Source organism: Somniosus microcephalus, chromosome 7 (genome assembly GCF_052327205.1).
Source record: "Somniosus microcephalus isolate GS21.2 chromosome 7, FLI_Smic_1.0, whole genome shotgun sequence".
Lineage (NCBI taxonomy): Eukaryota > Metazoa > Chordata > Chondrichthyes > Squaliformes > Somniosidae > Somniosus > Somniosus microcephalus.
Window position 1 is genome coordinate 128,119,261 of NC_140993.1, and position 72,089 is coordinate 128,191,349.

Sequence of the window (72,089 nt, forward strand, 5' to 3'; positions counted from 1 at the left end):
CACTCATCAGATTTCAGTTAGTTTAGGTTGGTTTACTGTTGCAGATAATTTAATGTTAGCATGAGACTTTAGGAGGGCTCACTTTTCAAATATGAGGGAAGATTTGGGGGGTGAAATTGGATTAGGCCTGAAAATGGGCACGGGAATCGCAATGCGCGATCTGCCCACGCCTGTTGAAAGTGGTGCAGGTAGCATGCAAAATTCGTGCTGCCTGCTCATTATAATGATTGGAGTGCCGAGCTCAGCACTAAACATGCTGCTGGTTGGCTCAGCACTCAACAGGGGACCAATATCAGGTGCAGTCTCCTGGCCAATAAAATTTTGCCTAGGCTCTCTGCACTTCTTAAAGGGGAAGTACTTTGTTGCAGAAGCACCTCATTGTCACTGTCACTGTAGCAGCAGCAATGTTGCAACAGGGAAGAGAAAGGGCACCTCGCTTCTCAGATGCAGCATGGAGGCCTTGGCCCAAGGGGCACACAGAAAAAGACAGGTCCTCTACCCACAGGGGGACAGCAGGCTTTCCAGGCAGCACGCCAGAAGGCAGTGGGGAGAGATAACACAAACCGCCAGTGTCACCAGTGTTGGCCCCAGGACCTGGATCCAGTGCCGCAAGAAGTTTAATGGCCTCACACGAGTGGTCAAGGTGATTGAATGAAACTTCAAATGCCATATCCCACCAACTGCACCACTAGCCTCATACACTGCTCAATGTACCACACCCCCGGCATTAACTACTAACAATCACTAGCAATCACAACTCATACCTCACAATCATAGTTTCACCTCACCCTCACACACGTACCCCTGCTGCAAGCCTCACATGCACATCTCACACCTTGCACACAATGTCAGCTATTCAACCATGACAGGCACATCACCCAAACACATTGTACCACACACACCAACACATATCCCTTTCTCTTGCAGGCCAAGGTGGCTCACAATAGGTGTGAGTAGCAGCAGCTAGGTGGGGGTGAAGCACGTCTGCACAACCTTACTGCGCTGGAGGAGACTGTGCTGGAGGTAATTGGAGGGGCCGTCCCTGAGGCCGTGGTGAGCGGCAAGGTTGAAAGCATTGATGATGATGTTATGCTCATACCTAATCCATCTTCTCACATCCCACATCCCCCCAATCTCACACTCTCTTCTCAATGACATGCTGCCAATGGTGTAAGCATGTATATCTCGCTTTCCCCCTCTCTCCTCACCACAACCCGACCCTTGTGCCTTTTTCCTTTTAGATACCCAAGAACTGCCAGCATTACCATCCCTGGGTATGTCCTGTCCCATCGGCAGGACAGACCCACCAGAGATGGTGGCACAGTGGTGTACAGTTGGGAGGGAGTGGCCCTGGGAGTCCTCAACATTGACTCTGGACCCCATGAAGTCTCATGGCTTCAGGACAAGCATGGGCAAGGAAACCTCCTGCTGATTACCACCTACCGCCCTCCCTCAGCTGATGAATCAGTACTCCTCCATGTTCAACACCACTTGAAAGAAGCACTGCGGGTAGCAAAGGCACAGAATGTACTCTGGGTGGGGGACTTCAATGTCCATCACCAAGAGTGGCTTGGTAGCACCACTACTGACCGAGCTGGCCGAGACCTGAATGGCATGGCTGCCAGACTAACACCGGAGGTACTGAGAGAACTAACAGGAGGAAAAAACCTACTGAACTCATCCTCACCAATTTATCTGTCGTGGTTGCATCTGTCCATGACAGCATTGGTAGCAGTGAACACCGCACAATCCTTGTGGAGACAAAATCCCATCTTCACACTGAGGACACCCTCCATTGTGCTATGTGGCACTACCATCGAGCTAAATGGGATAGATTCAGAACAGATCTAGCAGCTCAAAACTGGGCATCCATGAGGCGCTGTGGGCCATCAGCAGCAGCAGAATTGTATTCCATCACAATATGTAACCTCATGGCCCAGCATATCCCTCACTCTACCATTACCATCAAGCCAGAAAAGTGATGGTTCAATGAAGAGTGCAGAGTGCAGAAGATCATGCCAGGAGCAGCACCAGGCGTACCTAAAAATGTAGTTCCAACCTGCAGAAGCTGCAACACAGGACTACATGCATGCTAAACAGCAGAAGCAGCATGCTATAGACAAACCTAAGCGATCCTACAATCAACGAATCAGGTCAAAGCTCTGCAATCTTTCCATATCCAGTCGTGAATGGTGGTGGACAATTAAACAACTAATGGGAGTGCAAGGCTCTAGTCATATCCCCATCCTCAATGATGGTGGAGCCCAGCACGCAGGTGTGAAAGATAAGGCTGAATCCTTTGCAATCATCTTTAGCCAGAAGTGCCGAGTGGATGTTCCATATCGGAATCTTCCTGAGGCCCCTACCATCACAGAAGCCAGTCTTCAGCCAATTCAATTCACTCCACGTGATATCAAGAAACGGCTGAGCGCACTGGATGCAGCAAAGGCTGTGGGCCCTGAAAACATCCCAGCTGTCGTTCTGAAGACTAGTGCTCCAGAACTAGCCATGCCTCTAGCCAAGCTCTTCCAGTACAGCTACAGCACCGGCATCTACCCGACAATGTGGAAAACTGCCCAGGTATGCCCTGTCCACAAAAAGCAGGGCAAATCCAATCCGGCCAATTACCACCCCACCAATCTACTCTCAATCATCGGCAAAGTAATGGAAGGTGTAGTCGACAGTGCTTACTCACCAATAACCTGCTCACCGATGCTCAGTTTATGTTCCGCCAGGACCACTCGACTCCAGACCAGCCTTGGGCCAAATATGGACAAAAGAGTTGAATTCCAGAGGTGAGGTGAGAGTGACTGCCCTTGACATCAGGGCAGAACTTGACAGAGTGCGGCATCAAGGAGCCCTAGTAAAACTGAAGTCAATGGAAGTCGGGGGAAAACTCTCCACTGGTTGGAGTCATACCTAGCACAAAGGAAGATGCTTGTGGTTGTTGGAGGTCAATCATCTCAGCCCCAGGACATCGCTGCAGGAGTTTCTCAGGGTAGTGCCCTGGGCCCAACCAACTTCCCTCCATCATAAGGTCAGAAGTGGGAATGTTCGCTGATGACTGCACAGTGTTCAGTTCCATTCACAACTCCTCAGATATTGAAGAAGTCCATGCCCGCATGCAGCAAGACCTGAATGACATTCAGGCTCGGGCTGATAAGTAGCAAGTAACATTTGCACCTCGCAAGTGCCAGGCAATGACTATCTCCAACAAGCGAGAGTCTAACCACCGCCCCTTGACATTCAACGGCATTACCATCACCGAATCCCCCACCATCAACATCCTGGGGGGTTCACCATTGACCAGAAACTTAACTGGACCAGCCACATAAATACTGTAGCTACAAGAGCAAATCAGAGGCTGGGTATTCTATAGCGAGTGTCTCACCTCCTGACTCCCTAAAGCCTTTCTACCATCTACAAGGCAAAAGTAAGGAGTGTGATGGAAGACTCTCCACTTGCCTGGATGAGCAGCTCCAACAACACTCAAGAAGCTCAACACCATCCAGGACAAAGCAGCCTGCTTGATTGGCACCCCATCCACCACCTTAAACATTCACTCCCTCCACCACTGGCGCACCATGGCTGCAGTGTGTACCAGCTACAAGATGCACTGCAGCAACTCACCAAGGTTTCTTTGGCAAATCCTACCAAACCTGCGACCTCCACCACCTAGAAGGACAAGGGCAGCAGGTGCATGGGAACACCACCACCTGCAAGTTCCCTTCCAAATTATACTCCATCCTGACTTGGAATTATATCGCCATTCCTTCATCATCGCTCAGTCAAAATCCTGGAACTCCCTCCCTAACAGCACTGTGGGAATACCTTCATCATGCGGATGGCAGCGGTTCAAGAAGGCGGCTCACCACCACCTTATCAAGGGCAATTAGGGATGGGCAATAAATGCTAGCTTTGCCAGTGACGCCCACATCCCAGGAACAAATAAAAAAAAACCTATGACAAGCACATCACCCAAACACATTGGCCCAGAACTTGGTGTCGGGGGCTTGCCGCGCGTGCAAGCCCCCGATCTGCACTCACCCTGCGCGCTGACATCTGAAGCCCGGGCCTGCTTGCATTTCCTGTCACTGGCCCGGTTCAGATGTCAGCGCGCAGTGCTTACCTGATCCAGCGGCGTAGTTAGTGCGATGTGCCGGCTGGGATCAGGTGAGCACTGTACAACCAATCAGGGGAGGGGAAGGTTCATTCATGAGTTTGAGAGTAAGAACTGTCAAACTCATGAAAACTACGGGGGCCCAAAACACTATTTAAACTTTAAATAAAAATTAAAAAAACATCCCAATCATTAAATTAAGTATAAATAAGTTTAAAAAAATAATTTAAACAATCATTTTTTTTTGAAAAAAATTAATTTTTAATAAAAAGGGTCTAAAACTAAACTTACCTTATTGTAGATTCTTTAAAATAATAAACCTGAGGGAAAAAAAATTCTAAATTGCACTAAAACACCACTTACCTGTAAAAATAAATACTTACGTGTGCTTTTTACAAGCGTAAAGACCGGAGGCCTTTACACATGCGCAAATCCCCCAAAACAGAGGAAATCCAAGACGCACGCACTGCCCCCTACAGCGCACGTGCTAGCCTCTTCACCTCTTGGGTTAGAGGAGAGGAAATGCCGGTTTTCAGCGCATGCGCTGTGCATGCTGAAAACCGGCATTTCCTCCGGCCAGACGCGTGAGTACCCCTTCCGTACTCACGCGTTTGGGGAGGAATTACTGCCCCAATGTACCACACTCACTGACACATTTCCTTTTCTCTGGCAGGCCTACATGGCTCACAATAGGTGTGAGCAGCAGCAGATAGGTGGGGGTGAAGCACGTCTGCACAATCTTACTGCGCTGGAGGAGACTGCGCTGGAGATAATTGGAGGGGCCGTCCCTGAGGCTGTGGCGAGCGGCAAGGTTGAAAGCATTGATGATAATGAAATGCTTATATATAATCCATCTTCTCATATCCCACTTCCCCCTCATCTCACAATCTCTTCTCAATTACAAGCTGCCGATGGTGTAAACATGTACATCTTGCTTTTCCCCCCTCCCCGCACCACAACCCGACCCTTGTGCCTTTTTGCTTTTAGATACCCAAGAACTGCCAGCAGCCCAGCCAGTCCACGAACAACTACAGGAGGAGAGTGATGGAGAAGAAGAGGCTCCGTCAATCGATCTGACACTCCTATTCACCAGCTCAGAAAATGGCACTGCGCAAACTTTAGAGGGTAGGCGGGATCTGTGCGTGGTGAGTCACCAAGCATGAGTGGGCTGCAGCCAGGCCAGGGGGAAAGGGTAGCTCAGATGCTAGCTGCCCGGAGGGCGAATCCGCACACGAGTACAGCTGCGCAGGACACAGATGAAGATTTTGATGGGGCAGCCTTCAGAAGAAGGGTAATGGGCATGCACACAGAAATGCTTGGTGCAATAGCAGGTCTCCCAGAGAGCCTCTTGTCAGTGTCAAGGAGCATGGAGGGATCTGGCTCCAACATTGCACGGGACTCTGTGTGTAGCCTGGAGCCCATGATTTCTAGGTTGAAGATGATGGGCAACTCCATTTGAGCACTTGTGGACCCAGCCATGATGCTGGGTGTGATGGGCGATGTTGCAGCTTCAATTGCAGTACAAACAGAAGTGACCCAATGCCTCAGTGCTGCAGTGGAAGCTCAGACTGCCCACATGCAGGCTCAGTTTGCTGCCACACAAGCTCAGACTGATGCCATCATGGCTGGGTTTACAAGTGTGAAAAGCAGCTTGCAGGGCCACAGCGGTCCAGCAATCTGTCCTCCAACAGATGGCTAGGGTTCCTGAGCCACCGCCCAGGGGGAGTGGCAGTGGCTCCGTGGAGCAAGAACCTGTTGTCCTCTCTCAGAATGACAGCATTCGTACTCCCACCACTGCCACTCTGCCAGTGCCCTTGCTCCTGCCTGTCACCAGCCAGCCCAGACTGCTGCCATACATGCCGAGGTGGTGCAGTCTACAGATGGGCCTTCTAGGCCCAGAGCTGCTTGAAGTCATCCTGCAAGGCCATCTGCGGTCTCCCCCATGGAAAGTCAGCACCCTTCCACCAGCCATTGGGGGAGCACTTCGTAGGAACCCTAGAATAGGCAAAGGAACACGAAAGACAGACACTAAGAGAATGCACACGGGTGATTAGTTGACTTTGTTATACGGTATTGGATTATATCATTCATAAATTATGTTTGGAATGTTTGTTTTGTGACGGCTTTCATTTCAGCTTTGTGCCCAAGAGGACGCTGTGATGTTCCATGACAAAGGGATGGTAATGTGAGGAAGTGTTGAGCAATGGGGATCTGGGGTTTCATTTATTGGAACCAGAGTCTGATGAAGCACTCATGGACAGCCCATCCGGAATGAGGATTTGCTGCCTGCCTCCTCCCTTCCTCCTCCTCCTTCTCCTCCTCCTTCTCTGGGAGATGTTAGCTATGTTTCCTGCTCCAGACTGGAAGGATCGAATGGCGAAAAGATTCAGGGCCATGGTCACCTTGAGTGCCACTGGCAATGCCGTTGTTGCCCTGCTCTGATGCTTCAGGTCTGGTTCCAGGAGGCGGCAGAGTTCTGTGACCACCTCCTTGGTGAAGCGGAGCCTCCAAATACACTGATCCTGGCTTAAGTGCAGGTAGGAGAAGTGCTCTTGGAAGACCCTAGATGGGTAAGGCCTCCTGCCCCTCCTCCTCCTCACTCTGTGTGCAGCTTGTCCTCTTGACTTGGCTAGAGAACTGGTTGGCAGATAGAAAGCAAAGAGTTGGAATAAACGGGTCTTTTTCAGAGTGGCAGGCAGTGACTAGTGGGGTACCGCAGGAATCGGTCCTTGGACCCCAGCTATTCACAATATATATTAATGATCTAGACAAGGGAACTAGGTGTAATATCTCCAAATTTGCAGACGACACAAAGCTGGGTGGGCGTGTGTGCTGTGAGGAGGATGCCGAGAAACTACAGGATGATTTGGACAGGTTGGGTGATTGGGCAGAAGCATGGCAGATGCAATATAATGTGGATAAATGTGAGGTTATCCACTTTGGTGTCAAAAACAGGAAGGCAGATTATTATCTGAATGGCAATCGATTGGGAGAAGGGGAAGTGCAACGAGACCTGGGTGTCCTTGTGCACCAGTCGCTGAAGGTAAGCATGCAGGTGCAGCAGGCGGTTAAGAAGGCAAATGGTATGTTGGCCTTCATAGCGAGAGGGTTTGAGTACAGGAACAAGGATGGCTTGCTGCAGTTGTACAGGGCCTTGGTGAGACCACATCTTGAGTATTGTGTACAGTTTTGGTCGCCTTATCTGAGGAAGGATATTCTTGCCATGGAAGGAGTTCAAAGAAGATTCACCAGGCTGATACCTGGGATGGCAGGAATGACGTATGAGGAGAGATTGGGTCGATTGGGCTTGTACTCGCTGGAGTTTAGAAGAATGAGAGGGGATCTCATTGAAACTTATAAAATTCTGGCAGGACTGGACAGACTAGATGCAGGGAGGATGTTCCCGATGGTCGCGGAATCCAGAACCAGGGGTCACAGTCTAAGGATGAGGGGTAGGCCTTTTAGGACAGAAATGAGGAGGAATTTCTTTACCCATAGAGTGGTGAACCTGTGGAATTCTCTACCACAGAAGGCAGTAGAGGCCAATTCATTAAATATATTCAAGAAGGAGTTGGATATATTTCTTAAGGCTAAAGGGATCAAGGGGTATGGGGAGAAAGCAGGGATCAGGTACTGAACTTGGATGATCAGCCATGATCGCATTGAATGGTGGAGCAGGCTCGAGGGGCCGAATGACCTACTCCTGCTCCTATCTTCTATGTTTCTTCTTTGCTGCTTCTGCTCAGTCTGTCTGTCATGCTGCAGTGCAAGGGGGACTGCAAGTAGAGCCCCCATGACTGGGAGCAAGTGGTCTGAGCAGAACCCTTGAATTCAGAAACAAGGCCCTCTCCACTTGCAGCACCACTCCCTGTAACCTCACCAATTTTAAATAACTCTAGAAAGCTCCAAACAGTTGCACAAACGTACACAGAGCCTGTAGAAATCAAAAATCTGAAATTTGTTGATGATACCTTTAAATATCGCTGGTGGGGGGTCCCTCATACAGCTGAACGCACGTTTGCTTTGGACGCAACGGCTGCGCTACTGACCTGCCCAAAATGGCGACCGCCGCGGCCCATGCTGGATGTGGCCAGAAGCGAGGCGGCTGACATTTTTCTGCCAAAACTGTCCTTAAATGCTGGCACTAAGAGGGGAATTTCACGGGCTTTGAGTACAAAAGCAAGGAAGTTACGTTAAACGTTATAAATCATTAGTTAGGCCTCAGCTGGTGTATTGTGCCCATATCTGGGCACCGCACTTTCGGAAGGCTGTCAACGCCTTGGAGAGGGTGCAGAGGAGATTTACTAGAATGGTATCAGCGATGAGGAACTTCAGTTATGTGGAGAGACTAGAGAAACTGGGATTCTTCCCTTTAGAGCAGAGAAGGTTAAGGGGAGATTTAATACAGGTGTTTAAAATTTTGAGGGGTTTTGATAGAGTATACAGAGAGAAACTGTTTCTACCAGCAGGAGGGTTGGTAACCAGAGGACACAGGGTTAAGGTAATTGGTTAAAGAAGCAGGGGGGAGGTAAGGAGAATTTTTTTACGTAGTGAGTTGTTATGATCTGGAATTCACTGCCTGGAAGGGAAATGCAAGCAGATTCAATAGTAACTTTCAAAAGGGAGTTGGATAAACACTTGAAGGGGAAAAATTTGCAGTGCTATGAGGAAAGGGCAAGGGGTGGGACTAATTGGACAGCTCTTTCAAAGAGCTGGCACAGGCACGATGAGCCGAAAACCTCCTTCTGTACTGTATGATTCTATCATTTATTTTGTTCTTAAAAACTTTCCATTTATATTCTACGTTGATTTAATCACCAGTGAGCAGCGTTAACCAATTTACTTGTTCCAAATCTTTTGCCATTTTAGAAAAGTTTGTCCTTCTGTAATTAGTTGTAGATTTACACAGGGAATATATTTCCCCCTGGTTGTGATTATAAGAAAGTAGCGCATCAAGAGCTTCAGCTGATATTAACTGAGGGAAGAAAGTTCAAGACATTTATATATAGCAGCTGAAATCATTTCTGGATATTTAATACTACTTCATTTTGTTTTAATTTGATATGTGTGAGAGGGGGAGGGGATGTTTATTCTCTTTTATGTCAGTTTCCATGCTAATCATGGCTGTCAGTGTTAATGCTAACTGTCAGTGCAACTGACATCAATGATGCACAATGACATTCACTCAGAAGGATGAGTAATTAAGATTGTATTACAATAGGTTTAAAAAAAAATAACCTGATGTTGATCACCAAGAAATATATGTCTGGATTTTATGAATGTCTGGATTTTATGAACTTCACATGCTGGAGCACATGTTGGGATGTTGGGCACAGAGGTCAGGATAACTCACAGTATTTTCCATATAATGCAAAATAGATTTGACAGAAAATCCTGCTGGGTGCATTGACCTCCATGCCTGAATTCCCAATATGTCCTTCTATTACAGGAAGCTCAGCAGCAGGACCACAAAATGGAAAAATATATATGTAAAATGTTCAGGAATTATTTCAGAATTAACTAGTTTCTATGTTAATTCTGTTGTCATTCTTGTTGTCACTCATATTTCTTGGTTGTGTGCACATAATAGCCACAAATAGAAACCAAGGGACCAATTTTCTTCTGCATTGCATGCTGACTATTCCTATTTCCTGGGCACAAGGCAGAGGAAAAAGGAGCTGATAACCATTACACCAGGGGTGGATCTTTCTACTTCGGCAGGGGCATAAAATGGGCAATATTGGATCAGCCACCATTTAATATACGCAGCACAATTTTCATTTTCATTGAAGTTAGTGGAAAGGAAATTCAGGCAGGGAGTATAGCAGGAGACCGATCTGATATCGCCCATTTTACGCCCCAGCAAAATTAAATGTTCTAGCACAGGTATCCCGTTCCCTTGCACTGCATTTCTGGATATCCCCTGAGTGTGGATTTACATCCAATGATCCCTTGAGAGGAATTTCCCAGATTTTTTTCCCCAAATTGGCCTGGGTTTTTACCTGGTTTGTTGCCTCTCCCAGGAGATCTCATGGTTTCGGGTGGGGTGGAGTTTATATGTTGCAATACACAAGGTATTGCAATATGTGGGATAGGTTTGGTGGACCAGAGGGTCTTTAACTGTCCGTCATTGTTCATATGTTCATATAATAAGAACATACCTTCTAATTTCCCTAGATCTCTGACTGATGGAGATTCAGACATTATAGCACCCACTGAAAGTAAATTCTTGGAGATTGAGGATCTGAGAAGGCTTTTTTTTAGAGCTTGCAATGAGGACCATTGGGGTTGGAGGCATTCTGGCTGCTGTTTTTGAACAGTAGCCAGAAGGCCCCAAGGTCAGTAACCATTTCAAGGGGCTTTCCTGCAGCAACTCATATAGGAGCTGATCAACCAAACCCAGATATACAGGTGGGTTCAGGTCTGTTCAGGTGGATTGCATTTAGTCTGACTTGAGTTCAGGTGGAGAGAGTGTCATTTAATGCCCATTATGTTGAAAGTTGCCTTAATGTCAAGGGCAGCAACTCTCACTTCACCTCTGAAATTCTGCTCTTGAGTCCATGGTTGGACAAAGGCTGTAATGAGGTCTGGAGCCAAATGGACGTGGCAGAACCCAAGCTGTTTGTGCAGCAATGATAATGGTGACATCGGCCATCAGACACTGCATCTTGGTAGGTTCCACAGGTGTGCTGATGGAGTGACCACCCATTCCATGTTGGAAAGGATGGGCTCCAAGGTCTGCGCAAAGCTCTGTGCAAAGTTGGTGCTGGACTCCTCCATGCTCCTTGACATTGTGCACAGGCTTTCTGGCAGGCTTTCCAGTGCACCAAGCATTTGGGTGTGCACACCCATCAGCCTTCTTCTGTAGCCTGACCCATTGAAGACCTCATCTGACTCCTCTGCAGCAAAACTAGTGTGCGACCTCGCCCTCCGGCGAGCTGGCACCAGCGCTATCCTTTCCCCCCACCCTGGCTCCTGCACACTTGTGCCCAGTGTCTCACCGCATGCAAATCAATCCTCTATCCTAGCCTCTAAAATATGCGCAGTGCCAGTGTCTGAGCCTGTGGCTGCGAATGTAAGATCAAGTGACAGTGTCTTCTTCACTGTCTTCTTCATCTTCCTCCTCTGACTATGAAGGTTCCAGTTCTTGGGTGTCTGAAATGAAAAAGGGACAGTGGTTGGGTTGTGGTGAAGGGAGAGGAGAAAGTTTGAAGTGGGTGCTTACACCATCTGCAGCTTCTAAGTCAGAAGAGATTGTGGGATGAGGCAGAAGTGGAATGAGAGGAGGAGGATTTCTTATGCAGATACCCTCAACACTCTATCATTTCAGTCCCGCCAGTATCACAGCCTCTGTGATGCCCCTCCCATGATGGCCACACTGTCTTCTCCATGATGGTTAAAACATGCAGGCGCACTTGTCCTCCTCCAGTTCTTTGCTGCTGCCTGCTGTTATGCGCCACCTTGTCCTGCAAGGAAGAGGGAAGTGTGTCAGTGAGTGTCGTGCAATACATTTGGGTGATGTGGCTGTCATGGTTGAGTAGCTGCCAGTGTGTGTGAGCTATGACTTCTGGGTGTGAGGCTTGCAACAGTGTTAAGTGTGTGAGGGTGAGGTAAAGCATATGAATTTTAGATTTGAGTGCTGATTGATAGAGATTGTTGGTGGATGGGTGATGGGGATGTAGTGAATTGAGCAGTGGATGAGGCTAGTGGTGCAGTTGGTAGGATATGCCATTTGAAGATGAACTCACTCACCTTGACAACTCATGTGAGATCGTTAAACTTCTTCCTGCACTGCATCCATGTTCTTGGAGCTACACTCCTGGCATTGACTTCCACCGCTACTTGTTCTCACTGCCTCCTGAGCATATGTCTGGAGGGCCTCCTGCTCCCCCCCCCACCCCCACCCCACCCTTTTGGATACAGGGCATCTCTCCTTCTTTCTACCTCTTCCACCAAGACCTCCAGTGCATTGTCTAAATACCCTGGTGCTCGCTCTCTCGCATGTTCAGCCATTGCTCAAAGTATCACAGCCTCCCAAAAGCTCCCACCATTTCTTGCAGCCACAATGCACCTCCCCTTTAAGAGGAGCAGGCTGCCTTTAAGTAGCGCTAGCCACTTGTGATATCGGGCCCCCTGCTGATGTGCACAGCCAATGAACAGTGCGGGGAGCGCAGGCTGCATGCAACAATCATTTAAAAGAGCAGGCAGCACCAATTTAATGTGCTGCCTGCAACACAATGAACAGGCACAGGTTAATCACGTACCCATGCCCATTTTCAGGAGTTCGCCAATTTCTGCACCAAAGATTTTAAATAATGTTACATTTTGTGATGAATATCTGATTGCTGCTTTGAAATCACTCAAGGGTAATTTTTAACTAAAAAATGTATATTAAATTCTATGGTTTGATACAGTTTTTAGTCCATTTTACCACTGGCACAGTTCTGACTAAAGATACAAGCACAGCTTTGTTGACCAATAATGATGTTCATATTAATGATTGGAATATAATTACTGCAAGATTATAAGGGAAAATAATTTATAGTTTGATTTCCAGGAAACAAAACCTTATTGCAAAAATGGATAAGAGCAAAATGCAACTGGTACTTCTACAGATAGCTATCAGCATTCAGACAAAAATTAACTTCTTACAAGAAAGCCCCTATTCATCACCACTAATAATCATAATCACTAGTAAATAAGCACAAGAAAGAAAATAAATTCAGCACCTGAACAGAGCTAAACTGGACAAAAATAACCTAAAAGTGCTAAAATTCAGACCCCTTCATTTGTTACATCAATCAAAATTGCAACGTTCCATGTTCTCTTAAAGAAAAGACACATTTTCATTTAATGGAAGTTTTTGGGCATTCATTTAAGGATTCACACAAGAATTTCCTTTCAAGCTCACTATTCAATAGCATTGATAGCAAGCAAGGTTGGAAAACAAGGACTATTCTTTTTTCAAGGTAACAGTTTAAAGATGTAGACCAATGAAAATCAATTAAATGTAACCATGGCTACATCGACTGAATACATATTTTTGATTTCTTATTCAACACTTACTTCTTAGTATATGATATAAAAGGAAAGTAAATAGCAGGAACATCGAACTTTCAGCTAGGAGAAGTTTGAATCACTGGCATTCATAGTCAGGATTTTCTAGAGGGCAAGTTGCCCTGCTTTATTTCATTGTATAATATAATTGTACTTGATATAATAGTAAAAGCAACAGCTGAGTAACAGTACAGATGTCAGCTTTTAAATGAGGAAATTTAAAGGTTATATGGCAAGAGTTCTAAGGAGAATTAAGTGGAGAACAGAGACACATTCTTCCAATGGTTTAAGTCAAATAGAGAGAGTCCCAGGTTGGATTTTCAGATTCTCAGTTAGCTTATCACAACTATGGCAGCACTCAGGATATATCAACTGATTTCAGTGCCCCTGATCAGGGAGGAGAAAAGTCAGCCAGGTTTCTCACTCCTGATCATTACCTAGTAATCCCTATTATTGATGTGAATGTGGATGTTGGATAAGAACAGGATTGGGCTTGGCTTGGACAATCTCCATAGTAGAATAATTTGTTAATACTCAGGCCAGAATTTTGCACTCCAACAAAATCCCAGCACATCTGAAACAGGATGGGAGTTCCGCCCATCACAAGGAGGTTTCCCTGACCCATGCCAATTTTCCAGGATGAGATTGCCTGAGGTGGGCTCACCAGCCTCCACCGGGGAGTCGGTCTGGAGTGGGGGGGGAGGGGGGCGGAATGGAGGATGGCTGTCGCAAACCTCATAAGAGGGGGAGAATTAAAAGAAATTCTCCAATCGATTCAACTCCCACCTCTGTTGTCCATGGAAATGCTTAATATCGATATACACTGGCATTCTTTATGCCCATTAGGGTGTGGGATCTGTTTATGGGAGCAAATGATGCAATGGAACCCAAGAAGGTATCTACAGCAGATCCAAATTTGTAATTATAGGTGGCAACAATCTGGGGTACCGAGCAACACTGGTGACAAAGGCGATACAAACCGTTTGAAATTTAAAACTAAAGTGGATTAAATCTCAGTGAGATTTTTTAAAAATCCAAATCAAAAAAAGTTGAGTTAGCTGAAAGTGGCTGAAGAGAGAACAAAGTAGAAAGAGTTTCAACTAGAAAAATGTGAGTTTTATTTAGAGTATGAGGGGCGCCGATAGGAAGAAGATCAGTGCAAATAGAAAGAAGAGCAAGAACGAGAACAATGCAGTTTGAAAGAGAGAAACCATACAAATTTGAGACCAGCGACAAGGAGAAACAGTATGGAGAGACACAGCGTCAGCATGAGTCTGATAAAAAAGAAGTGACTATGCCAGTGTGAAGCCAACAATAAGGTAGAAAAAAACACATGTCAGCAAGTGTGGTAAGTGGGGCTGCACAATTTGGAGCCCACTATTTTATTAAATCAATCTTACTGTCAATTTTGAAGAGGGAGATGATATTGATAGTTTATCATGGCACTGAACTCAAGCCGTTATCTATGGCAACTTACTTCACCCACTTGTGCAACCCTAAGAATTGGTTCTTTGCAAACTGCATCTAAGCTCTCTGGACTTATGTAAGTAGGTTACGTTCCTATTGGTAAATATCTGGTAAAAATCTGGCAAACAGAAATAGTGCGTGAAGTTGTTAGCAGTTTGGAGACTCTTAAGCGTGGTGATTGGTTTCTGTGCATGTCAGGCACTTAAATGACAAAAACAAGTTAAGGGAACTATAGAAAGGTAAATTGCAGATAGTTATGTAGAATTTACAGCACAAAAACAGACCCAACTGGTTTATGCCGGTGTTTATGCTCCACATGAACCTCCTCCCACCCTACTGACATTTGAATATCTTCCTGATATCTGTTTTAAATTCATTTTTCATTAATTTATCTGTGTACATAAAATGTGTAATGGTATAGAGAAGACTGACCAAGAATATTACCTCAAAGGAACCTTTGAGGTAATATTCTTGGTCAGTCTCCTATATACCATTAAACATTTTATTTACTCAGATAAGGTTTACCCTTAACCATTTTCATTTAAGGCCATAGAGTTTGTTCTCTAATCTTTCCTCAGAACTCATCCCCTTTACACTTGGTATTAGTCTTGTTGCTCTGAATTGATATTCATGACCAGGTCTAATGTGTAAGTTTGCGCTAAATTGGAAAGGGCTGCCGGTGAACTCACCAGCGACCCACTGAACCGACTCATGGCTAGATGAATAAACTGGCTCTTGGTACACTAAGGGTTAAACCAGCAGCGTTCAGTGAGGATTTTATTAACCAATGCAGGACTTTTTGGATGGTATTGATGGGCTCGATTTTGCCATTGGTGGCGGGTTGGGTGCGGTTCAGGTGGTCGGCAGGTCCCGATCCCACCTCCGCTGTCGGGCGGGAAAAAAATTGCGATTTTGCCATAATTGGGCAATTGATTCCCAGCGTGTGCGAAAAAAATTTTTTTTTAAATGGTGGCGCGCATGGACGCAGCGGCTTTGTCTCTCCCGAGACTGAGCGTTTTCACCCTCTTTCTGAGTCTCTTCTGGACTCTGCTGATACGGGAATTGAGGGCAGACCTACTGTACAGCCGGCAGACGCTCCTCGATATCGGGGCCGACTGCGTGCGGCTCACACTCGGCGCTGTCGATCTGCCTCCCGACATCGCCCGATCCCCGGGACCAGCGTGGCGTCCTTCCCCAGCCGGAAGTCGGCGCAGACCGCGCAGAGAACGCAAGCAGAAGCGGGGCAAGAGGGCCGGAATCCAAAATAGGCTGAAGAGGGCCCCACACAAACCCTCCCTCCCAAGTATTTTCCTGGCCAATGTCAGGTCACTGGAAAATAAAATGGATGAGATCAAACTTGATTTCTCCTCACAGGAAAGGACAAAGGAATGCTGTGCCATGATCTTCACAGAGACCTGGTTGAACAACGGCATCCCTGACACCACCATCCAGCTAGAAGGACGCACGGTCTTCTGCGCCGACAGAACTGCAGACTCCGGTAAGAGCAAGGGAGGCGGTTTGTGCATTTACACTAACAATGCCTGGTCCACTAACACGGACATAATCGATAGATCCTGTTCGGCTGATTTGGAATTCCTCATGGTAAGGTGCAGACCCTTCTACCTGCCTCGGGAATTCACGGCTGTTATCATCACTGCGGTCTACATCCCACCACACGCTAATGCCAAACTAGCACTGAAGGACCTCTACAGGGCCATCAGCGAACAACAAACTGCGCACCCAGACGGAGCTTTTATCGTCACGGGGGACTTCAATCACATAAACCTAAAATCTGTACTCCTGAAATTCCACCAGAATGTTTCCTGCCCCACAAAAGGGGAGAACACACTGGATCAAGTCTACACGAGCATTGTAGATGCTTATAAGGCCATTCCCTGCCCCCACCTTGGGAAGTCTGACCACCTCTCCCTGTTTCTAGCCCCGGCATACAAACCGCTCATCAAAAGAGTGAAATCATCAGTGAGATCAGTGAAAGTATGGCCAGAGGGGGCAGTCTCAGAGCTTCAGGATTGCTTCGAACGCACTGACTGGAGCATGTTTGCCCATAATGACATTGAGGAATACGCATCCACAGTGCTATTCTACATTAACAGTTGCATCGAGGTCGTCACGACCCATAAAAATATCAGAACATACCTGTGATGAAATATATGTCTTCATCAGCCCCTGTGTTTTACCTGCATTGTATTTTGTGTACCGCCCCCTTTTCCCCTATTGTGTGTATTGGCTCCGCCCCTGTCTTTTGTCATATAAAGGTCTCAAGAGCTGTATGAGTCATTCTGCCAGACGAATCCGATGTGGAATGGTGTGCAATGTTCTTAGCGATTAAAAGCCTTCAGTTGAATCCTTTAACTTGTCTTTGAGTTATTGATGGCACATCAATTTTAATCGCTAAAACACCAAGATGGATCGACTCCTGAAACCAGAGCGCTTGGATCTGGACCCCCATGCCACAGACGCAGCCACACAGTTCGGACACTGGTTCCAATGCTTCGAATTTTTCATCGAAACCTCAGCCACCGCCATAGCAGCCGCGACCGCCACCGGAGACGTGAAACTGGGAATCCTGCAAAACCGGGTGAGTCATCGGGTCTCCCCTCTCATCCGAGATGCCACCAGCTACGAGGATGCCTGCACCATTCTGAAGGCCCACTACATGCGGCCAATAATGAGGTGTATGCCAGGCATCTTCTGACTACTCGCACGCAGCGGCATGGTGAGTCACTAGAGGACTTCATGCTAAGCCTAAAAGTACTGGGCAGAGACTGTAACTGTAAAGCCATGTCTGCCACCGTGTACACGAAGGAGCTGAGCCGAGACTCCTTTATTGCGGGCCTCAGTTCAAATTACATTCGGCAGAAACTGTTTGAAAAGGAGGGACTGGACTTAAAACAGGCTATGGGCATAGCGCGATCACTGGATATGGCCCAGAGGAACTCTGAATCCTGTTCCTCAGGCCATGCGGCCCACTCCGCCTCGTGCGTGCCGTGGGGGCCGCCATCTTGGAAGCCATCTTCACCTCCCAGGTCTCAGGCCAGCCCAGCACCGTCGGAGCCCCAGCCTCCACCCAGGAGCCCCACTACTGCCGTGATGCATCGGGGCCCGAAATGCTACTTCTGCGGCCAGGACAAACACTCCAGGCATCTGTGCCCAGCGAAGGGCACCACCTGTTTTAAATGCGGGAAGAAAGGACATTTCAGTAAAGTCTGCAGAGGGAACCCCGACTCCAACTCCGCCACCGCCGTGTGCGCGCCGTGGGGGCGGCCATCTTGGATGCCATCTTGTCCACCCTCATGGAGTCCACCATCTTGTCCCGACTACACGGACCCCCAGGACCCACTGGTGGCCTCAATCGCAGTGGATCAATCCAGGCCACATCCGTTGTCTAGATCGATGATGGACATAGAGGTAAACGGGAACAAGGTTAAATGCTTGATTGACTGCGGGAGCATCGAAAGCTTTATTCATCCTAGCCTGGTAAAACGACTTTCACTAACGATAGTCCCTACACAGGGCAAAATTGCCATGGCTGATAAGACTCATACCTCAAAAATTACAGGTTTCTGCGCGGTTATGTTGTCGGTAAAAGGCACTGATTACAGAGATTTTAAACTGTTGATAATGGCAGATCTCTGTGTGAGCGTGATCTTGCGTCTGGACTTCCAGTGCCACCACCGAAGTATCACGCTTACCTACGGTGGGTCCCAGCCGCCCCTCAAAGTGTGCGGTCTGGCTACCCTGAAGGTCAAGCCACCCTCTCTGTTCGCCAACCTCGCACCCAACTGTCGACCCATAGCGACCAAGAGTAGGCGGTACTGCTGGGAGGACAGACGGTTCATTGCGTCTGAAGTAGAAAGACTCAAGCGGGAGGGTATCATCGAATGCAGTACCAGCCCGTGGCATGCCCAGGTAGTAATAGTTAAGGGTAGCGAAAAGAAGCGGATGGTTAATCTATACACCCAGCTAGACGCCTACCCCCTGCCCCGCATAGCGGATATGGTTAACCAAATTGCGCAATACCGGGTGTTTTCCACCATCGACCTAAAATCGGCATACCACCAGCTCCCCATTAGGCCGAAGGACCGTCCATACACCGCCTTCGAGGCAAACGGACGCCTCTACCACTTCCTCAGAGTCCCCTTTGGGGTAACGAATGGGGTCTCGGTCTTCCAGCGGGAGATGGAATGCATGGTCAATGAGAACCAGTTAACAGCCACCTATCCATACCTAGACAACGTCACCATCTGCGGCCACGACCAGCAAGACCACGACTCGAACCTCGCGAGATTTCTGAAAATCGCCCTCAGACTCAATCTCACCTACAACGAGGATAAGTGTGTCTTTAGCACCACGCGCCTCTGTATCCTGGGCTGCGTGGTGGAAAACGGGGAAATCGGTCCGGACCCCGACCGATTGTGCCCCCTACGGGAGCTACCCCTACCAAACACTCCCAAGGCCCTGAAAAGGTGCCTGGGGTTTTTCTCCCATTACGCCCAATGGGTCCCCAATTATTCCGACAAGGCCCGTCCCCTCCTGAAATCAACGTCCTTACCGCTCACGGCCGAGGCCCACGCCGCCTTCAACAGCATTAAACACGACATTGAGAAGGCCGCGCTGCGGGCAGTGGACGAAAACATCCCTTTCCAGGTCGAAAGCGATGCATCCGACTTCGCTTTAGCAACCACCCTTAACCAGGATGGGCGGCCCGTAGCCTTTTTCTCAAGAACCCTCCAAGGGCCCGAGATCAGGCACTCCTCAGTAGAGAAGGAGGCCCAGGCCATAGTGGAGGCAGTGCGGCACTGGAGGCACTACCTAGCCGGCAAACGCTTCACCCTGCTTACCGACCAGTGGTCGGTAGCCTTCATGTTTAACAACAAACAGAGGGGGAGGATCAAGAACGACAAAATTCTCAGGTGGCGGATCGAACTCTCCACGTTTGAATATGACATAATATATAAGCCGGGGGCCCTCAACGAATCCCCCGATGCCCTATCACGAGGGATGTGTGCCAGCATCCAGGGGGACAGGCTACAGGGCCTCCACAATGGCCTCTGCCACCCGGGGGTCACCCGGCTATTTCACTTTATAAAATCCCGTAACCTGCCCTATTCCATCGAGGAGGTCCGGTCTATGACCAGGGACTGCCGCACCTGTGCGGAATGCAAGCCCCATTTTTACAGGCCTGACCGAGCCCACCTGATCAAAGCTACACGGCCATTCGAGCGCCTGAGCTTAGATTTCAAGGGACCACTCCCCTCCGCCGACCGCAATGTGTACTTTCTCAACATTGTGGATGAGTACTCCCGCTTCCCATTCGCCTACCCCTGCCCAGACATGACCAGTGCCACGGTCATCAAGTGCCTCGTGTAAGATTCGAAATTTTCAGTAATTAATCACGCAAGAAAATAGGGTTAATAAGACAGTTTATTGACCAAAAGAAGCTTGTACAGAAAAACCTTTGATAAAAAGGCATACAAAATGGCCGCCGGACCTCGTGATCAGTTTCTGGGACCATTTGATTTCTGTTACTGCAAGCCAGACAGGCTTGTGGATTGAGGACAGTAAGCCCGCAAAAGCCAGTATCGGGAAACCGAAACTCATGGAACTGAGCATACATATTAATTAGATTCTAAGTACAGGACAGTTTTGGGTAACAGGATGAGGCCCATCAAGAAATGGGCGGACAATTGAACGAACACTTAAACCCATTTACTGTACAAAGGAAAACCGTTTAACAGCCATCGAGGGCAATCTCCAGACCGATCAATATACGAACCGAGTTACGGTGACAAAGTAAAAGACATTATCGGCCCAGGAAGGCCAGTTAAGCTATCACCAGCTCCCGTTACAAAGACAAAGCGCCCCGGCAGAGATTTCTGCCCGCCAAAAAAAATTACAAAGACTGGACTATGATTTGGCGGGAGATAAGAATGTTCCAAAAGGGTATAACTATGGATTGAAAAAGTCCATCAGTACGCTATGCGCTACGCTTCGCTTCACGCTTCGCTTCGGAACTTCTACGACTCTTCGGTTAAGGCAGCACTTCGTTTTCGGAACGTGGTCGGTGTTCGGCCAGGCAAGACTCAGCCACGACAGGAAGACGACGAGGGTGGCCCGGGTACTTTTGTCAGGAGATCATCGACGACCCAGGCCGAAGAAGAAGACACCCTCAGAAGGACATTATGACTGTATAAAGAAAGCTTTTTGGGACCAGCGTCCCGCCCCGAGGAAGACCATCGGGAGATCGACGACCCAGGCCGGAGAAGAAGACACTCAGGGCCTAGCACTCCAGTGCCTCAACATCCCATTCGGTAACGGACCTTCCATGTGCATTTCTACAACATCACATCGGTAGCAGAGTCTCCATGTGCATCCAGTTCTTCGGCAGCCTTTCAGTAAAGGTAACACAGGTTTAACGGATTTCATCCATGACGAGCACTCATCAAGGCTGTATCTGCTGCTTCATCGCGTAAGAAAACCAAGCTGCGCCAGAAGTTTCCAAATCCACGTGACGACGGAAAGCTGTGCCAAAAAGGCTGCGAACCCCCTTTTCGCGAATCTGAAAGTGGTGAGCATGATCCCGAGTTCCTCAAGTCAAAACTTAGTTTAGGTCTAGGGGAGGGGGTTAAGGGTAATCGTAATGTGTTTCCCCTTTTACGATGTGCCGTGTGTTTTCCATTTCCATAGAGTTAAGTTTATAGATATGTGCATGCTTGTAGTTACTTTAATCTGTGCTTATGACATGTATTTTATAATGCTGCAAACTGTTTAATAATAAAAGCATCCATTTCATGCTATTCAACCTGGTCTATTGAGTTTTTCTCTGCACTACAGTTCCCTGCACCTAAGTCCAAGGTCTAGAACCGTAGGTAAGAGTGGGTCGAACCACTCAAGGGTAATTATTGCACGAAGCCTGGTAGGAGACCAGAACGAGCAAGAGAAACCCCCTACAGAGATGGCGACCGCGGCAGGACCTTGGCAGCAGGAATCACAGAAATCACAGAAACCCCACAGTGCAGATAGAGGCCATTTCGGCCCATCGAGCCTGCACCGACACATATTCCACCCGATCCCCGCAACCCCTACACCAACACATATCCCACCCTATCCCCGTAACCCCACGTATTTAATCCCCCTAACACTAAGGGTCAATTTATCATAGCCAATCAACCTAACCCGCACATCTTTGAACTGTGGGAGGAAACCGGAGCACCCGGAGGAAACCCACGCAAACACGGGGAGAATGTGCAAACTCCACACAGACAGTCGCCCGAGGCCGGATTCGAACCCGGGTCCCTGGCGCTGTGAGGCAACAGTGCTAACCACTATGCCACCGTGCCGCCCATGTAGCGTGTTAGATCAAGGTTTGAATAAACGAAATGTGATGGATGAGAGAATAGCGGATTATGTTTTTGGGAAGGTAAACCTTACAAAACAGTGGATATCTGACCTATTGAGAGATAGGCGCCCGCTAGATGCAGCCATCAAGTGGACAGAAAGCAAAGAGCATAAAAATCGGTAGAAAAGGCGGTCTGGCTGATGTGCTACAAGAAGCAAGTCCAGCTTTTGGACCAGGTCGTTGTAGCACAGACGGCCCAGATCGAAGGGCTACTAACAGAAGTAGAGGAAAAGGTTGCGGGAGGTCAGAAACTGATTCAATCGCTTAACGCGCTGAATCAGGAACGCCAATCCGTAACTCACCACCATGAGACCAGGATAGATTACTTGGAGTGTCAGGTCGTTGAGGACAAGGCCAGTGAAGGTAGAATGAGAGATAGGTGTTTCCACCTAGCTAAGCAGGTAGCGACACAGGAGGAAAGTATTTTGGGGGCTAGAGCAGCATATAAGATGGCCATGGAGGATAGGTCTGAGAACACCAATCATAGCGCTTGCCACAGGGAGCTAGAGGACCTGAGAACGGCCCTAGCAAAGGCAAACGGCTTGGTGTGTCTCATAAACCCACCAGCGAGCCAGCTACTGTTAGCCAAGGAATCCAAAAGACCGATTCCGCAAGAGGCAGTTGGGGCACCAACCCCCGAGCCCTCGGCACCTCCCGCCTATACTGAGTCTTGGACTCCGGGGAAGGAAACGGAGAAGTCAGACACAGAGGTTCTTGAGGTAGAGCAACACCAGGCAGTAGAGTTGGGACCGGCACCGATGTGTCCCACGCGACACCGGAGGCTCGGTCCGGGCGTAGCGGATGGCGAGGATGGGCCCCTCGTGAATCAGATCATAATGCCCCATAGCGCACGACAGCTAAGGGAAATGATAAGTCACATCCCAAAACTCTCCGAGTCAGGAGATCCCTCCGTCCATTTTAGGGACGTGGAGCAGACCGCAGCAGTTAATGACTGCGACGGGGTTGAACAGTCCAAAATGCTGCTGTTCTCCCTGGACAGCTCGCTCCTCCAGTGTCTCCCTGACGAGAGCAAGAGAGGGCACAAGGCGTATGAAGAGTTACGGGACGAGATCCTGGAGATTATAGGGGAGGGTGATGGAAGTCCGTTCCTCCGATTGGAAAGGACGGTACAGCTAGAGGGAGAACCCCCACGGGTTTTTGCCGGAAGGTTGTGGCCAGTGTATCGGCGCAGCTGCCCGGGCGGGCCGGACCGGAACGGGCTGAATAATGACCAAAGGGCTCATTGGCTCCGGTGTCTGGTCGCCAATTGCTTGCCACAGGTGAGGGAGCAGGCCAAAACATGGTTTGACCCCACTAACCCCCACTCCACGGAGGAACTAGTACTTGATCAGCTCACGATAGGTTACAGGAACAACAAGAGTAGGGATGTGCCTTCCTCAAAGGGAAAGGTGCATGAGGCGAGGCCTGCAGCTCCTGCTAAAAAGGAATGGCATCAGGAGGGGAATCGCCCTCCCCAAGCCAAGAGCAGTTGTTACGGGTGTGGGAAGGAGGGTCATTGGCGCCGGGACTGTAAAAATCCCTGGAAGGATTTAAAGGGGAAAACTCCCTCAGCCCCAGCCCAAACGCCTGTCCGGGAGAGGGGAGCCGATGTGTCGATCCATCCCGATACGATCGAGTCGGTTTTAGAGGCAATGCGGTCTCTAATGACCTCGCAGGGGAAAGTGGCAGTCGTCAACAGCCCTGTTGCTTCCCCAACCCCAACCGAAGTGCCCAAATGACTGAAGCCCGTGCAGCCCGTCTACCTGTGTCCGCTCCGCTATGACGCGTGGAGAAGACCCGTTGTGGAGATGGAGGTGGAGAAGGAAAAGGGTAGTTACCTGTTGGATACGGGAGCATCATGCACCGTGATCCACACAGCTAAGCCTTTTGCCTCACCTCTGTCTACCCAGGCTCCATTCTCAGTAGCGGGTTTCACAGGCAAAGAACAGGCTGGCGCGTACTCCATCCCGCTCTCCATTCATTTGGGAGCACTCCACACCACATGGACATGTATCCTGTTGAAGTGGAATGAGGGTGGGGGTAAAGGCATCCTCGCGTCTGATTTCTTGGTGGAACACGGGATCCTCGTGGACCTCAGAAATCACTGTCTCTGGGGAGCCGAGAATGGGTTAGGTAAGGTAGTCGTGATCCCAGGGAAGGGAGAAAAGGGGACCCTGTGCACCATGAAGCCATCAGGGGGTTACGACCTCGAGCTTCTGGCCGCGGACGTCCCAACGGACTTGCAAGCGTGTGTGTCGGAAAACCTGACCGCGTTTGCCACCCACAAGCACGACTGTGGGAGAGTCACCGGGTTTGAGGTCAGCGTAGACGGGGACCCCATGATCCGACCCCAAAAGCAGTATAACTTCCCCAAGGAGGCAGAACCCGACATGGAGACAGCAATATCTTCATTGGTGCAGCAGGGCGTGTTGAGGCCAATAGCCACTCACGTGAACTCCCCATTATGGCCGGTAAAGAAGCCGGACAATTCGTGGAGGGCCACGGTGGACTACAGAGTCCTCAATAGTAACATCCCAGCCTGCCCGCCCATGGTAGCAGCAGTTGCCGACCTAATAGGGAGTATTCCAGCATCTGCGACCACGTTCACGGTGCTGGATATCTCGAACGGTTTTTGGTCCATTCCGCTGCGGCGGGAGGATCAGTACAAGTTTGCCTTTACTTTTAAAGGGCAACAGTACACTTGGAACTGCTTGCCACAGGGTTTTCACAACAGCCCCAGCATTTTCCATCAATGCATGGCAGGAAGTTTAAAGGAATTTAGCCAGCCCAATCAGTTAGTGCAGTATGTGGACGACTTACTCCTGTTCACGGACTCAAGGGAGGAGCACGGCCCACTATTAGCCGAATTATTGCGGCTATTGGAAAGGAAGGGTTTTAAAGTAAACCCAAAGAAAGCACAGATCGGCCAGCAGGAGGTGAAATTCCTGGGTCTGGCCATCCGAGCTGGGGAAAGAGCCATAGATAAGGCTAGACGGGAATCGGTGCAAGATCTGCCGATCCCTAACACAGTAACGGGTGTAAGGTCCTTTTTGGGATTGACCGGGTACTGCAGAGATTTCATCGAGGACTATGCAGCCACAGCAGCCCCGCTACTCCGACTCTTACACAAGGGAGGCGAGTGGTCTTGGGACGAGGGTTGTCAGGCAGCATTCGAGAAGTTGAAAAGGGATCTGCAGACCGCGCCAGCCCTAGGGGCCATAGATGGGGGGAGGAGTTTTTCTTGGAAGTAGCCGCTAGTGGAGACAGCCTGAGTGCCGTGCTGCTCCAGGAGCGACACGGCAAGCTGAGACCAGTGGTCTATTCCTCCAGGGTGCTTACGGATGTGGAGAGGAGTTTTTCCAATTGCGAACGGCATCTCCTGGCCACGCATTGGGCTGTGAACAGATCAGTGATCTTCACAAGAACCTCTCCCATCACTCTCCTCACCCATCACACCCCCACAAAGATGCTTCTGGATGGAAGGATTAAGGATGGGACCGTGAGCAGCGCTCGGATTGCGCGCTGGACCCTCCTCCTTTCCCAGATGGATCTCAAAGTTAAAGGTCTCTGTGAGCCAAAGCTCGCAGCCAACATGGTATATCCCGGAACAGCCCATCGGTGTTCCGTAGAAGGGGTATGGGATGTCGACATAGGTTTACGGGCCGGAATACACCCCACAGGCCACGAGATCTATGTAGACGGTTCCAGCATGGTATCTGCTGGCGAACGACTCACAGGGTGTGGAGTTTATGACCCTACGGCAGACATTGCCCTGGCGATTAAGCTCCCCAGCACTATGAGCGCACAGCAGGCTGAACTGTCCGCGGTGGCATACGTGGTTACCCACCCTGAGATCTTCCCAACCCCATACACGATTTGCTCGGACAGCATGTTCACATGCAATTCGTGTACGGAGTACCTTGCCATCTGGTCCCGCCGCGGATATACCTCCGCGGACGGACGGCCTTTAACAGTTAAGCCCTTGCTGGAAAAGATCCTGGCAGCTGTGGGGGAGGAAGGGGAGATGTTCATCCACAAGGTGAAGGCTCATTCCACCACAGAACCCCGCAGTCAGGGCAACCAGCAGGCGGATGTGCTAGCCAGGGAGGGTGCCCGCAACGGCATTTTCTGGGACCCCTATGGACCCGGACCCGTGGCAGCGATCCGAGCCAGGGAGGGAACTCCAGGGAACACAGGGGTGACAACGCCCCTAGACCTAAAGACCGTCCAAACCCTGGATCCTGCCCTAAAAACAGTCCTCAAGGCCATTACTGAGGGCAAGCATGTAGAGGGTCCGTACAGTACGGCAGCCCTCTCAGTCAAGGAAGGCATGCTGTTCCGAGAGGAACAGTGGGTTGTGCCGCAGCAGCACCGGAGGGAATTCCTTCAACTGGCCCATGAGGGTCCAGGGGCAGGACACCCCGGGCCTGAGGTTACCTGGCAACGGGTAGAGCAGGCGGGATGGTGGCCGGGACTTCGAGACGATGTCCGCGAGTTCTGTGCAAGCTGTCTTGTATGCGCTGCAAACAACACAGACCCCCAGAAAAGGAAGGTGCCCATGGGGCACATCAGGAGGGTAGAGGGACCATGGCAATCGATTCAGGTCGACTACATAGGGCCCCTGCCCGCCGCCCAGGGAGGCTATAAGTACTGCCTTGTCCTGGTGGATGTGTTCACCAAGTGGGTAGAAGCCTTCCCGTGTAGAACAGCTACGGCACTGGGTACTTCCAAGATCTTGATCCGGGAAGTGTTCTCACGGTGGGGGCTCCCCCGTTTTGTTGAGTCCGACCAAGGGAGTCAGTTCACCGGTCAAGTGATGCAGAACACCCTCATGCTCTTGGGCATTGAAGGGAAGTGGCACGTAGCGTACAATCCCCAGTCATCCGGGATTGTTGAACGCATGAACCGGACCCTCAAGGAAAAGCTGAGGAAAGAGACAATGGGCTCGCCCCAGAAATGGGCGGAGATCCTGCCTTTAGTCCTCATGGGGATCCGGGCCAGCCAGTCCAAAAGTACGGGGTACTCCCCACACGAATTAATGACTGGAAGGATCATGCGAACACCCACCCATGTACTAGCCCCGGTGCTCACTGAGGGCCAGCTCCAAGAGGTGAAGCGAGACAAGTTCGTCCAAACCCTTTTGGAGTGCCTGAAACAGATTTATGGGCAAGCGGCTGGGAACATGGGGAGACAGCATCAGGGAAATCGACTGTTGCTGGAACCTCGTAAGCAACAAGAGTGGGAAGTCGGAGACCAGGTCATGGTTAGGAACTATGCCCGGGTGGGGAGTTTTGAACCACTGTACATGGGGCCTTACAGCATTGTAGACAAGGCCAGCCCCATGGTTTATGCAGTGAAGGTGCCCCGACGTACTAAATGGTTTCACATTAACCAGTGTAAGCTGTTTAAGACGGGTGCACAAGGGCCAACAACAGGGGCCAAGTCTGAGGACAAAAATCCTCAGCCCGCGACAGAGTCACAGACCACACAGGCTGGAACTGTAGCCTGCGTGAAGGGAGGAGTCATCCCAATGGAGTGGGAGGTCTCCCCTCTAATTTGGGATTCGGACGAGGAAGAGCCCGAACAGCTCGACCCCGCCTTTGACCCGATCACGGAGGAGGAAGAGTCAAAGGACGAAGATCCCGCCCTCGACTCAAGCTTAGGGGAGGTAGGGATTGGGGGCGGAGACTCACTACCTGTAGGGACAGGTGAGGTGGAGTCGGATGCCACAAATCCCGGCCCCGGGGGGGCGGAGCCTGAGGGAAGGGAGCCGGAGCCGGCAGCTGTGGTGGGAGCACAGGCTGTGACGGTGAAGGTCCCGATCCCCGGTCCATCAGCCTTGGGAGCCTCGCCCAAGGTATCGCCTCGTAGGTCGACTCGAACGCCTCAGCCCAGAAAGCATTGGCCAAATTCTCCTTATTTCCCCCAACCTCGGTCCAGAGCAGCCCAGGAAAGGCACGGTTCCCGTTCAGCAGCGACAGGCTACGGGGGATCAAAGCCGAAGGTCAGTGCAGCCCCGCCACAGGGAGCGGCACGCTGCAACCCTCACAGGAATTAGGTAGGCCACCCGAAGGAGGGCAGCGCTGTACATAGGTTTAGGTAATGATAAGTTAAGCTAGGTAATTATAATGATAGTTTAAGGTATGCAATGTTTAAGATGATGGGGATGTTTTAAAGGTAGTTTTCGAAGTCTGCCCAGTATGTGTGGTTGTTTGGAAGCGGGGTCAAGGGACCCGCGCGTCCGTTTAATTAAGCCAGCACCTATTGGGAGCCTGGCTACATCATCTTATCGATTACAGAAACCAGGGATACAATGGAAAGGATTCTCGTAGCGCTCGCGGCGATCGGGTGCGGGCTGGCCTACCGAGGCCGCACCAAGGACGTCATCGTGTTCGGATGTTCCGGGGACACAGCCCCCATCGCAACGGATGGGACGGGGAAGCGAGAGGTTGAGGAAACCGCCACCTACTTCCACCAAGGGAGATGGCCAGGATGGCTGGGGACGAATTCTACGGAATACTCCAGCAATTTCGGTTTTGCCTACCAAGAGACTTCGTTATCGTGCCCTCGGGTGAGGATCCTTGCACCCAGAGTCAGCGTTACCGTGGGAAAGAGGATCTGTTTGGTGTGTAATGGGAACGTACCGCTAAGTAAATGGTGGTGGCTACGAAAGCTGGGAAAGGACATGAAGAACTCTACTATCGAGTGGGAGCGACTGGGTAACAATACCCATCGGACAATTACGGGGACTGACGGACAATTACGCGTGTTGGGACAAATGGTGGGAACCAGATGAAGGGATATATGTCTGTATGTGGGGTTCAAAATGCGTTTGCCCCAAGGGCGTATCCATCTTTTTCCAGAGGCAGTGGCAGGATGAAGGGAAAGGGATGAGATGGGATGTCAGCACTCGGGCGTGCGGAGCCCCATTCTCCCCGATTCCGGTAAACGCCACTGAACTCATCACCCGCCCACGCAAGCCCCTGCCCATGATTCCGGTAGTGCTAGCCCAGAAGGAAGGGTGCCCCACCGCCACAAAGGGACCTGGGAACGGTTTAGTATTGGTACCCACCGGTCAGGTGCTGTACCAAGCGGTACACTACGCGGTGGCCTCAGTGATTTTAAACCTCACTGAGGTACGATTGCCGGAGTGGTGTCCCAAGGAGATGGAACAGTTGTACCAGGTCCTGTTAACCCGAATGTTCAGACAATTTTACGAGTTTGACTTTGCCGACATCGACAAGGCCAAATTATACACCACACCACAGGAAGTTTTGGATCGGGTAGGGAGGCAAAGAAGGGGTACTGTAAATGACATTTTTACTGCTTTTAACACCGGGACGTCTGTTGTCAATGCTCTAGACAACGTGGAGCTGCAGACACAGATCAATGGTTTAAAAGCCCAGTTAAGGAACATACTGACTAACGAAAATAAGGTAGTGGGTTCTGAGCTACATGAGGACCAGGCCATGACACTACACTTAAAAGAAATAATTGCTGAGCTGGAGAAACACGCTAGAACGGTAAATGCACTCATTAGGGAGGATCGGAATGCGTCCGATCAGGCTGCGCAGAACGAGGCCTGTGTGCTATACGGGGCGTGGTTACTGGGCGAGGGCTGCAGTAATCTGGAGGATTTAAAACAAGGTTTGGTCCCGTCCTGGATCAGCAACAAGCACTTGCAAGCGCTCCACCCTTTCGAGAACGCATTAAGTCCGTGCCAGCTCAGACTAGCTGCAGAGGCGTACCCAGTCCCAGTGGACTGCGGACGCTCGAATCACACTATCATGGGAATAGTGGCAAGGATGCCGGTGTTGGGTCCCACAGCAAAGCCCGCCCCGGTATACAGGGTGGAGAACATTGGAGTCATTCAGGGGGGTGCGCACATTCGTTACGCAGTGGTCCCACCTTATGTCATCAGATGGGAGCGTACGATGACAGGCACTGACCTCTCGGGGTGTCGAAGCCGGGGAGCACACATCATCCTGTGTCCCCAGCACTTGAATGCCTTTTTGAAACCACAGTGCGGGTTCAGAGCCGCTAGCGCGAAGCCGATAAATTGCACCATGGAGGCAATGGCAAAGGACCATGTGCCCCCGCAGGTGGCATATATCGGAGGTGGGACATACTGTGTCACCCTCCTTCCCTCTGTGTCATCCTCCTGGCCTCACTACCGCCACGGACAGCACGGGTGGTGTCCGGTCAGTGACAGCAGCTTCTGTTTTAAACCCAGGGCTGAAGTTCAAGTGGCACAACAACGGATTGTCCCCATTCCTGTACCTTCCACCGTTCACCTCACTGTAAAAGAGAATTTCACAACTTGTAGCGATTCGTCGTGCATTTTGGTTATATCATTCCCCCTCTTCCCGAACACCTCACCAAGATTTTAAAAGCCGTTATAGTTTCACAGAAGCATTTTTACACACTGGAGCAGAAGACATTAGAGATAGGGAAAGACATATTGGACATAGTCACCCCACCATGGTGGGACCTGTTCACTACTATAGAGATCCCGGCCTGGATTAGAATAGCATCCCATATCCTAGTAGTGTGTCAGGTTTTAATTGTAATATTCCTACTGTTCGTGCATTGCAAAAGAGGCAAACGCCTCCAGAGGCACGAGAACACAGGAGAATGGAGAGAACGCTATGTACGAGTGGGGGAAGAGGACACCCCAGTTTAAGCTGTTAAGTATTAAAAGTTAAAGCATCCCTCCACTCTTGATTTTAGCCACTGCATGATTTAAGTGTGTGAATACTGTTGTGTTATAGCCGTTGATAAGATTTTCTGTTTTTTTGATTAATAAAAGGTGTATGCAGGTGGTGTAAGGGGTATCGGCCCCTTCACATCTGAAAGATGAATGTGTTATAGTTTAAGGTAGTACTACCTATGATTGTCCAACTGTACACAAGGTAATTTATTTCTGAAATGGGAACTGCATGTGTCGTGAGGGTCATAGATAGTTAATTACCAGGAATGTTTGGATGTGAGGAATCAGGGAAAATTTGCACACCAAGGTTTATTGATACTTTAAGCAAGCTCTCAGTATCACAGGGAGGACTGTAAGATTCGAAATTTTCAGTAATTAATCACGCAAGAAAACAGGGTTAATAAGACTGTTTATTGACCAAAAGAAGCTTGTACAGAAAAACCTTTGATAAAAAGGCATACAAAATGGCCGCCGGACCTCGTGATCAGTTTCTGGGACCATTTGATTTCTGTTACTGCAAGCCAGCCAGGCTTGTGGATTGAGGACAGTAAGCCCGCGAAAGCCAGTATCGGGAAACCGAAACTCATGGAACTGAGCATACATATTAATTAGATTCTAAGTACAGGACAGTTTTGGGTAACAGGATGAGGCCCATCAAGAAATGGGCGGACAATTGAACGAACACTTAAACCCATTTACTGTACAAAGGAAAACCGTTTAACAGCCATCGAGGGCAATCTCCAGACCGATCAATATACGAACCGATTTACGGTGACCAAGTAAAAGACATTATCGGCCCAGGAAGGCCAGTTAAGCTATCACCAGCTCCCGTTACAAAGACAAAGAGCCCCTGCAGAGATTTCTGCCCGCCAAAAAAAATTACAAAGACTGGACTATGATTTGGCGGGAGATAAGAATGTTCCAAAAGGGTATAACTGTGGATTGAAAAAGTCCATCAGTACGTTATGCGCTATGCTTCGCTTCACGCTTCGCTTCGGAACTCCTACGACTCTTCGGTTAAGGCAGCACTTCGTTTTCGGAACGTGGTCGGTGTTCGGCCAGGCAAGGCTCAGCCACGACGGGAAGACGACGAGGGTGGCCCGGGTACTTTTGTCGGGAGATCATCGACGACCCAGGCCGAAGAAGAAGACACCCTCAGAAGGACATTATGACTGTATAAAGAAAGCTTTTTGGGACCAGCGTCCCGCCCCGAGGAAGACCATCGGGAGATCGACGACCCAGGCCGGAGAAGAAGACACTCAGGGCCTAGCACTCCAGTGCCTCAACATCCCATTCGGTAACGGACCTTCCATGTGCATTTCTACATCACATCGGTAGCAGAGTCTCCATGTGCATCCAGTTCTTCAGCAGCCTTTCAGTAAAGGTAACACAGGTTTAACGGATTTCATCCATGACGAGCGCTCATCAAGGCTGTATCTGCTGCTTCATCGCGTAAGAAAACCAAGCTGCGCCAGAAGTTTCCAAATCCACGTGACGACGGAAAGCTGTGCCAAAAAGGCTGCGAACCCCCTTTTCGCGAATCTGAAAGTGGTGAGCATGATCCCGAGTTCCTCAAGTCGAAACTTAGTTTAGGTCTAGGGGAGGGGGTTAAGGGTAATCGTAATGTGTTTCCCCTTTTACGATGTGCCGTGTGTTTCCCATTTCCATAGAGTTAAGTTTATAGATATGTGCATGCTTGTAGTTACTTTAATCTGTGCTTATGACATGTATTTTATAATGCTGCAAACTGTTTAATAATAAAAGCATCCATTTCGTGCTATTCAACCTGGTCTATTGAGTTTTTCTCTGCACTACAGTTCCCTGCACCTAAGTCCAAGGTCTAGAACCGCAGGGAAGAGTGGGTCGAACCACTCAAGGGTAATTATTGCACGAAGCCTGGTAGGAGACCAGAACGAGCAAGAGAAACCCCCTACACTCGGCAGCCTGTTTTGCACTTTCGGCATGCCGAACTACATCCACACTGACAGGGGGGCGTCATTCATGAGCGACGAACTGCGCCAATACCTGCTGTCGAAGGGGATAGCCACGAGTCGGACCACTAGTTATAACCCCCGGGGTAATAGGCAAGTGGAGAGGGAGAACGCGACGGTGTGGAAGGCGGTCACCTTAGCACTAAGGTCTAAAGGCCTCCCTACCTCCCGCTGGCAAGAGGTCCTCCCAGACGTACTCCACTCGATAAGGTCGCTACTGTGTACTGCTACTAATGCCACTCCTCATGAGAAGATGTTTGTTTTTCCCCGCAAATCAACCTCTGGAGTGTCCCTACCTTCGTGGCTCTCCACCCCAGGGACAGTCCTATTACGGAAGCATGTGAGGGGCCACAAAATGGATCCCCTCGTGGAGGCAGTACACCTACTCCACGCAAACCCACAGTACGCGTACATCAAGCACGCCGACGGGCGTGAGGACACCGTGTCCATAAAGGACCTCGCCTCGGCAGGAAGCGACGACGACCCATCCTCACCACCCCCAGAAGAACCTCCACCATCCCCAGAGGTATCCTCACCACCTCCAGAAGTACCTGCAACACCCCCAGCACATGGGTATGCCCAGGAGGGCACCACGGACTCCCGGTCGGAACCCAAGGTACTGTTGCGATGTTCAGGAAGGACTATCACATCCCCGGACAGACTAAATCTGTAGAAGGGGTGAATGTGATGAAATATATGTCTTCATCAGCCCCTGTGTTTTACCTGCATTGTATTGTGTGTACCGTCCCCTTTTCCCCTATTGTGTGTATTGGCTCCGCCCCTGTCTTTTGTCATATAAAGGTCTCAAGAGCTGTATGAGTCATTCTGCCAGACGAATCCGATGTGGAATGGCGTGCAATGTTCTTAGCGATTAAAAGCCTTCAGTTGAATCCTTTAACTTCTTGTCTTTGAGTTATTGATGGCACATCAATACCCCAACCAGAAACCCTGGATGAACAGGGAGGTCCGCTTGCTGTTGAAAGCACGCGGCGCAGCATTTAAATCTGACGATGCGGCGGCTTACAGTGCAGCTAGGACCAACCTAAAAAAGGGTATCAGGACTGCCAAAAGGAAACAGACACTGCGGATAGAGAATCATTTCCACAACAACTCGGACCCCCGGCGCATGTGGCAAGGCATCCAGTCAATCACTGACTACAAGAGCAAAAACACCAGCCCCCCGGTCAGCGATGCCTCCCTTCTGGAGGAGCTTAACAACTTCTATGCTCGCTTTGACAGGGACAACAGGGAGCCGGCTACCAGAGCCTTGCCACCCCCGGAAGACCAGGTGCTCACTCTGTCGACCTCTGACGTAAGGGGTGTTCTACGCGGAGTGAACACACGTAAGGCTGCTGGACTGGATAGCATCCCTGGACGGGTACTCAAGGAATGTGCTGATCAGCTGGCTGATGTCTTCACCGCCATCTTCAATCTGTCATTGGCCCAGGCAGTAGTCCCTACATGCTTCAAGACCGCTACCATTATTCCTGTGCCAAAGCAAACGGCTGTGACGTGTCTGAACGACTATCGACCTGTCGCACTCACACCCATCATAATGAAGTGTTTCGAGAGACTGGTCCTGGCTCACATCAAAGCCAGTGTTCCCGCCTCTCTTGACCAACACCAGTTTGCCTATCGTGCAAACAGATCAATGGAGGATGCAATCACAACTGCTCTACACTCTGCACTGAATCACTTAGACGGTAAAGAGACCTACATCAGAATGCTGTTCATAGACTACAGCTCAGCGTTCAACACTATCGTCCCCAGCAAGCTGGCCACCAAACTCCACACTCTTGGCCTGAACACTTCCCTCTGCAACTGGACCCTGGACTTCCTAACAAACAGACCCCAGTCTGTCAAATTAGGTAACCACACCTCCCCCCCGCCGACCCTGAACACGGGGGCCCCACAAGGATGTGTGCTGAGCCCCCTCCTCTACTCCCTCTTCACCCACGAGTGTGTGGCTGTTCATGGTTCCAACACCATCATCAAGTTTGCGGATGATACCACGGTGGTAGGCCAGATCACCAACAACGATGAGTCAGCCTACAGGGAGGAGGTCCAGCATCTCGTGAAGTGGTGCGCCGATAACAACCTGGCCCTCAACATCAAGAAAGCCAAAGAAATCATTGTGGACTTCAGGAAGTCTAATGGCGGAAGCCACACCCCCATTCACATCCATGGGGCTGTGGTGGAAAGGGTGGACAGCTTTAAGTTCCTCGGAGTCCACATCACGGAAGACCTCTCCTGGTCCCTCAATACCTCCTCTCTGGTGAAGAAGGCCCAGCAGCGCCTATATTTCCTAAGGAGGCTGAAGGGATGTAACCTGTCACCCCTGATCCTCTCTGACTTTTACCGCTGCACAATAGAGAGCATCCTGACGAACTGTATCACAGTATGGTATGGCAGCTGTAGCTCCTATGACTGGAAAGCCCTGCAGTGGGTAGTCAAAACTGCCCAACGCATTACCGGCACCCGGCTACTGACCATAGAGCACATATACCAGAAACGCTGTTTACGGAGGTCACGGACCATCATCAAAGACCCTACCCACCCCAGCCACAGTCTGTTCGCCCTCCTGCCATCTGGGAGACGCTACAGATGCATTCGCACCCGAACGACCAGATTTAGGAACAGCTTCTTTCCCAGGGCTGTCATCCTACTGAACTCCACAAATAAACTCTAAAGCCTGCACATCTGCCAATGCACTTTATTATGTTTATGTTAATGTATTACAAGCCAAATGAATGTTGAATGTTTAAATGTCTTAATCTAAATGTACACTCTCGGGAGCCGCAAGCCTACATTTCGTTGTACTGCACTTGTGCACTAACAATGACAATAAAGTTGATTATTATTATTATTAGTTTATTGGGCCTGAAACTCGCCTCTGATGACGTCATTTCTCCAGCTGCATTTAAGGGCCCCAAGCAGCCTTGGCTCATTTTGTGCCGAAACACTTGTGTTTGCTTCTGATCAAAATAGTTTTTGGAGTTAGTGCAATGTCGACTTCAAGGCCCAAGGCCTCACCACGCTTTAATGATGACTCACTCCATGCTCTGCTGGAGGGAGCCAGAGCACAAAAGGAGGTGTTCTTTCCATCCTCTGAGAGGAAAAAACCTCCTCAGCAGACCAAAGCTATGTGGCTGCAAGTTGCCCAGTAGGTCAGTTCCAGATCAATGTGCAGCAGAACCTGGCTGCAGTGCCGAAAGAGGTTCAATGGCCTTGTCCGAACAGGCAAAGTGAGTATACCATCACCTTTACCCTCATTCTGCTCCCCATCTCCTCTCAGCACCATCACTCTGCATTGTCAACCTACTCTTACACATCCCACTTTACCCTTACATCCCTTGCACCCTTAACCATTCCCTCTCTCTCTATGTGCACAATCACTTCACTATTCGACTATGCTGCCCTCACACTCCCTATCACTGTTATGCTATGACAACAACTAACAACACACAGGGAGTGTTGTGTATTTTGAATGGTGTATTTGAATTGTCCCACATAGCTTACTGTAGTTGCGGTGTGCAATGCACTATGGGAAATAGAGTGCATTGAGTTGAGAAAATTCTGGAAAGTGATGGCTGTGAACTGAACTCTGTCTCCTGCGTACTCTTTTAATTGTTATACAAGCAAGGTTATTAAACTCTTGAGATTTAACAAAAGTGGCGACGAGGACGTCTGAACTTACGTGGCTCTGCTGTGCCGAAGATAGTCGGGGTTTACGTGTTTAAAACTGTTATTTGTGCCGTGGACAGTTAATTAAAGTGAGTAAATCGGGAAGGACATTGATTCAACTGTGAAATGATCTGTGAATTGAAGCACTAAAATACTGATAGTGATTTTAGTTGAGTTCAACATTGGAAGGATCCTTAGTGAATGATAATTAGGAGCCTGAGAGAAGGAAAATGGCTGGAATTATCAGTAACATTGGACCGTTTGATGAGAATGTTGAACAATGGAGCTCATACACAGAACGATTTGAATACTTCACACAAGCAAATGACATTGGAGGGAACAAAGTAGTACCTACATTGTTAAGTGTGATGGGACCAAAGACTTTCAATCTTTTGCGTACTTTAGTGCATCCAGATAAACCAGGGACTAAACAATATAGCGAAATTGTGGAGATACTAAAAGGGCATTTTTCACCCAAACCCCTAGTCATAGCTGAGAGGTTTAGGTTCCACAGGCGTAACCAGGAAGAAGGAGAAACAGTGACCATGTTTGTAGCTGCACTAAAAAGACTATCAGAGCACTGTGAGTTTAATGACGTGCTAAATGATACTATAAGAGACAGGCTAGTGTGTGGTATGAGAACTGAAGCCATACAGAAGAGACTATTAACAGAACATTAACAAGAAAGGGGGTGGAGTTAGGATATGTGGAGATTTTAAAGTAACTGTTAACCCTGTATTGTCAGTGGAGCAATATCCGCTCCCCCATATTGATGATTTGTTTGCAGGACTTGCTGGGGGCCAGAAGTTTAGCACAATCGACCTCTATCAAGCCTACCTGCAAATGCATGTGGATGAACAGTCACGAGAAATGCTGACTATTGTGATGCACAAGGGCCTATTTAGGAATTGTCGACTTCCTTTCGGAATTACATCAGCTCCAGCGCTTTTCCAACGTGCTAAGGATCAGATTCTTAGTGGATTGCCTGAAGTCCAGTGCTACTTAGATGATATCTTAGTTACTGGGTGTGATGACCAAGACCATCTGCGTAACTTGGACGCAGCGCTACAGAGACTGAGGGATTACAGACTCAGAGTTCGCAGGGATAAATGCGATTTTTCTCAGGCATCAGTTGAGTACCTCGGTCATGTGATCGATGCCACAGGCCTTCACAAGGCACCGTCCAAGACCAAGGCAATCGTGGATGCCCCAGCACCTGAAAATATCAGCCAGCTGCGTTCTTTTCTAGGGTTATTGAACTACTATGGACGGTTCATAGCGAACCTAGCCTCGATGCTGAGGCCGCTGCATTGGTTTCTATGTAAAGACAAGAAGTGGGAATGGACTAACAAGTGCCAGGAGGCGTTCATGACAGCAAAGGACACGCTCCTGAAGTCAGAGGCTTTGACGCATTTTAACCCTTCATTACCAATACAGTTAGCTTGCGATGCATCGTCATATGGTGTGGGAGCGGTCGTTTCTCATATCATGCCAAACGGAGAAGAGTGTCAGGGCCCCAGCTACACGTTCCTCTGCTGGCTGCCAGAGGAGCGCTCCTGGGTTCCGGCTCGGGACATCCTGGATCCTGGGCTTATCCGGCAGTTCCACCGGCACCAGCCAGAGGCTACTGTGGGTACGTCAGGTGCCGTCCCTAGAGGGGGGGGTACTGTCAGGGTCTCAGCTACACGTTCCTCTGCTGGCCGCCAGAGGGCGGTTTAGGAGGCCTCAGTACACTGCTGCCATGTCTCTGTACCTCTCTCCTCACCTGTGTCTCATTGGAGTAATTGTCTCATCAGAGTAATCAGGCCTGTTATTTAAGCTGACTATTTCCAGCCCCAGTCACTCAGTCTTGAGTTCTCATGCCTGCAAGTCACAGGTTAGTTTCTAGTCCTTGCCCTGCGTTTGGTATACTCGCTTTTGTTTTTTTGAATTGTTACTTTGATCTTTTGTTTGAAGAATTCTCTGTACGTCCTGTATTTGAAGAGCCTTCTACTAAAGCATCTTTTGAGTTTTACTCCATCTCAAGTCTCAGGCTGTCTGTCTGCATTTGGGTCCACTACCACACCCGTAACAAAGAGAAGCCGATAGCATTCGCATCTAGGACTTTGAACAGAGCTGAAACTAACTGCGCCCAAATAGAACAAGAAGCACTGAGCATCGTTTTTGGCGTTCGCAAGTTTCACCAATATTTGTACAGGAGACAGTTCACCCTACTAACCGATCACCACCCTCTCACGACCATCTTCGGGCCACATACAGGGATTCTGTCACTTGCTGCGAGCAGAATGCAAAGGTGGGCGCTGCTGTTGTCTGCACACACATTTGACATTAGATATCGTAAGTCTGACCTGCACAGCAACGCCGACGGTCTTTCCCGGTTGCCGCTGCCTGTCACCAAGCCTATGATGCGTAGCATGGATACCTGCTATTTTAGGCAGGTGGAGAACGCGCCTAATACTTCGACACAGGTCCGACGAAACACCAGAAATTACCCAGTGTTGTCTGCAGTGTTGCACATTATCGTCAGGGGCAAGCTTGACAGCGATGACCCAAACCTGAAACCATGGCCTAGAAATTCAGTCGCGTTTGTGCCCACTTATTGGCTATAGAGTGGTTTGCGCCGGAAGTTTTTTAGCGCCCGAAATTCAGTTGGTCCCGAACATCGGCGTTAGCCGGTAGCGTTGCGCCAGCACCGATGACATCATCGGTGTGCGCAGCGCCCCGGTTCCAATGCTATTCCGTGCCGATGGCCAAATTCAGTTGTGGCCGCCTCGCCCGTAGCGGCCGCAAACAGCATTTGAAAAACGGTGCCTTGCAGCTCCGAGAGGCCGGCGCATAAAGGTGGAGGGGCGGCCGGCCACTTTCCCGGCGGCCGCCTGGCCGCACCTCCCTCCCCGGACTCCTGCACCACCCCCCCGCGGCATTGGTGTCTGACTCCCGCGAGCCCGGCACTTCTCCGTGGTGCCGGGCTCATTTGCCGGGGGAATCCAGCGGCGATCTCACGGCTGCAGGCAGCTCCTCCTTAAGAGAAGGAGGAGGCCTGCAGTACCCCAGCCTGCCACACCGCATCGGGTGCCGCAGCGGCAGCTGGACGCCTGAAACTGACTTTCATCGCCCCAAACGAGGCGGCCAAACCCTGCAATAGCGCCCGCCTCCGTCTTGGGGCGGCGCAACTGAATTTCAGGCGGGCGCTACGGGAATCCGGGCGAGCGCAAAATTTCGGGCACTAAAGACCTGGCGCGGCGATACCGAATTTTTAGCCCCATATCTCTTAAGGAGAAATGAACTGTCGGTGCAGTCTGGATGTTTGCTGTGGGGGAGGAGAGTGGTTATTCCACCATCGTTACGGAAACCAGTGTTACAGCAATTACACTCCGGACACTGCGGAATGGTTCGTATGAAAGAAATAGCGAGGAGCTACTTCTGGTGGCCGGGTATGGATGGACAGATTGAGGACAAAGCTAAAACCTGTTTCTCATGTCAGAGAGTTCGTAATGTGCCACAGTTTGCACCTCTTCACCCCTGGGACTTTCCGGAGGAAGCATGGCACCGCATTCATGTAGACTTTGCAGGTCCATTCGAGGAGAGAATGTTCCTGGTGGCTGTTGACATGCACAGTAAGTGGCCAGAGGTTGTTATAATGAGGTCCACCACCACTGAGAAGACCATCGAGAAGTTAGGTGAGGTGTTCAGCCGATTTGGATCTCCGATGCAACTTGTCTCAGACAACGGTCCACAGTGGGTGTCCCAAGAAATGGCTACATTCCTGCAGGTGAATGGCGTACAACATATCAGGGCTGCACCATACCACCCTGCGACCAATGGTCTAGCTGAGAGGTTTGTTCAGACCATGAAACACTCTCTAAACACATTGCAAGGCCAGGGATTGCTTCATCAGTGCCTGAATAGTTTCCTGTTGAGTTACAGGAACACACCGCATGCGACCACAAAAGCATCACCTGCCACTCTACTGCTCAAAAGAGAGCTACGAACCAACTTCGACCTGCTGAAACCGCCAAAGGTGAAAGACATGGTACAGTATCAGCAGGACAAGCAGATCAAGCGACGTGAAAATGCTCCAAAGACAGAGGCCTAGAAATTGAGTTTGTGCTGCGCCAGGGCTTTAGCGCCGGAAGTTAGCGCCGGCGCTAAGTCCCTTTGCGCGCGCCAAAAATTCAGTAGCGCCGCGCCCAAACGGCTGCCGGCGCTACTGAAGGGTTTTAGCGCCTGAAAACTGGCGCAACGCGCCGCATTGCAGCGCTATTCCGGCGCTGCGGCGCCCGCTGCAGTGCGGCAGGCTCGGGAAGTGCAGGCCTCCTCCTTCCGTTAAGGAGGAGCTGCCTGCACCCGGCCGCGGCCCGCGCAAATCTCTGCAAAAATGAGCCCGGCACCTCGGACAAGTGCCGGGCTTGCATCTGTTCCGGGGGGGGTGGGGGGAGAAGTCCGGGGAGGGAGCTGCGGGCAGGCGGCCGGCGGGAAAGCGGCCGGCCGCCGCGCCTCCTTAAAGCGCCGGCGCAGACTCCGGCAGCACTCGTTTGCCGGAGTCTTAGTTGCGGCTGCCACTGGCGAGGCGGCCGCAACTGAATTTCGGCTTGGGGCCGGGTTACCACGGCAACCGGGACGCTGCACACACCGATGACGTCATCGGTGCCGGCGCAGCGCTACCGGTCTACCGCCGCGGAAGGGCCCCAGGCAATTTAGGAACCGGCGCCAATTGCAGCGCTAGGCCCTCTAGCGCCGCAAAATCGGTGCTAAGGGCACTCAATTCCTAGGCCAGAGTCTTCAGTCCAGGTGAACATGTGTTGGCAAGGAACTACAGTGGTGGACCTAAGTGGGTTCCTGCTACTGTCATTGCACAGACTGGTCCAGTATCCTACACTGTACAGACACCCGAGGATAGTGTCTGGAAGAGACACACCGATCAGCTTCTACGAAGTGCAGCAACACCCATTGAACCACCAACAGCAGTTTATCTGCCATTGGGTGACGCTGTGGGTCATCCACCTTCTACACCGAGAGGCTCACCTTCTGAGGAAGCAGCCGCTTCAGCCCCGATCTCATCAGCAAGGGAGACCTGTATACAGGCACCTCAGCCGCCTACACCTGTGTTGACATCACCTGTGAGAGACAATGAACTGGAGAGCCAGGTTGACCGCCGGTATCCTACCAGAGAGTGGCGGGCCCCTATACGTTTGAACTTATAATTCAGAGGCTTACCCTTTATCTGGGGCAGAATAATCCCCATGGGTATAGCCATGGTTGGAGGAAGTCTACCCTCACTCCCAGGTTATTGTGTTTTAAAATTTGTGGTTTTATTGTGTTTTAAAATTTGTGGTTCTATTGGTGGTTTTATTGGGACATCCAAAGTAAGAGGGGAGGAGGTGTTGTGTATTTTGAATGTTGTATTTGAATTCTCCCACATAGCTTACCGTAGTTGTGATGTGCAATGCCCTATGGGAAATAGAGTGCACTGAGTTGAGAAGATTCTGGAAAGTCATGGCTGTGAACTGAACTATGTCTCCTGCGTACTCTTTTAATTGTTATACAAGCAAACATAGAAACATAGAAGATAGGAGCAGGAGTAGGCCATTCGACACTTCGAGCCTGCACCGCCATTCAATGAGATCATGGCTGATTATCCAATTTCAGTACCCTGTCCCTGCCTTCTCCCCATATCCCTTGATCCCTTTAGCCTTAAGAAATATATCCAACTCCTTCTTGAATATAATTAATGAACTGGCCTCCACCGCCCTCTGTGGCAGAGAATTCCACAGGTTCACCACTCTCTGGGTGAAGAAATTCCTCCTCATTTCAGTCCTAAATGGCTTATCCCTTATCCTTAGACTATGACCCCTGATTCTGGGCTCCCCGGCCATCAGAAACATCCTTCCTGCATCTCGTCTGTCCAGGCTTGACAGAATTTTATAGGTTTCCATGAGATCCCCTCTCAATCTTCTAAACTCCAGTGAGTATAAGCACATTCGACACAATCTCTCCTCATACGTCATTCCTGCCATCCCAGGTATCAGCCTGGTGAATCTTCGCTGCACTCCTTCCATGGCAAAAACGTCCTTCCTCAGATAAGGCGACCAAAACTGCACACAATACTCAAGGTGCGGTCTCACCAAGGCCCTGTACAACTGCAGCAAGACATCCTTGTTCCTGTACTCGAACCCTCTTGCTACGAATGCCAACATACCATTTGCCTTCTTAACCGCCTGCTGCACCTGCATGCTTAACTTCAGCGGCTGGTGCACAAGAACACCCAGGTCTCTTTGCACGTCCCCTTCTCCCAATCTATTGCCATTCAAAAAATAATCTACCTTCCTGTTTTTGCCACCAAAGTGGATAACCTCACATTTATCCACATTATAGTGCATTTGCCATGTTTCTGCCCAATCACCCAACCTGTCCAAATCGTACTGGAGTTTCACAACATCCTCCTCACAGCATACCCTCCCCCACAGCTTTGTGTCGTCTGCAAATTTGGAGATATTACATCCAATTCTCTTGTCCAGATCATTAATATATATTGTGAACAGCTGGGATCCTAGGACCGATCCTTGCAGTACCCCACTAGTCACTGCCTGCCACTCGGAAAACGACCCGTTTATTCCAACTCTTTGCTTTCTGTCCGCCTACCAGTTCTCTATCCAAGTCAATGGGGCAGAAATTAGGATTGGGAGCTTGCCACGCGTGCAAGCCCCCAATGTGCACTTACCCGACGCGCTGGCCGTTGAGCTTCAGGGACGCCTGGAATTCCTGTTTTAAAATGATGACTCCCGGGCAGCGTCTGACGTCACGCCGCCCAGGAGTGCAGCCAACGCGAAGCCTGGAGCGCGCAGTGCAACTGAGACACGCGCCTTGAGGTCTCAGTTTAATAGGACACGCCCCCAATGTTTCTCACAAGCTGCAAAGCATTTTTACATGCAGAGCAGCATTTTAAATAGGTTTTTGGTATTTTTATGAAGCTTTTGGTAACTTTTATAAACTTCTAAAAACGTTTACATTATTTTGAAGAATCTGAAGTAGTTTTAAACAGAATTAAAGCAATTTAAAGACTTTTAAAAGCCCTGAAAGCATTTTTTTCATTCCATTTATTTAATTAGCAACGTCGTCGTCGTACGTGTCTTCACACTGTTCCCTTTGGGGAACTGTATGAAGTGGTGGAAGGATTTCTGGCCATGATTAAGGCTCCTTCCGTGGCCGTAACCATCTTTGTACCAGCCATTAGGGTGGTTAGTCCTATGGTGGGAGGGTTTTACGGGCTCCCACAACCTATACGAGGGGGGGGGCCACCCACACCCACGGACGCAAATATCCCACTGGATGTCAACCCAGAATTTAGAGCCAGAGCTCCGACTCCACTTGCCGGGACTGTCTGGAGCGGGGTTCGAAACCCTACCCCGTCTGGCCCAGCGGCGGGGATGCTACCGCTACGCCAAAGGCCCACTCCGATTAGCAACGTGAAATGGCTGGAATGAGCACAATTCACGGCATTAAAAGAACTCACAATTGAACTGATGATGACCTCAGCAATCTCCTCAACGAGGTGGAGGCGCAGCGCCTGCTCATCATTGGTAATGAGAAGTCCAAGGCGCCGCAAAAAGGACAGATGATAGCTTGGTTTTTCAAGTGGCAGCATAGGGCTCCAGTCACGGGGAGGGAAAAGGCGCAGGAAACGTATGGGTGTCACCTTTTGCACGGAGTGGGCCTTTTGCGTAGCGGTAAGCATCCCCGCCGCTGGGCCAGAAGGAGTAGGGTTTCGAACCCTGCTCCAGACAGTCCCGGCAAGTGGAGTCGGAGCGCCAACTATAAATTCTGGGTGGGCATCCAGCGGGATACTTGCGTCCGCGGGTGTGGGTGGCCCCCCCCTCAGATGGGTTGTGGGAGCCCGTAAAACCCTCGCGCCATAGGACTAACCACCCTAATGGCTGGCATGAAGATGGTTATGGTCACGGAAGGAGCGTTAACGTGGCCAGAAATCCTTCCACACTTCATACAGTTCCCGAAAGGGAACAGTGTGAGGATACGATGACCTCTTGCGCAATGCACCTCCTTGAACCCTCAGTCGCAGATGCGAGGGGGCAAATCGTGCAATTGTTAAATTTTTCATTTTATTGACATGTAAAATGTTGTGTTTGCTGTTTTCATTGAAATGTTTATTTGTGACTGAAAGGATATGTAACCTTTTCCTTTAAACAATGCAGCCTGTAGTCAGTTTGAAAAAAATTAGCAACTTTTATTGGAGCCAAATTATTTTTACAACTATTTGAAAATTAGAACATAGCTAGTTTCCACCTTGAATGTCTTTATTGCACTAAGAAAACAGAAAAAGTCACTTTAAAATGTTAACACTTTTTTCTGAACTATTCATGTTTACAAATGTTTGAAAAGCAGGAAATAGCTAGTTAACATTTTAAAGCTATAAACTATCTACATCAAAACTGACCCTGAAAACTGTTTTATGATGCAATAAAAGTTCACTGCTTCACTTTAAATTGTGTCTGCTCCTTTCTTTGCCTTGCGGGGGGAGGGGGAGGTACAAGGCGCCACTAGCTCGTGAAGGTGTTGGCTACTAGCAGTTCCCGGGCATTTTTCTCGCTCACAGGCCTCCTGCTTACACAGACGTCCTTGCAAGGAAGAAATGGAAAGAGTTGTTAAAGTAATTTTAATGAAGTGACTGGCTAGAAAATCGCCCCGGCCTATGGCAGGAGAAACGCGTTATCATCTTGGTAATACATCATACCCGCCTGATCAATTTCACAGTCCGAGATGATTTTCCAATAAGTTACTTTCTCTGAAAGTCATAATTAAATACATACAGTCATACACATAAGTAAAGGAATATATACATACATACATATACGTAAAGGAATATATACGGACATACATACATATTACTGATGAAAAGTTTCTTTCTTAAAAATGTTGGAAATGTTACATTATTCATTTTAGAACAGTCATTTTCACATTTAATAAACACAGCAAATTCAATTCACACAGCCACAATTGCTCCTTCTACCTACAGTATTGAAAACCCATTTAAAATAAAAAAATTAAACTTTAAAACTTACCTCAGCATTTCTTAAAATAACTTTCCTCCCTTTCCCAAACAAAAATATTGCATTTCAGAAGTTCCACGATAAAATATATCTTTCTCCGCAGCCTCTGGAGCAATTTTACACATGCTTTTTTCATGTGTAAGTTGTAAGGACTTAACCTCACTGAAAGCATGAATGAAACGGGCGAATTTTACTGTGCACGCGCTGCCTGTGCAGTCGCACGCGTTCTGCCTCTGAACCCTGTCGTTCAGAGGACAGGAAATGCCGGTTTTCCCCGCATGCGCTGTGCATGCTGAAAACCGGCATTTCCTCCGGCCAGACGCGTGAGTACCCCAACCGTACTCACGCGTTTGGAACGGAATTACTGGGCCATTACCTTGCCCCCAATCCCATGTGCCTTAATTTTGCACGCTAATCTCTTATACGGGACCTTATCGAAAGCCTTCTGAAAGTCCAAATACACCACATCCACTGGTTCTCCCCTATCTATTTTAACATTTACATCCTCAAAAAATTCCAGTAGATTAGTCAAGCATGATTTACCTTTTGTAAATCCATGTTGACTTTGTCCGATCCTGTCACTGCTTACCAAATGCTCTGCTATTACATCTTTTATAATGGAATCTAGCATTTTCCCCACTACCGATGTCAGGCTTACCAGTCTATAATTCCCCGCTTTTTCTCTACCACCTTTTTTGAATAGTGGGGTAACATTAGCAACCCTGCAATCCATGGGTACTGTTCCAGAGTCTATCGAGTTCTGGAAGATGACCAGCAATGCATCTAATAATTCTAGGGCCTCTTCCTTAAGTACACTAGGATGTAGATTATCAGGCCCTGGGGATTTATCGGCCTTCAGTCCCATCAATTTTCCTAACACCATGGGCTGAAAATTCAGTAGGGTTAGCGCCCCATTTGAGGCGCTAGAGGGCCTAGCGCCGGAGTTATGGCCGGTTTGTAAATTCAGTGGGGCCCTGCCATCGGCGTTAGACCGGTTGCGCTGCGCCGGCACCGATGACGTCATCGGTGTGCGCAGCGTCCCGGTTGCCGTGGTGACGGGCCCCAATGCCGAAATTGAGTTGCGGCCGCCTCGCCCGTGGCAGCCGCAACTAACGATGTTTCAGCAGAGTCCTACGCGAGTTAGCGCCGGCGCATTAAGGTCGCGCGGCGGCCGGCCGCTTTCCCGCCGGCCGCCTGCCCGCACCTCCCTCCCCGGACTCCTCCACCCCCCCCCCGCGGAACAGATGTGTCTGGCCTGCGAGCCCGGCACTTCTCCGAGGTGCCGGGCTCATTTTTTTCAAGATTTCAACGGCCAGCGGGTGGGTGCAGGCAGCTCCTCCTTAACTGAAGGAGGAGGCCTGCACTTCCCCAGCCTGCCGCACCGCATCGGGTGCCGCAGCGCCGGAATTGCGCCGCAATGCGGCAGTCAGCGCCCATTTCGAGGAGCTGACACCCTCCTGTAGCGCCGGCAGCCGTTTGGGCGCGGCGCTACTGAATTTTTGGCGTGCGCAGGGGGACTTAGCGCCGGCGCTAAATTTCCGGTGCTAAAACCCTGGCGCGGCGCCAACTGAATTTCTAGGCCCATTTCCCTACAAATACTGATTTATTTTAGTTCCACCCTTTCATCAGACCCTATGTTCCCCGGCATCTCTGGGAGGTTATTTGCGTCCTCCTTTGTGAAGACAGAACCAAAATATGTATTTAGTTGGTCTGCCTTTTCTTTGTTCCCCATTATAAATTCCACTGATTCTGGCTGCAAGGGACCTACGCTTGACTTCACCAATCTTTTTCTCTTCACATATCTATAAAAGCTTTTACAGTCAGTTTTTATGTTCCCAGAAAGCTTACTCTCATAATCTATTTACCCTTTCTTAATTAATCCCTTTGTCCTCCTTTGTTGAATCCTAAACTGCTCACAATCCTCAGGATTATTGCTTTTTCTGGCCAATTTATATGCCCTCTCCTTGGATCTTATGCTATCCCTAATTTCCTTTGTTAGCCACGGTTGAGTCACCTTTTTTGTTTTATTTTTATGCCAAACTGGGATGAACAAATTCTGTAGTTCATCCATTCGGTCTTTGAATGTTTGCAATTGTCTATCCACCGTCAACCCTTTGAGTGACATTCCCCAATCAATCCTACCCAATTCGCTCCTCAGACCATCGTAGTTTCCTTTATTTAAATTGAAGACCCTAGTCTCTGAGTCAACTATTTCATTCTCCATCTTAATGAAGAATCCGATCATATTATGATCGCTCCGACCCAAGGAGCCTCGTACAACAAGATTGCTAATTAATCCTTTCTCGTTACATAATACCCAGTCTAAGATGACCTGATCTCTGGCTGGTTCCTCGACATATTGGTCCAGGAAACCATCCCGTAAACACTCCAGGAATTCCTCCTCCACAGTATTGTTACTAATTTGGTAAGCCCAATCTATATGTAGATTAAAGTCACCCATGATGACTGCTGTGCCCTTATTGCATGCTTCTTTAATTTCCCTTTCAATGCCATCCCCAACCTCCTCCTTACTGTTTGGAGGTCTATCTACCACTCCCACTAATGTTTTCTTCCCCTTAGTATTTCTCAATTCTACCCATACAGATTCCACATCATCAGAGCTAATATCCTTCATTACAATTGTGTTAATCCCTTCTTCAACCAGTAATGCTCCCTTTCCTTTTTGCCTATCTTTCCTGAATATCGAATACCCCTGGATGTTGAGTTCCCAGCCTTGGCCATCCTTGAGCCACGTTTCCGTAATCCCAACCAAATCATATTCGTTTACCTCTATTTGCGCAGCCAATTCATCCACCTTATTACGAATGCTCCTCGCATTAAGACGCAAAGCCTTCAGGCTTGTATTTTTAATGCTCTTAGACCTATTAGAATTATTATTTATTGTTGCCACGTTTGATTTAAACCGTTGATTTCTCTGACTGCCACTTTTGTTTTTCTTCTTCCTATCTTTTGCTTTTATCCTTGTTCCCCTTTCCTCTGTCTCCCTGCTCAGGTTCCTAACCCCCTGCCATTTTAGTTTAAACCCTCCCTCAGAGCACTAGCAAACACTCCCCCTAGGACATCGGTTCCAGCCCTGCCCAGGTGCAGACCGTCCGGTTTGAACTGGTCCCACCTCCCCCAGAACCGGTTCCAATGTCCCAGGAACTTGAATCCCTCCCCCTTGCACCACTCCTCTAGCCACGTATTCATCTGAAATATCCTTCTATTTATACACTGACTAGCATGTGGCACTGGTAGTAATCCTGAGATTACTACCTTTGAGGTCCTATTTTTTAATTTACCTCCTAACTGCCTATATTCCGCTTTTAGGACCTCATCCCGCATTATACCTATATCGTTGGTGCCTATATGCACCACAACAACTGGCTGTTCACCCTCCCCTTTCAAGATGTTCTGCAGCCGCTCTGAGACATCCTTGACCCTTGCACCAGGGAGGCAACACACCATCCTGGAGTCTCGTTTGCGGCCGCAGAAACACCTATCTATTCCCCTTACAATAGAATCCCCTATTACTATAGCTCTCCCACTCTTTTTCTTCCCGTGCTGTGCAGCAGAGCCACCCCTGGTGCCAGGAAGTTGGCTGCTGCTGCTTTCCTCTGATAAGCCATCCCCCCCAACAGCACTCAAAGTGGTGTATCTGTTTGAGAGGGGGATGTCCACAGGGGACCCCTGCACTACCTGCCTGCGCCTAGTACTCCACCTGTTGGTCACCCATTCCCTTTCTTCCTGTCCAACCTCTACCTGCAGTGTGTCCAACTCTGTAAATGTGCTAATCACGATGTCCTGAGCATCGCGAATGCTCCAGTATGCATCCAATCACAGCTCCAGTGCCGCAATGCGGTCTGTCAGTAGCTGCAGCTGGATGCACTTCCTGCACATGCAAGGTTATTAAACTCTTGAGATTTAACAGGGAGGGCCCTTAGTATTGGGACCTCACTCCATATTTGTGTCCTTCTAAGCATCTATGCTATGGATTATCTACACTCACTCCATCATTCTCACTCAAACTCCACTTGTGTCCCTCATTGCAGGAAAAGGGAGTCCACAATAAGAGGGAAAGGGCGAAGACCGGAGGAGGGCCAGCCTCAATAGCCCATCTTACCAGCGCAGAGGAGGCGGCCCGAGAGATCGTTGGCACCGAGGAGGATGTGGAAGTGGGGGACGGACAGACGGGCACATCAGAGCAAGCTGGTGACAGAATAGTTTGCATCTCTCTCATTGACATTGCATGAGTGGCTGATATGGCTTCTGATGCTCAAACAGATTGACTTATGGTCTTCTGCACTATTCAATGTGCATGCTACGTTTATATCACATGTCTAACTCATGCCTTTACGCCCCCACAGGACCATCGACAGCCCCCTTCCTCACTGTCCAGGAGGAAGGCTGAGCCAGAAGACTCCTCAAAGGAACCTGCAACATCTGAGGGCGCAGCGTCAGCAGAATTAAGTGCACCCAGCACCAGCGCAGATACACACACCTCAGTGGGACCTTCAGGACACATGGTAGTATTGTCACTTGGTGTATCCCAGCTCACAAGTGAGCATCAGCAGATGGGGGAGACAGGGACAGCAGTGGAGAGTCCTCGTCGGAGGCCGCAGGGTGTACCTAGCTCTGCTCAGCTGCATGTGAACCCTGTGCCTCCGGGTCCATCCAGAAGGAGAGCGGTGCTGGAACTGCAGGAGTCTCTGGCAGGTTTTGTCTCCAGGGTCACTGCGAGTGTGGAGCGGATGGAGGAGTCCAACACTAACATGAACAGAACCTTTGTGGAGGCATTGGTGAATGAACACATCACCACGGAAAGGATGGCAACCTCCGTGAAAAGGATGGCTACCTCCATGGAAAGGATGGCTACGGTAGAGGAGAGGATGGCTATGGCCATGGAGGAGCTAAGTCATCAGAATGTGGAAAACATGGTGAATGTTCAGAATAGACTGACATCTCTGGAGGAGATTGACCAGAGAAACCAGCTATTGACCAGAGAAACCAGGCCTTCCTGGAAGTCCTCTGGAGTAGAACTGCCAGTGCAGAAACGGGTCCTCATGGCCCCCCTGATGTGCAGCAAGGTGCTGTCAAGCCACTTGCTAGCTCTGAAGTGGGGCCAACCCATGAGAGGGATGTTGGTGGCAGAGAACATGGAAGTGGGAGCTCCTCTCCAAGCGCTCACACTCCCATGCCACTGTGGAGCCCTCGGTCAGAGCCCCACCAGAGTCCTCACCCAACTGAGATGGGCGTCTCAGCTCCTGCACAGTCACAGGAGGAGCAGACTGTTGGCGAGCCCACACAGGTTCGCCACCCCAGAGGATGCCCGCCAAAGGTGTCAAATGAAGCAGGAGCAGCATGAGAGTGAGCAAGGCACCTCCACATCTGCTGAAGCCACAGGAGAAGCACCATGTAGAAGCATGCGTAAGAGAAAGATAAAGCACAAGTAGTCACAAGGGCAGTCACTTGGATGTTCTGTTGTGTTTAATTATTAAATGCCATCCTTTAGTCAATGTATTAAAATGAAGTGATGGGAAACTGTTGAAGTTCTGGACTCTGTCATTTCAGAAATGGAAGTTCCACATTGAGGGCTCAGGGCGAAATGTATTTGTCATGATGGTGGTCAGAGTGATAGGAAGCCACAGGTTCTTGTCCATTGTCTATGGTGTGGTAAGAAGGTGCCAGGCACATGTGTTTGAATGGGCAACTTAAGCAAACCTGGCCAAGATGAGTGCATTCCTTGCATCCTGGGCAGCATTGTGCTTGCATGCTGCTGCAGCTGGTTGATGCACATCCACAAGGTCTTCATTCTCGTTCTCCTCCTCCTCCTCCTCCTCATCTGAGGAGACGATGCGCTGAGCCACTTGTTCTTCAGCTAGCTGCAAGCCATGATGCTGTGCGCTGTTGTACAGTGCACAGCAGACCACAATGATTCTGGAGACCCTGGCTGCTGAGTACTGCAGGGCTCCACCTGATCTGTCAAGGCATCTGAATTGCATCTTCAGCAAGCCGATGGTTTACTCGATGATGGATCTGGTCAAAATGTGGCTGGAGTTGTAGCGCTCCTCAGCTTCATTGGATGGCCTCCTGAACGGCGTCATTAGCCACCTCTTCTGGGGATAGACCTTGTCTCCAAGTAGCCATCCGCAAAGTTGGTTTGGCGGACTGAAGAGCGGAGGCACACTAGACTGCCGCAGGATGAACGAGTCATGGCAACTGCCAGGGTACTTGGCGCAAACAGGCAAAATTTCCTTCTTGTGGTTACACACCAGCTGCACGTTGAAGGAGCGGAAGCCCTTGCGGTTGACAAAAAGAATTGGGTTGTGATGGGGTGCCTTAAGGGCCACTTGTGTTGTAAGATTCTCAAAATTCAGCAGATCCCCCAAAACCAAGAAGATTACCCTAAAGCAGGGATTTTTGGACTGTTAATAAACCATGTCAGAATGGTATAAGAATATTGGGCCTAAGGGAGATTTAAAAATCAAAGACCCCAGGATTTTGGATTTATTTTTAAAAGCGTGTTCGAGCCTGTGGAAGGGAAAAGGCTGCAACAAAAGAATTGGGATTGGCCTCTGTAAATGGACAGTTTTGGGTATTGGGTTTAACCAAGCTGTCTGGGGCCTATCTAAACTGTCTCATTCACTATCGGACAATTTTACATACTGACAATAGACCTACGGAAGAGCAGTTCCTGCCCAAATTACAGAACCATCCAAAAACATGCATAATACAAAACATGCCATCAACCAACAAAGAATCTCAAGGCCCCACAGGAAACTCAAAGACTAAGGACAAAACTGACAATTAAACAAGAGTTTAAACAATCGAAGGGACCATCCCGAAACCACTTCACACGTTCTTAAACAACTTAAGCAAGCGATGGAACCATCCCGAAACCAATTAAACAATTGAACAGATCAATATTAATGAGCCCGCCCAAAATCTAACAATTAGCAGTGTAGTGTATGTACCCGTCTACCTTTAAGGGAACGATTGAGTGTAACCGTTCACCTTTAAGAGAACTACTTTAGGTGTGGCACTATTTGATTGGCTTCTGTATACGGTAATACCGACAGTGACCACACCAGTATATAAGTGATGTTACAGGATAACTAGGGCAGATTCGCCCTGACCTCTGAATAGTAAAGACCTGTTTGTTTGTACTTCAAAAGTCTGTGTATTTATTTACTGCACAACCCACAGACTTTACAGTGGCGACGAGTCCGATCGTACCCTGCGGCAAGAATAGCAAAGTAACAAAGAGCGTCGAAGAGAGGCAACCGCCCTCGTCGTGCTACCAAAAGAAAACACGAGGCTACAACAACAGAAAGTGTGGTACTTTACAGAAGCTGGAAGACTAGCAACAAAAGCTTCATCAGCAACAGGCACTGATTACCCTGCTACCACGGTGTGGAGTGAGCCGACCAGCAAGAAACAAGGCGGCCGAAGAGACTGTGAGTAGGGGAAGGGGTAGAAGTATCCGGAGGAGAAGGGCAGAGCACTCGACCTCGGTCGAGGGGGAGCTGTACCGGCCAAAAGTCGGGTCCAACGGCGTCGGGTGACAGCCGGACCGCGATCGGCGGGAAAAATCCGGGCAGCGACCGCAGCCACGAAGCGCTGAACCTGCGAGTAGGCGCGGGAGGAGAAACCCAGCCGCAGCCGGGGAGGGAAACACCGGTCTGCGAGAGGGCTGGGGAGGCGAACGGGAACCATGCGGGTGAGAGCCGGGTGCGGAGTGAGAGACTGCGAGGAGCCAGTCCAGCGGCTGAACTGTTCTCCACCTACGGGGTACCCAGAGCCGGTAGAACCGAACGTGCGGGAGAGGGAGAGCGAACAGGAGCCGAGAACGGGGAGAGAGAGACTGCGCGAGAGCCAGTCCAGCGGCTGAACTGTCCTCCGTTAACGGAGTGTACCCAGCGCCGGTAGAGCCGTGCGGGCGGGAGGAAAAGACAGAGCCGAGTAAGGGGAGCTGTGCGAGAGCCAGCCCAGCGGCTGAACCTGTCCACTGTGGGGAAAGCGTACCCCTTACACCAGGGAGAAACACGGAAAGCCGCCATTAGGCGGAGAAGACGACAGAGGCGGGAAACCGCCATTGAAGTGGGCGGGGAGAGAAAGGAAGAGCGGGAAACCGCCATTTTCGCGGGAAAAGAACCGCCATCTTAACTGCCATTGAAGTGGGCAGAGAGAGAGAGAGAAGGGAAGAGCGGGAAACCGCCATTTTCGCGGGAAAAGAACCGCCATCTTAACTGCCATTGAAGTGGGCAGAGAGAGAGAGAGAGAGAAGGGAAGAGTGGGAAACCGCCATTTTAGAAAAAAAAAAGATAATAAATAATACTTAAAGAAATACTGTGCTGCTTCAAAGAAAGAAAGATGCCTAAGCGAGGGAATATTAACGATTTTAATTCTGAAATAGAAGACTGGGCCATGTACATGGAACGCATAGAGATCTATTGCGAAGCCAACAAAATAGAGGAAGACAACAAGGCGATAACATTGCTAAACTCGATGGGGGCAAAAACATATGGGCTCTTGAAGCATCTAATAGCACCAGCTAAACCAGCGGATCAGACCTTCGAAGAAATTGTGGCTGTGCTGAAGGACCACTTGAACCCCACACCGTTGATGCTGGCTGAGCGATTCAAATTCTACGCAAGAACGCAGAGGAAAGACGAAAGCAATGCGGAATACTTGGTCGAACTGCGTAGGCTAGCGAAATACTGCCAGTTCGGAGGGAATCTGACAGAGGCACTGCGGGACAAGTTCGTATGCGGATTGTCCAAAGAAGGAACGCAGAAGCGACTACTGGAAGAAAACGACCTCACACTGGACAGGGCTGTCCTCATAGCTGCATCACACGAAGCCGCAGTGAAAGGAACGGCCGAAATGCAGCTAAAGGCGGCGGCACTCGGGGTGGACCAAATTACTTCGAGCACAACAAAATGCTACCGTTGTGGGAAGACCACGCACGACCAGAATCACTGCTGGTTTAAGAACCAAGAGTGTCGGAAATGTGGCAAACTGGGTCACATCGCGAAGGTATGCAGGTCCGGGAAAAAGACCAACAATCAACGGAAGCCACCACAAGAAAAGTACAACAAGGTACACAAGGTGGCTGAAAAGAGTTCAGACGAACAGAATTCAGACTCAGACCCAAACAACCAGGAGCTGGGTAGTCTGAAGATCCACAATGTGGGGAAAGAAACTGATCTACAAACGATTTGGGTCGTACTAAAAATAGCTGGAGTCCAAGTACGAATGGAGCTGGACACTGGATCAGCTCTATCAGTCATCAACCGAAGGGACTACCACCGGCTGTTCTCTCACATACCTTTGAGAAATACCAAGTTCGTATTACAGACATACACGGGGCATAATGTATACCCCATGGGGAAAATAAGAGTCAAGGTGAGAGATAGAGGGAAAGAACACCCAAGAATGAATTTGTACGTATTACCTGAGGGAGGACCACCACTTCTAGGACGGGAGTGGATTAAGAAAATAGACATGGAATGGCACTACCTAAAAGCCATAATGAAGGAGGATTCGGTGCAAGCTATCAGCTCAGATTCTGAGATGGATGACGATAAGACCAATTCAAATATGCATGACAAGGCTAAAGGGGACTTGCCGACGATGGGGAAGGAAACAAAGACATGCAGAAAGACTTATGTCACCAAGAAGAATAAAGTTACAGAGCAGAACTCCAGGTTGACAGAGAATTCTGAGCCTGTTCAAGCTAAGGATTCATCCACGACGGAAGAACACCGAGCTCGGACTCAAACTTATGTCAAAGTATGACAACAATTAGAACAGTGGAGTGACCGTCTCGTACAAGAGATGAAAAATATGGAAAAGTTCTGGGACACTGAATGGGAGAACCTGGAAAGACAACAGAGACAGCTAGCTCGAGAAAAGAGCGACCATAGAGCCATCGTGGCCAAGTACCGATCACATCTCCCTGAAACTGTTCAGGAACTAGACTATTTACAGAACGATCTAAAGGAAGAGGAATCTTCAGGAAGCCAGGATTTTATCCCAGTTCATCTCTACGACTCGTTGCAAGCAGAGTGTAACAAGTTGAAGGAACAGTATGAACGGGCCCAGACTACAATCCTGGAAGGGGTTAACTCGGCAACCTCTGAAAAGCTAGTTTTAGTGAAAGCATATGAACAACTAAAGTTTGAACATGAGCGAGAATTACAAAGGCTGCAGGAAATGTTTGACGAGCTCCAGGCCAAGACAGACTCATCGGTAGAGATTCCATCCGTAGATGGAAAATTAGAGGTGGAAGACATAGCAGAACGTGAAATTCAAGATGTCCAAGAACTCGTTAAATTATTGAAGGAAACCCAAGACAAATATGAGGCGGCAATGGCAGAGGTCCAACAACTTGAAGAACATATTCAACTAGGAATCCGGGCAGTGGAAGGAAAGGCCAATGGAAGGAACACAGAGACTGTAGGAATGGCCCCTGATCAGGAGTTAGAGAACACCAAGGCGCAATTTCTTCGAGCGCTTAAAACCAAAGGACCGGAGGAAAGGAAGGTGAAAACATTGGAGGGAAAGGTGGATGAAATGGAGAAGGCGCTAATCCACAGTGTCCCCATAGAAGAGTTAACGGCCAGCCAACTCTTATACACGCTGAGGGACAAGACTCCAAAATGGGAACACGAGTTTCAGGTTTCAAAGGGAAAGAATTCGGAGCTTCCAAAAGTCACGGAGAGAGCTGAGGGGGCAACACAGCTTGCACATGGATGTCAAAAGTATGCTGAATTACGTCAAGGGGAACAGAAGAATGCGGAAACAGCTACTTCAGTAGAAGGATTAAATAGCCTGATAACGGAATCCCCGATGGAAGGGAAGGTATTGAACTCACAAATGAGGCCAGGCGTGAAGGAATGGCAGACATCCCAGGAAGAGCGGGATGAATATGAATGCTTGAAGAAGTCTTTTCAAGAAAGATGGTCAGAGAAGGAACCACCGTCGGCTAACGTCCAGTTGGATAAGAAGGAAGTAGAAGGGCCCCTCACTGGCCTAACTCAGGACGACCCCGAATACTATCATGACCTATTGAGTGACACTGGATATTACGAGGATCTGGTCTGCCCAGTTTGTGATGAAAACTCCCAAAGTACAGAAATCCGCATGAAGCACTTAAGGTCTAATGAACATAGAGAGTTGGTGGCGCTACAGATGGCCGCAGAGAAAGGAGCTCCGAGAGTTTCAAAAAGGCAGAAAAGAAAAAGAAGAAGCAGGAGATAATAACTGTCTAAAATACTATCATCTCAGACGGGACACCATGAAAGGAGCTAAATTAGTTGAAAACCCGAAAATTATCAAGACAGCCAGTTGGTTGTAAAAGTCCGCACTGCTGGTTCAACAGGATGGAAGGTCAAGCTGTTACGTTAAGAAAAAGGCTATGGAGGAGTCACGCTAGCCATGTGAACCGGCTACACCAAAGAGATGCTGTTCGGAATGAGTCAAGATCAGAGACTGAATCTATGAACTGTTTCCGCAGAGACTGAACCTGTGAACTGTTTCCACCGAAAGTATATCTGTAAACTGTTTTATATGACGTTGACTCCACCGGAATTATCTCTGTAAATTGTTTGTTCTCCACCGAGAGTATATCTGTAAATTGTTATGTGAAGTTGAAGATATGTATGTTTAACGGGGACCCTGTAAGTAACAAGCTAAAAAGGGAGGATTGTAGTGTATGTACCCGTCTACCTTTAAGGGAACGATTGAGTGTAACCGTTCACCTTTAAGAGAACTACTTTAGGTGTGGCACTATTTGATTGGCTTCTGTATACGGTAATACCGACAGTGACCACACCAGTATATAAGTGATGTTACAGGATAACTAGGGCAGATTCACCCTGACCTCTGAATAGTAAAGACCTGTTTGTTTGTACTTCAAAAGTCTGTGTATTTATTTACTGCACAACCCACAGACTTTACAAGCAGGCCTCGTTTACTATAATTGGAGGCCTGTTTTATAAGAAAGCAGTTAGTTCATCGAGGGGAGTTCATCAAGGAAATCATCAAGAAGCAGTTCAAGCAGCTCTCTCTCTCCCTACAGAGTTCAGCAGTCAGTTCAGAAAAGCAGTTCTCTCTCTCTGGAAGCAACAGGAGTGCTCTCTTTCTGGAAGCACCAGTTCTCTACAGAAGTTCTCAACAGTGTCAGCGATCCAGAACACCCCCAGGCATGCAGTCAAAGTCCTCTACCGCATCCGGGGTAGGGCAGGCACCAACCAACGCATCCAGCGAACCCCGAAACCGCGAACCAGCTCAACTGTCAAGGATTTGTTTGGTGAGCATTATCCCTGGTCCTCTGGAGCCCAACTTAGCTAGTGAAGTGGGATATGGAGGGGTGAAGTATTCTGTCTATTGTTATTTTCCCTTGTATATTCTGAAGTGTTACCCCAATTTAGAGTGTTAAGATTATTGTGTTGTGTATTTTCTTTCTCAAATAAAGATCAAAGTTCTTTCACCAAAATTCAGTTGTCTGCTGCAATTTCATTACAGCCCGCAAATAAGTCCAAGGTCTAGAACCAAGGGAGTGGGAGCGATTCGAACCACTCATAAGTCAGAGGCGAAGCTGACCCCAAACACCACCCCCTACAATGTGCAGTCTATGACACCCTGCACCCTTGGCAAGCCTGCCATATTTGCAAAGCCTACCGCACGCACGGTTATACTTGCTTGATCCATGGAGAAGTGTATGTAATTGTGCGCCTTTGCAAAGAGGGCATCGGTAACCTGTGTGATGCAAGTGTGGGCGGCCAACTGGGAGGTGCCGCTGATGTCTGCTGATGATCACTGGAAGGAGCCTGAAGCAAAAAAGCTGAGTGCAGTGATGACTTTGACAGACACTGGTAAGGGGTGTCCACCCGCTCCTCTGAGCTCCAGGTGGGTGCAGCATTGCGCAGATGTCACCGACTGCCTCTCGCAAAAGTCTCAGCCTCCTTTGGCACTGCTACTCAGTCATGTTGAGGAAGCTCATCCTCATCCTGTAAACCCTGTTTTGGGGGTATTTGCTGTGGCGATGGGCTTCCCTGCGCTGGCGCCTTCTGCCCTGTGCACCATCAAGTGGGTGAGCAGCAGGTTTGGCGCTCCTGTTGTTGCTGCTGTTGGTGCTGTTGTTGTGCCTGGTTCTGCTGCTGCTGCGGCTGCTCGTCCTCCGAATCTGAGGACCAGGATGAAAGGAAATAAATGGTTCCCATGCTGCTGGTAGATATCTCCGTTGAGGAAGCGCTCAGTCAATATGGGGAGAGGGTTGTTTTCCCAGGAGATCACAGTGGAGATGGATCACAGCTTCACCACTTCCAAGATCAGTGGACCTGCAAAAGGTTCTCCAAGACCTGAAAAAACAGTTCTGCCACGTGCAACTGATCCTTGTTGAGAGCTCCGTTTTTATGGCGGAGCTGCAGCTGTTAGGAAGCCAGCCACTTGTCAACCCGACAGGATTAGCTGGTGTGTTTCAGGAGAGATGTGCAGCACGCTAGAAATGTGGCAAAATTTGAAAGGCCTCTCAAAATGGGATTATAGAGGTACTGAAGTGGTAGTTAAGTGCCTTAAAGGCCTATCCTGCCGCCTGGAGGCGTGACCGAAACTGACTCTGCAAGCCCGCCTCTGGCAAAGTTGTGCGGAGGCGGGTTGATGGCGGGATCAGAACCCGCCGTCATTTTTTAATTTTACCACCAGTCCCGCCTCCAAACCCACCTCCTCAGGGCTGGTAAAATCCAGCCCCATGTGTCCAGCAAGGGGAGTGGAAAGATAGCAGGATAAAAGAATGTTTGCCATGGAGACCATAGTGTGGTATCTTGCAAACGGTACGAAGGAAAGTGTGTGGTGTTTCAGCAGCAGGTACGTTAGAAGAGTGCAAAACCTTTCTAGATCCTCTTTTCCTAATTTTATTTTGTACATATGCTTAATATTATTGCAGAAATGTTAAACACATCTCATTTGATTTTACACAGATATGAATGAGCGTTGTGAAAGGCAAAAGTAGCATATAAAGAAAAAATTGACCTTCTTCAAACATATCAAATTTCTGCAAATTGATTAACCTTATATATAATCCTATTAACACCTGGACCAGATAAACAATGCCTTGAGGGTTTACCCTAACAATAATCAGATTTTTACATATTTAATTCCATTTTCTTTTATTCCTAATGCTTCTTGCATTGGAATAAAAGCATTTAAGATTATATCCTTTAAAATAGAATCACAGAACCTTACAGCACAGCAGGAAGTCATTTGGTGCATCATGCCCCTGCTGCTCTCTGAAAGACTTGTTCACTTAATCATAAGTTCCTTCCCGTAATTGCTCCCTTTGCTCTACTTTTTCCATTCAGTGGTAATGGTTTGGCAGTAACTGAATGTGGTGAATGATATGCTACCCCCAAGTGCTTTTATGTTCACAAATCATAGGTCCATCATCCCCAAATTGATGGGTAGTTAGCATCTGCTGCAAAATTGAACGAGAGCTTTGTTTCTCTTTTCTTTTTTCTTTTTAACAAGCTCTGGTTTTTATTGGTTCCACTTCGAGAGGCATTACGTAATTCTAATAGAGACACTTCCTTTCTTTAACAAATGTCACCTTAGAAAGATGCACAACCACAGTTTTAGGCAGCTGGAAAGTTGAGATACAACTTAACATAATCAGTGTTCAAATGCTGGAGGCAAAATCAATGCCGATATGGATGAATCTGTTTAATGAAGGTTAGACTCTTGAAGAGCCCTATATATTCAGGAATAAAAACAAAGACAAGATAATAGGAATGGCCATGTTTCCTGTTTTCAGGAGTAGGAGCAGTCCAAACTTTTTTTCTTTTTTTATTTCATCTTTTACCTGTCCCTTCGTGAGTCTATGGGAATCAAATGCCCTGTTGCTACTCCAGGATTGTTCCCAATTCTGACATACCCACCCATTTTAGCACATCAGAAATGGTTTGCTGGCTAATTAATTATGATAATAATGGTGCAGGCTGCACAGATACATGTGGAGCGCATAATTCCATAGGAATTTTGGCTTAGTAATATTAGTTGGGAAGCATGTTTTATTGATCGGGGCAAGGAACAACTCATTTTTGCCATGCTGGCTGAGGAGGAATGTTCTTTTGGCACTGCACGGGTTATCTTCTACCCATTCTGTTGAAAGGTGGCTTGAGAGGAGGTTGCTCATGTGGTGAACTCTGTTTCAACCACTATATGCATCTGGAAGGAACTGTATAGGAAGTTTCATGAGCTCAAGGGAAGGTAAGACAACAGGAATACACTAAGGAAGGCTTTAAGCACAATGATATACATGCTCATCTAAATGAAATGTCTGCATCCTGTTACAATAGCAATAAAATGTTCTTACTGCTTAACTGCCAGCTGATGTTCTGCAAACGCTGATGGAACCCATATATGGATGTCAAAAATACCTTACTTTCAGTTGCAATGCTTTATGCCCCAGAATAATGCATCAACTGGCAAACAGAAAGCAGGACTGACTGTACATATAAACAGCAATCACATGTATAGCTTGTGGATCCAACTGATCACTTCTTTAGAAACTAGTGGTAGAACTATCACAATGAATAGTTCTCTTTAATGAAGTATTATTTGGAAATGGGGGATCTAAAACACATGCTGAGCAAGTAATAGCCTAGCAATTGCTGCCCAATCGCTATAATCATAATGTTGTAGTAGAAATTCTAGAACTGTAATCAATATCTAATTGTGTATATAAATCATTCTTCTCTTAAGCAGAGTAAATCATTAATGTTCTATTCATTGCAGGTTGTGATTTATTGCCACAATTCACAAGGCAGGAACACAACAGGGACTGGAACTTTCAAAGAGAAGACCCTGCTTCTCTGGGAAACATGTCTGGTGGAGCTCATTATTCTAGAGACTTTCCTAGGAATAGGTTCTTCACAGATGGGAAAGCAGCACAGACACTCTTATAACTGCAAGTTACACTGCTCCTAAGGAGATGATGTTGTAAGTACTGTTCCACAGATATATACATACATATATATATATATAGATAGATAGCTGGTATGGATGAAAAGGTTAAGAAAAAAAATCAAAATTTGTTTATGGCACCAAATTGGAGGGTATGAGAAAGTGTGCAAAGAAAGATTGCAGGGGGCCATTGATAGGCTAATGGATCATACGTGGTAGATACAGTTCAGTGTAGAAAGATAGAAAGTATTAAACTTTTGAAGTAAGAATAGGGATAGGGAAAGGGAATACACCTTAATAGTAAGATTTTAAATGGAGTAAAAGAGCAGAGGGACTTACATGTGCAAATACACAGCTTATTAAAAGTGGCAATGCAAATAAATAAGGCCATAAAAAAAGCAAATGGAATCCTTGATTTTGTAATCAGGCAGAGAATACAAAAGTAGGGGTTAATGTTGGCTTGTTCAAGACCTTAGTTAGGTAGCAGTTGGATATTGTGTATAGCTTTGGGGAGCCCATAATAGGAAGGATATAAAAGCAATGGAAAGGGTGCAGCATTGATTCACTAGAATGTTACCACGGTAGGAAGTTTACAGTTCTGAAGTGACACTCGAGAAGTGAGGTATTTTTTTCATAAGAGTAGCAAAGGTTAAGGGGTGACCTAGTACAGGCATTCAAGATTATAATGGATTATAATAAAGTAAATAGTGATAGATTGTTTTCACTGGTCAGTGGGACAGTAAAAAAAGGGCACATATTTTAGATCACAAAAGAAATTAAAAGAGGAGGGTAGAAAAAATGTCTCTACAGAGAATGGCCCAACCAGGTTCCCTGATCGCTTGATGTAATTTCTGGGAGATCGCCAGAATCCCTGGAGAAATTACATAAATGGCTGTTGTGGATTCTTGTGGAAATTCCAAGCAAGGGTATTTTAGAATGTGGCATCCTTTACAACAACAACATGTATTTATATAGCACCTTTAACATAGTAAAACGTTCCAAGGCGCTTCACAGGAGTATTATAAGGCAAAAAATTTGACACCGAGCCACATAAGGAGAAATTAGGGCAGGTGACCAAAAGCTTGGTCAAAGAGGTAGGTTTGAAGGAGCGTCTTAAAGGAGGAAAGAGAGGTAGAGGGGCAGAGAGGTTTAGGCAGGGAATTCCAGAACTTAGAGCCTCGGCAACAGAAGGCACGGCCACCAATGGTTGAGCGATTATAATCAGGGATGCTCAAGAGGGCAGAATTAGAGAAGCACAGCTATCTCGGAGTGTTGTGGGGCTGGAGGAGATTACAGAGATAGGGAGGGGTGAGGCCATGGAGGGATTTGAAAACAAGGATGAAAATTTTGAAATCGAGGCATTGCTTAACCAGGAGCCAATGTAGGTCAGCGAGCACAGGGGTGATGGGTGAACGGGACTTGGTGCGAGTTAGGACACAGGCAGCCAAGTGTTGGATGACCTCAAGTTTATGTAGAATGTGGGAGGCCAGCCAGGAGTGCGTTGGAATAGTCAAGACTAGAGGTAACAAAGGCATGGATGAGTGTTTCAGTAGCGGATGAGTTGAGGCAAGGGCGGAGACGGGCGATGTTACAGAGGTGGAAATAGGCAGTCTTAGTTATGCTGTGGATATTTGGTCCGAAGTTCATTTCAGGGTCAAATATGATACCAAGGTTGCGAACAGTGTGGTTCAGCCTCAGTCAGATGTTAGGGAGAGGGATGGAGTCAGTGGCTAGGGAACCACAAACAGTTATTGAAGTAGAGTCCATAGATATTTTTAAGTGAATTAGATAGATTAAGGGTACTGTGAGTGAGCAGACATGTTGGATTAAACTCATGTGGAGAAAAATACTTTCCATGAATCTATGAAGTAGAATAAGTGCAATCAATGATGATCTGCACTTTGGGAAAGTCAGAAATTTAAAAAAGGGGTTGATACTGTCTTTCAACCTAATCCTGCTGAACTTGATAAACTTGTGAGTGGCATATGCAGTGCATCTGTGGCCTTCTTAATGCAGCAATGGATGCTATAGAAGCTGGTTCTGTTAATGTGCCCTGTGGGTGTTTGGAAACTTGCTATAATATACAGATTGAGGATAGTGGTGATATTCGCTGTCAGAGAAAGTACTGAGTGAACAGTTGATTGGCCCTGCAGGTCTTTGTATAACAGAGCCTAGATTTGCCAATCATTTTTGCCCAATAAACAGATGTAAATTGGAACAGATATGCATCATGCTGGAACTCTGCCATTTTGCAGGTGGATCCATGCAAGTGACATCAAAATGACCAAATTGCATTGTGTTGTTTCATGTGCATGGCCAGGATTGCTAGGGACTGTGCTGATATTTTCCGACTACCATTTGGAAAGGATGTTGAATTTGTTCAAAATCCCATGGGTGGGGTCTTTTTAATATTCAGGTTGGGCAACCTGCTGTTGTAGAATCTCTACAGAGGCACCCATCCTGAGGAGGTGCTGGAAACCTAGTGGATACTGGTTCCACTCCAAATTCCTGCCCCCACCCTGCCTCATGTGCAATTCTTGATTTCCTCCCTCTCCAAACCCAGCAACTCCAGCTCCATTGTTTTTCTAACGATACCCTGCAGATCTATGAATCATTATGCCTACCCCTTTAAGCAGCTGGAAGCCTTTAAACTTTGCAACAGAACTTCACTTCTTGCCCATGAGCAGGCGAGCTCCCAGTCACAAGTGTTATCCATGCTGGGAGCTTGGCCATATTTTGGTATACACGTGGGGGTCAGGGTATTAAAAGTGGAGCAGGTGCTCTTCCTACACCACTCCACTTCTGGTCTAGCTTAAGCACAATCAAAAACTCTAGGCTCAGATGTTGCAACTCAGGCACAGCTGCCCTTGTGAATCCAAACATTATCATACAGAACACAAGCTGTATGGTCCTCCACGATGTCAAGGTAGCTACATCTCTCTCAGCAAACCCGCTCCCTGGGGCAGCTTGTGTTCTGTGTGATTACTGTTTGATGAAGTTAGTGCTTATGATCTGCTTCCCACTGCCATCAATGACACACATCAAGGTAGCCTAAAAGGGGCACTTGACCCATTTTCTAAAAGGTCATGCATCACTCATTGCTGATGCCTACTACTATTGCTATTTGGTTAAATAAACTCCAGTTCAGCACCTGAGATAATTCCTAGTTGGTCATTATTTCATTCCGTGAACAAAGCTCCTATTTTCTAGTAACATATAGGCTTAGTAAACAAATGTTTACTCTTTTCAGAAATTTTGTATTAGCTTTGTTCAGTTGGCAACACGTTCACCTTTGAGGCAGAAGCTTATAGATTTTAATATGTAGTCCATGACCTGATCTACTCTGACACTTCAGTACAGTGCTGCATGGCTATCTTTCAGATGAGATGTTAAACAAAGGCCCTGTCTGCCTATTCAAGTAGACATAAAAGATTTTATGGCACTACTTGGTCAATGGAAAAGAAAATCAGGTGGCATGTAAGGCCAGCTGCTGATTCGCTGTCGCCTATTTTGCGCTACCGCCCCAGGCCAACTTCACCACCAATATTTTCTCTTCTTTCATAACTGACATATAGAGATGGGAACCAGCTGAAGATGAGAAGATTGTAAATGGTTACTGAGGTTTATTTGCAAAGTGTTAATGTGCGAAAACACAAAGGGTGAAATTGGTCTTTGGCAGTGGTGTAAAACAGGTGATAATGAATCAGCAACCCATTTTACATGCTGCCTATTTCCTTTTCCATTGACTTCCGCTAAACAGCATTTCACCCCAGAGTCTGAGCTTCATGATATATTAGGATTAGTCAAACACTAAGGGAAATTAATATAACAGTCATTGACACAGCCAAATCTTGTTTTTACTGTTTGTTACTCTCACTAGACCCGTGGTTCCCCACTATTTCCAGAATGTTTTTGTGTCTTCTTCCACAAAGACAGATACCATGGCCGCGATCTTACCTAAAGAGGCACGTTGGGGGCGGAACTGCTGCCCTCTGGGTTCTAGTCCCGCCTTCAGCGACGTCCGATGCACAGACACTATTTTGCATCAATTAGCCTTGTTAAGCCCGCCCTGAGGGCTTGCCAGCCAATTAAGAGAAAGCCAGTGTCAGATGATGTCAGTTGATGACATGTCATTGCCGGTTTTCTTAAAGGGGACACGATTATTTTTTTTTGACAGATGATTTTTCAGTGTTTGACAGCATTGAGGTGCTGCAAACACTGGCAATCGCGGTACAAAAGTGAGCCCTTGCACCCAGGCTCTCCAGTGACTCCCTTCTTAGGATAAAACAGATGACAGCTGTAGGTGAGGTTACAGAAGCGATCTGTAATTGCTGAGAGAGGTTCTCCCAATGAGCTGGGACTACACAAATACTTCAAACCTTATTACAGAAAAGTCTAAAAACATTAAAAATGATTTTCCCAGCATTTTCTTACCTCTGAAACTCACCAGTGTACCATTGGATCCTTCACACCACTTCTGCGGCTGTCATCAATGAAGAAACATTACAGTAGACTCACAACACACCACATTTACATGGCGTGGAGTCCGGACATCGGGCAGCCCGCAGTCGAACTGGCAAAATTGGAAAAAGCCTCTTAACTGCCTGTTAACTACCTGTTAACAAGCAGTTAAGTGGCTATAATCTTCTTCCCGCTGCTAGGAGTCGGCTCCCTGCACAAATCGGCGACCCGACTCCCGGGAAGACTGATTGGAGGCGGGTTGGAAGCAGGTTTGGGACCCGCTGCCAATCTTTTTGATTTTGCCAGCAGTTCCGGCTCCAAACCTGACCCCTGAGCACTGGCAAAATTGAGCCCAAAGTCTCTCTCTTAGGCAATCCCTCGGAACCGAGGATGACTTGCTTCCATGCTAAAAATGAGTTCTCAGGTGACTGATGAGTCCAATGCGGGACCTACAGTCTCTGTCACAGGTGGGGCAGACAGTGGTTGAAGGGGAGGGTGGGTGGGGTGCTTGGGTTGACATGCGCTCCTTCTGCTGTTTGCACTTGGCTTCCGTTTGCTCCCGGCAAAGAGATTTGAGGTGTTCGACGTCTTCCCGGATGCTTCTCCTCCACTTTGAGTGGTCTTGGGCCAGGGATTCCCAGGTGGCAGAGGGGATGTTGCACTTTTTCAAGGAGGCTTTGAGGATTTCCTTGAAGCATTTCCTCTGCCCACCTGGGGCTCTCCTACCGTGTCGGAGCTCTGAGTACAGTGCTTGTTTTGGGAGTCTCGTGCCGGGCATGCGGACGATGTGGCCCATCCATCAGAGCTGATCAAGCGTGGTCAAAGCTTCAATGCTGGGGATGTTGGCGTGAGCAAGAACACTGATGTTGGTGCATCTATCCTGCCAATGGATTTGTAGGACCTTGTGGAGGCAGCATTGGTGGTACCTCTCCGGTGCTTTGAGGTGCCTGCTGTACATGGTCCATGTCTCTGAAGCAAACAGGAGGGCGGGAATCACTACTGCTCTGTAGACCATGAGCTTGGTGCCAGGTTTGAGGTCCTAGTCTTCAAACACTCTCTTCCTCAGTATTTGTTTAATGACTCTGCCAGTTCCTTATTCCCCATTATAATTTCTCCTGTCTCTGCCTGTAAGGGACCCACATTTACTTTTGCTAATTTCTTCCTTTTTACATACCTGTAGAGGCTTTTACAATCTGTTTCTGTTTTACATGTTGGATGTAAATCTTTTCCAAGTAAGCTCTGCAAAGCCTTTTTGTGGTTTAGCTTTCATGAGAAACATATTGGCCTGGAAATTGCAGTCAGCGGCAAAGAAAAGGTGTTCACCGCTCCCCCGAAGTAAGCTTCACACAAATATCTCATGATCTCTGTGTCGAGAAGTTCTGGTTTTCCAATGCATGATTCAAATCAACGGAGTGTAGTGGGGATCCCCTAGTGCGAGCTGCTGTGACATCAACAAGTTGTCTTCTTCTTACTTCTCTTCTAAGGCAGTTCCTCGGAACCGAGGATGACTTGCTTCCACATTAAAAATAAGTTCTCCAGTGACTGATGAGTCCAATGCGGGACCTACAGTCTCTGTCACAAGTGGGGCAGACGATGGTCGAAGGGGCGGGTGGCTGGGGTGCTTGGGTTGACATGCGCTCCTTCCACTGTTTGCGCTTGGCTTCCGCTTGCTCCTGGCAAAGAGACGCAAGGTGTTCGTAGCCTTCCCGGATGTTTCTCCACTTTGTGCGGTCTTGGGCCAGGGATTCCCAGGTGTTGGTGGTGATGTTGCACTTTTTCAAGGAGGCTTTGAGGGTGTCCTTGAAGCATTTCCTCTGCCCACCTAGGCCTCTCTTGCCGAGTTGGAGCTCCGAGGAGAGCGCTTGTTTTGAGAGTCTCATATCGGACATGCAGACGATGTGGCCCGTCTATCAGAGCTGATCGAGCATGGTCAAAGCATCGATGCTGGGGATGTTGGCCTGAGCAAGAACACTGACGTTGGTGCACCTACCCTGCCAATGGATTTGCAGGATCTTGTGGAGGCAGCATTGGTGGTACCTCTCCAGTGCTTTGAGGTGCCTGCTGTACATGGTCCATGTCTCTGAAGCATACAGGAGGGCGGGTGTCACTGCTGCTCTGTAGAACATGAGCTTGGTGCTGGGTTTGAAATCCTGGTCTTCAAACATACTTTTCCTCAGGCGACCGAAGGCTGCACTGGCACTCTGAAGGCAGTGTTGGACTTCGTCATCGATGTCTGCCCTTGTTGACAGCAGGCTCCCAAGGTATGCAAAGTGGGCCATGTTGTCCAAGGCCTTGTCTTGGACTTTGATAATCGGGGAGCAGTACTGTATCTCGGGGGCAGGTTGGTAGAGGACCTTTGTCTTATGGATGTTTAGTGTAAGGCCCATGCTCTCGTACGCTTCGGTGAAGGTGTTGATGATGGTTTGGAATTCGGCCTCAGTCTGTTCGCAGACGTATGCGTCGTCTGCACACTGTAATTCGATGACAGAGGATTGGACTGGAGGCGACGGAGGTTGAACAGTTTCCCGTTTGTTCTGTAGATTAGATCCACTCCAGCGGGGAGCTTACTGAGGGTGAGATGGAGCATTGCAGCCAGGAAGATTGAGAAGAGCGTTGGTGCAATGACCAAGCCTTGCTTGACCCCGGTCCGTACATAAATTGGGTCTGGGGTGCATCCATTGGTCAGGATCACAGCTTGCATGTCGTCGTGAAGCAGGCAGAGGATGGTGACAAACTTTTGAGTGCAGCTGAATTTGAGGAGGACACTCCATAATCCATCACGGTTGACAGTGTCGAAGGCCTTTGTGTGGTCAAAGAAGGCCATGTACAGCAGTTGGTGCTGTTCTCTGCATTTCTCTTGTAATTGACGTGCAGTGAAGATCATGTCCATTGTGCCCCTTGGTGGGCGGAATCCGCATTGCGACTCTGGGAGGAGCTCTTCAGCACCTGGGAGAAGACGATTGAGGAGGATTCTTGTGATGACTTTCCCTGTGGCAGACACCAGGGAGACTCCTCTGTAATTACCGCAATCCGACTTGTCACCTTTCTTGAAGATGGTCACGAATACGGCATCTCTGAGATCCCCTGGCATGCTCTCCTCCTTCCAAATAAGAGAAATGAGTGCATGTATTCATGCCAATAGTGCTTCTCCGCCACGTTTTAGTGCCTCGGCGGGGATTCCATCTGCTCCTGAAGCCTTCTTGTTCTTTAGTTGTCGGATGGCCTTTTCAACCTCATGCCAGGCTGGGGTTGTGCTGAGGTGGTGGCAGGTAGCATGCTGCGGGATGGAGTTGAGGACACTCACATCAAAGACAGAGTCTCGGTTAAGGAGATTTTCGAAGTGTTCCTTCCAGCGGGCACTGACTGCCTCTCTGTCCTTGATGAGTACCTCTCTGTTCTTGGCCCACAGTGGGGTAGGACATTGGGTGCTTGGGCCGTAGGTGGTCTTGACTGCATTAAAGAATCCATGCACGTCGTGGTTGTCGGCTAGTTGCTGGATCTCCTGCGCTTTCTCCACCCACCATCTGTTCTTTAGGTCACGAGTTTTTTCTTGGACCTTGGCCTTCAGAATGGTAACTGGGACTATATTACCTGCATTATTTCAAAATTGCAGTGCTCTGGAGGGACTAACCTCGTAGCAAATTATATAATTCCAGTTTCAGGGTGATGAGTAGCAGTCAACTCATTGGGCACAGTTTTGCTGTAGTAATAACAGCAAGGCTATCAAGGCTCGTCATTTTTACTGGGTAAACCTGACAGCAACTTCTGGTGTCCGCACATGTGCCATTAAGTGTGGAAATCCAGAAGTTGCAGTCTTCGATGATGGAATCTGCACAGAAATCAATGAAATGGTGTAAACTTGGGTTAATTGTCCATTTGTCCCACAATAAAAATGGCTGAAAAAGTTGGGCTCATGCTTTCAGGAGTAAATGATGTTTTAACGGCGTAATAACTGATAATTAGTGCTGAACAACCTCTGTGGCCCAGAAAAATTAATTTTACCAATATGGCGTCTCATTCCCTCAGAAGAAAATTAATGTTGTAGATTTTTTAAGAAATAATTTTTTCTTTACTTTTTCTGTTTTTCTCTTTTATCTCTCTCCCTTAATCCCATGTATATGTTCCAATCTTTATTTTGCTTCCTGTACAATGATTTAAATGGAATTTATATTTCCTGCTTTTTACTTCCTAGTTTGCAGTCTGCGTGTCTCAGTGAGGATGCTTCCATTGGATTGGTTGAAGAGCCTCGCGGCTGCATGACGTGCAACACCCCAGATCCCCTGTAGAGGGTGCTGCTCTGAAACAGATGTCAGATTTGTAGAAATCTCCGCTGACGAAATGTCTCTGGGCAACAGTATATGAGGTGAACTGCGAAACCTGTTCCTTTACCACTAACAGGAAAATCCAAGCCAATATATTAAAGGAACAGTACATTTACTTGATTTAATAGAAATTTCCACCTACCTTCAATTTAACTAAGAGATACGCTGAAACTTTCAACCTCAGTGGGGGCGTAAAAAGTAAATGAAAGGGAAATCGCACAGGGTGTATAACAGGCAGATGATCTGTTATCGCCCATTTAATGCTGACACTAAAGTTGTAAGCTCCACCCATATCAGTGCCAGTCATTAAGGCCAGTTTTGATGAAAAAGTGGCAGCTGCCTTGCTTCTGCCCACTTCTGGAGCGGAAATGGCACCCGCAATTTTGACAGCGCTGGCCTCTCAAATTTAAATAATCAGATCGTGATGTCAATCAGAGTGCAACACCTGATTTGATGGCAGGACTGCTATTTTGGACATTCTCGGTCTCCATAACACCGTGTCCTGAATACACACAGAAAAACATGCGTGAAGCAACCCTGCAGAGGCACTGTCAAAGGAAAACACACATTTTTCAGGTAAGTTTGTATTTCAGCTTTTGGACTTTTAAAATATTTTATTGAAGTAGTGGCTTGGTGCAATACATTAAAAAAGTTGTTGAAGTGTGCAAGGAGTGCTGGGAATGCTGCTGGATGCTTGCAAGGTTTTGGCTGGTAAAGGAAGGCCTCTGAGAAGACAGAAAATGCTGGAAGTACTCAGCAAATCAGGCAGCATCTGTGGAGAGAGACACAGATTTAAAGTCTCAGGTCAAAATGCTGCCTGACCTGCTAAGTATTTCCAGCTTGTTCTGTTTTTATTTCAGATTTCCAGCATTTGCAGTATTTTGCCTCTGAGAAGACCACTTGCTCACAGTCCTGGGGAGCACATGGAGATGAAGCAGAGGCAGCAAAGGAGACAAGCTGCTCGCAGAGGGAAGAGGAAGAAGCAGAAGAGGAAGACGCAGAAGGGGAAGATGCAGAAGAGGAAAACGCAGAAGAGGAAGATGCAGAAGAGGAAGATGCAGAAGAGGAGGAAGCAGAAGGAAGGATGCAATCCCGACAGCCCCTTTCTGGCCGGGATATCCAGGATTGAATCATCTGCCAGTGACCACAACCCCAATTCCCCTTTCAACATTTGTCGCACACCTTACCTTCCCTCTATTACTGAACATCACAGCGTCCTCTTGGCCACAATGCTGAAATAAAAGCAAACTGTCCAATCCAACTTTATCCATAACTGCATCCAATATGACATCAAGAAATCAACTAATCATCCTTGTGCATTCCCTTAGTGACTGTCATGCGTGTGCCTTTGCCTATCCTAGTGATGTCATACAGTGTTACCACAGTGGCTGCAGCATGTCTGGTGGAAAGCTGCTGACTTTCAGTGAGAGGCACTGCAGATGGCCTTGCAGGACCACCTTGAGCTGGTGGCTGGGAGTGTGAAATCGAGTGACGGTGTTTCATCTACTTTATCTTCTTTACTCTCCTCACCTTCTTCTTGGTCAACCACTGGCTGGGCAGGCTGGATTTCTTGGGTGTCTAAAATGAAGAAGGCACAAGGGTAGCGCTGTGGTGAGGGGAGGATGGGAAAGCAAGAGCTACATGCTTACATATTATGCACCTTGTAAATCAGAAGATATTGCGGGATGAGGGGGAAGAGGTGTACGAGAAGGAGGATAACATATGGGGATACTGGCATTTTGTATTCTTTCAGCCCTGCAGCTGGCCATGGTCTCAGCCATGCCCCTTCCAAGCCATCTTTTCCAAGGGGGTGAGGTGATGCTAGG